A 72,089-nucleotide genomic window follows, 5' to 3' on the forward strand; every position below is an offset into this window, starting at 1 on the left:
GTCTTGCGTCGTCAGGCCAGACGGCGCTCCACATTGCTATAGAGCGACGCTGTAAGCAATATGTGGAGCTGCTGGTGGAGAAGGGAGCTGATGTTCACGCCCAGGCGAGGGGACGCTTCTTCCAGCCCAGAGATGAGGGGGGCTACTTCTACTTTGGTAATGTCAGCACATAACTCTAATCTGGAAACAATAGAGTTCAGTGTGCTTCTGTATTTCTGTTTTTAGCGAACCTTATGCTCCTTAGGTGATAGTACACTGTAGGCAGACGGTCATACTAAGAGTTCTGCAAAACTGTGTCTGTATTTTTCTGGCTCATATGGTGGTTATGATGTGGTGTGTCTGTGGTTTCTATGACTTCGCTGGTCACTCTTTCAATTTCCACACTGGCTTTGACTTTCTGTGTTACTCACAAGTGGTTATTCTGTCTTTTACGACACAGAGTTGACATCAATGGTTTGCGATTTGTGCTACAGCAGCTGCCAAGATTAAATAGTTAATGCGTTGTACATGGTCCTGGCAAAGAAATCTTCGTTCGTAAGGAAGTGACTTAGACCCCACCCTTTCACTTTTTAATGTGGCTGGTTTTGGCAAACACAGTCAAGATACTGCTGTGGTCCAGAGGTGAAGTCCACCTTAAGCCCACATGTTTTTTGAAACGAATCGTACGAGAAACCGTCATCAGTGGTGCTCCAAAAACACATGAAAAGACAAGCATTATGTCATATGTTCAAGAGGCTGTCCAGTGAAAAGGTGTCTGTGTTCAGCAGTGAAGAAAAGTAAACATCCTCTGTTGACCCTCCTCTGGGAAGGAGGGACTGACCTGCAGGAGAGGATAAATAAATCACAGCCTGTAAACTAAACCCAACACTGCCCTCTGCTGGCATCTGTTAAGGCTCAACCTCCTACATGACAGTATGTGGCACCCAGAAAAAAGTATGTTTTTATTTATAACGGTGTGTCCTTCTGCATATAATTATAGCAGATATAATTGATTTTAATGTTGCTCTCCAAACACACTGAAAGAAAGGTAGGAATGGTTTGTTATGGACTCTGTTTTATTTTCTACCCAACCCAATTTTAAGAATTGTTTATTTCATTACATTCATGCGTTATATTCCTCACTCATCACAGAGGAGATGATTTCTATTTGCACTTAGCACGGTTGTCATTCCCAAATCCCAGCGTGTCCAGGCACAGTGTGAGTAATTTGCCGCGGAGCTTTGCAGTGAGGTGAACAGGAACCTGGCAGGGCTGATGGCTAATGGGATTTAGACTCACGCTAACACTCTGCATGCACCCGTGCAAATCCATGAAGAGGAGCGTTTCTATGTGAGGTGACAAAGTAATCTGTCACCCATGGCAACGGCTCATTTTCAGCAGCTGCTTTTGGCACTCTGGCCCCATTGCGCCCCTCCCTAAAACAACTGCTAATTGTGCTGTTTTCATAGCAGGGATTTAAGTCAAATCTTTGATCCATGTTTAGTGTGCTTTGCAAAAACATACAGATGCCAGCTACAGTTCTTAATTAACCCTCCTGTTGATTGCTTATTTTTAATCTGAAACACAGTTCCTTTAATCTCCTGTGAATTCATTATGAAGTGAGTGCTCTCTCTCTCTCTGCCCAGGTGAGCTGCCTCTCTCACTGGCTGCATGCACTAACCAGCCTGACATAGTGCACTACCTGACTGAGAATCCACACAAGAAGGCCGATCTGCGGCGCCAGGATTCACGTGGAAACACGGTGCTGCACGCCCTAGTGCACATCGCGGACAACACCAAGGACAACACACGTTTCCTCACAAAGATGTATGACGTGCTGCTAATCAAGAGTGCCAAGCTCTACCCCGACTGCAGCCTGGAGACAGTGCTCAACAACGATGGCATGTCACCTCTCATGATGGCCGCCAAGCTGGGCAAGATAGGGGTAGGGATTATGATACATCAATGTGTCAAGCAGCATCAGTGAAATAAAAGACGTTTTCATCGTCACATTTCTACAGGCCGTAATATTATTAATACCAAAGTCAAAGCTTCTCCATCTTCCTCCAGGTTTTTCAGCACATTATCCGACGTGAAATCAAAGATGAGGAAGTGCGTCATCTGTCACGTAAATTTAAGGACTGGGCTTATGGGCCAGTGTACTCCTCCCTCTATGATCTGTCTTCACTGGATACCTGTGGAGAGGAACCGTCAGTGCTGGAAATCCTCGTCTACAACAGTCGCAATGAGGTGAATAAGAACATTTTGTTTATTTGTCATTCCAGCTTTACAAAAATGAAATATCGTTTCTCTCAAGATCAAAGTAGAAAGTTGAGAGCAACAAAATACCAGGCATAACATAAAAACCTGAGTGCAATAAAAGATTGTGTGTGTGTACAAAGATAAGGATGCCTTTACTGTATTTCATTTTTATTGCATTATATATCAGTGTCATGTTTCTGGTCCTGTTGTCAGAACCGCCATGAGATGCTGGCAGTGGAGCCCATCAATGAGCTGTTGAGGGCCAAATGGCAAAAGTTTGCTGCTGTCACCTTTTACATCAGCGTGGTTTCCTACCTCACCACCATGATCATCTTCACCTTAGTGGCTTATTACCACCCAACACAGGGAACGGTGGGTGTGAATTTACTGAAAATGATGTAGACACATTCTCACAGCGTGGCCAGATTGCATTAGAACTGATCAATGATTCATGATGGGAAGTTTATGAATGCACCCATGCAGCACTGCATTATGCCACATGAACATATTTTTACCATAGCAGGTATCTAATTTTGTATATATGCTCTGGGTTTTTTATGTAGCCCACATGTACATTAGATAGCTTAATACTGTTTGCATATGAAATGTTAGTGCATCATGTACCAGAGCAGCAAATCTTTATTCCAAATTTGTACTAATTTTAAAGTGACCATTTACTGCACTGTATTAAAGGAGGCAGATGAGAAGACTGATACCGCTCTCAAATCTGCACGCTGAATATGAAGCTGCCACCAGCAGCTGGTTAGCTTAGCATTGCATAAAGACCAGAAGCAGAGGGAAACAGCTAGCTAAAAATTATCCACCTACGAGCCCCTCTGCATTTGTATAATTAACACATTATATCTTTACATTTGTGCACGCAAACTGAAATGTAAAAATGACGAATTGTGGTTTCATGTGTTAACGTGCTAAACTGATGGACAGATATTAGATTGATGACAATCTTCTCATCTAACTGAAAATGACAATTTGGTCAACAGATATTTCTCCTTATAATATATATATATATATATATATATATATATATATCAGAATCAGAAATACTTTATTGATATATTTACTTTATTGTATGATATATAATTTATTATTGCAAAGACGTTCAGATTGAGTTGAATCAAAATGAAACTAATGTCATCGCCTGCCTTCCTTCCAGCCTCCGTACTCCTACACAACATCCACTGACTACCTGCGTATGGCGGGCGAGATTGTGACCTTGGCATCAGGAATCTTCTTCTTCCTCACCAATGTGAGTCAATACGCTCTAACGCCTCTTTATGGCGCCTCGTCTCCCAGTCTCTTGCATCAAGGTCAAACGTGTAACCTGTAATGTTGTTGTCATTATGGAAATGTTTCTCCTGCTCTTTGCAGATTAAAGACCTCTTCTTGAAGAAGTGCCCCGGGGTGAAGTCTTTATTTATTGATGGATCCTTTCAACTGCTGTAGTAAGTCTTCATCCTCCGTCTTCCTAACCTCTGCCAAAGCTCTTGCTGACTTTTTACTCGAGGCAAATTTTGCATCCTCTTAATTGAGTCATCTAATTAATTCCTCAACCTCCTCCATGGCATGTTTTTATAGTTTACATCTTTAATTAGACCCATGGTACAAACAAAGAGCACAGAATGTCGAGCACCTCTCTGAACCATGTTGATTTAAATCATTAGCAACATTGCTGTGATGTCTACATTCTGTTAAAAAAGCTAAAAAAAAAAAGCCTTTATGTATCACAGACTTTAGCCTTTGACAATCTTTTTCTCTGTCCTCTCTAGCTTTATCTACTCTGTACTGATTGTAGTCACTGCTGCTCTCTACCTGTCTGGCATTGAGGCCTATGTGTCTGTGATGGTGTTTGCACTTGTCCTGGGTTGGATGAACACTCTTTACTTCACCAGAGGCCTGAAGCTCACTGGCACCTACAGCATCATGATACAGAAGGTCGGATAAGGGAGAAAATGAACAGAAAATGAACCTTAAACATCACCATCCATGTGTCTTAACACACTTTTATTTTTGGCTCTCAGATTCTTTTCAAAGACCTTTTCAGATTCCTGCTGGTGTACGTGCTTTTCATGATTGGATATGCATCAGGTAGGTCACGGCCACCTAACTATACTACTACGGGTGTATATCAGCATTACTTGACTTGACATTTTGGGAAATACGTAACTTAAATATAAAGCTACAGCCAGGAGTAGCTAAATGCCTAACTGTTAACTTAAACAAATACTGTGTTTCCCCCTGTTTCCAGTCTTTCTATTATGCTAAGCTAACTGTACCCTGACTCCTAGCCTAGCTATATCCAAAGTGGTATCAATCTCCTCATCTAACTTTTGGCAAGAAAGCAAATAAGCGTATCCCAAAAAGTAAACTATTACCTTTAAGTGCTCACACATAATCCAACCTCCTCTGTTTCCGCCCCACAGCCCTGGTGTCCCTGCTGACTGTGTGTCCTCCACCGGGCACAGTGTGTGATGGGGGCTGCCCTACTTACCCCAACTGCAGGGACCCAGACACCTTCAGTACTTTCCTACTGGACCTCTTTAAGCTGACCATTGGGATGGGAGAACTGGACATGATCCACAGTGCACAGTATCCTGCAGTCTTCCTCATCCTGTTGGTGACCTACATCATCCTCACCTTTGTGCTGCTGCTGAACATGTTGATCGCTCTGATGGGGGAGACGGTGGGACAGGTGTCGAAGGAGAGCAAGAAGATCTGGAAGCTTCAGGTGAGCTGGAAGAAACTGTTTGTGGTGAGAAGTGTCAGTGAAATTTGATCAAATGCTTTAAAGGGTCGGTTCTCCCAAATTACGAAAACTAATTTTGTCTCATTGCCTCTTGTCGTATCTAGCCATGAAGATAGTTTTGGTTGAGTTTTTTCCAGTTTTGAGATATCCATCTCTGAGATGTCTGCATCCATCCCAACACATAGGAGGTGAAACACATTTTGTTTGTGATGGTTACAGAAAATTATATTTTCTTGCAACCATGCTAGCAGCTCTATGAGGCTCTACTTAGGCTCACTTTGAGCTAAACGCTAACATCAGCACGCTAACTTGCTCACAAGGACAATGCTAATGTGCTGATTTTAAGAGATCTAATATTTACCACGTTAACCGTCTCGGTTAAACATGTTAGCATGCTGACATTTGCCAACTAGCACTAAAGACAAAGTACAACTGAGACTGATAGCAAACACGTTCATTTTTTTCTCTGTATTTGGTCATAAACATAAAAGTATTGGACAAATGAAACAGATTTTGACCCAATGATGGTGCTGGATAAAAAGTTAAGGGATCACCAAAGTGATAAACCCTGAGGCCCACATGAATGATGTACCCATTTTCATGACAATCCACCTAGAAGTTGTTGAAAGTCATTTTGGGTGGAGGCAGAAATCTGAAAGACGGACATCTCACAACCTGGACAAATAAAACCAAAGCTATCTGCATAGTTACCACAAGGATTTTTTCTCGTTATTTTAGTGGCTTAAATACTCTGATTAAACATGTTTTCATATTGCATACTCCCAGTGGGCAACAACCATCTTGGACATCGAGCGCTCATTCCCAGTCTGCCTTCGCAAGTCTTTTCGAGCCGGGGAGATGGTGACTGTGGGGAAGAACTGTGACGGCACACCTGACCGACGCTGGTGCTTCAGGTATTTTGCATGAGCCATAATCGCAGTCATTCAGCAGCGCCAATGCCACTTCAATCCCAACGGGATTTTGTTATATCAGGGTGGATGAGGTGAACTGGTGCCACTGGAATCAGAACCTGGGGATAATCAACGAGGATCCAGGCAAGAATGAGACCTGCCAAGCCAATGGGTTGCAGCAGAGCGTCCGAGCCTTGAGGAGAGGTGAGATACTCACTGTGCTCTCATGAATAGATTCATTGACAAATAAGTACATCTTCACATGGACCACGCACTAACTTATTCATACAGATAAAAGAAAATCCTTCTTCTTTTTGTCCAGACCGCTGGTCCACAGTGGTCCCGCGGGTGGTGGAGTTAAATAAGGGTCCGCGGCCTCGTGATCTGGTGATAGAGATGGAGCCGCTGACGCCCAGGCACTGACGCCTGCAGATGACTTCTTAAAAGGAGACAGCAGAGAGCCATCAGCATCAATGAGATCACTCTGCAGGGGACGATTTGGCTAATAAGTGTACTAATTTGCACAAATCTCATGTGCCTTTTGTTCAGAGGAAGTATAGTAAATATTACAGTTCATTTAATAGGACAGAGCACACAGAGACACTGGATGTACAATGTCTTAAAGAATCACTGATCTGAAAAACACTAAAGTTAGAGTTAAAAACATTAACCCTGGGATAAAAATTAATGACACAGTGAACTGCAATTTGTTAATTTGTTTTTTACTTGTTACATAAGAATCCAAGACTTATTATAAAAATGTACTGTACCTCTGCTTTTCAGTTGTCAGCGGCTGATCACTCAGGGATTTAAGAGAGTCGAAATATTTCAGCATTTCCAGTCTCATTATAGTGTTACAGAATCACTGGTTCTCTAATAGCTAGCCGAAGCATAATTACTGTATTATCGCATTAGCAGTGTAAACAAAAGCTTTGATGGAAATGCCATCAGATATAATCACAATGGGAGATATTTATTCAAGAAAACATTGCAATAAATATTCATAGATTTATAGAATAGAATGAGCTTTATTTGCTTGCTTTATATTTAAGAGGTCCCTATATGATGTATCATAAAGATTATATTGTGTATGCAAATTTGAATGTTTATTGTTCAGGCTAGTGGGGGTTCAGTGTATAAAGAAAGGATATATGTATTTTATAAAGTATATTTTCTCCCCATTTTCTATACTGTATTAATCAAATAGTTTTAAAACTATGAGAGTCTCAGGCTCGGACTGCCAGCTTAGGCAGCACAGCTTTCATTTGAACTGAAAACAATGCACTATGCCAATTTCTGATGTGTGCATTATTATATGAACACAAAGACATTGTTCCGAACAAGATGGGCATGATGAGCAGGTTATAGTTGTCAAGCAAATATGCAAATGCGAGACAATAGCCTCCCGTGTTATGGTTTGTCTTTGAATTTCCAGAGTTATTGTTCCTTTGCAGCTGGGGTATTTGCATAATCAACTCTCAGGCCTTGCCATTATGTGCTTCCCCCTATTTGCTGCTGTGTTTTCATTGTAATTGGCTCCTTGCCCTATATAGCATCTTGTTTTTGCGCAAAAACAGTATGTAAGCATGTATTTGTGTTATTGTACTACATGACAGGGTTTGATTAAGAGCGGATAGACCATGCAATTCATTTTTTTACTAATTGATTACTGTTGAGGGTCACTGGTCATTGTTCACTATGTTTACATTGCTTTTATAAAGAGGCATGTCTATGCATTTTATATTGTTTGTACACTGCTGCAGAACAATAAACACTGAATTTATTTTATAAACCACATATTAGTCTGTCTTGCAATTCCTGCAAAGATATTCAATTTTTTTTCCTGAAGCAGATGTTTTTCCAATCAGTGCCTGAATGATTGATTTAATTATTTCACCATACAGGATATTTGCTACTAATCAGAAATGATTTAATTCTTATTCATACAATTGTATTATTTAATCAAAACATATGGAAGCTCTGTGAATAGACATCAATATCCCATATGAAATGGTAAAACGATAAAACACATCTGGGGAAGTGCTGAAGACATTAACCATTCAAAAGAAAGAAAAAAATAAATAATAGTTTAATATGGAAAATGTGAGATTTTTGTGTTTTTTTAAAAACAATCTGGTCTTGTATTCTGTTTCCACTCGTGTTTTAACAAGAAAAATGTTAGTATAGTTGAATAAACCTGTAAATATCCACCTTTATGTTCATAGAATTTCACTATCATCATAATATTGTTTTGGTATTCTTTGCATGAAAAACCCAGATTTTATATTACCATACTGAGAGTCAAGAATTACATTTTTGGTGGCCAAGAATCTATATAATCTTTCCCAGAGGTTGATTTTCAGTGCATTTCTTACTAAATGTACATTCATTACACTCCACATTAAATTTACAAAAAGTCATTGCAAGGATTTTGAGTTCTGTTCGTTCTTCATGTTAATTATCATTGCAGTTCCTTCTCCGGCCTGCTGATGGCTGCAGAGGTCTAGATTCCTCTGCTGTGTTGCATGTAGAGATCCCAGCTGAGGCAGACAAGTGTTAGCCGCGTCTACCCGTGCAGTTACTGTCAGGCACAAATATTTTTTTTAATTATAGCTGTAAATACTGCACTGTCACTGCTAACTGTTATTACTATAATAGGTTGTAGTTTGTAGAATGCAGTCCATTTATGGAGCATTTTTTGCTGTGGATCTCAGGTCTCGTTGACCTCGCTGTAACACCCGGCCAGTAATTATGGGCTTTTGCCTTCGTAATGAAACCACAAGCTGGCAACAATTTATGAACTGCTTCATTTCCTTTCACCTTTCATCATTACACCTCACCTTTCTTTTTCCTCTTTAAAATGTTACAGTGGTGATTCTCACTCATGATAACTAGGGCCTCGCCCCTCACCTTCCATCCTCCTCCTCCTCCTCCTCTCTCTCCCCTCTCTGAGGCCAGCAGCGCTGAAGGACACAGGGAATCTCTCACCACCTCAGAGAAGAGGCTAATCCTCTTTGCCCCAACTTTAACTGGGCCACTAATCCTCCAGGTTTATCTAAGCAGTGAGCACCTAGCGCTGCTGACAACTTGGCCTGCCCTCCTCCCTGCAGCCTGTTAAGTAGGGCAGGGCTCGGTCCTGCAAGTGTCACTGTCAGCAACTCTGGAACCGCACACTCGCACAGGAAGTGTGAGCTGTTAACAAAATGGCTCACTTGCTTGCAGCATGTGTGTGCTCGCTGCCACAAATGTGTCTCAACAAACCAAGTGACAGCCAAGCAGGATCGTGTTGTAACGGCTCTCATTTAGTAACTGCACATAAGGGAAAGTTGACAGTCTCAGCCTAAGGTCTTAAGTGAACTAACTAGCTTAGATATTGGCAGTACAAATTGTTCAGCTATTGTCCAGCCCGTTAAGCTTTAAGGTGTTTAGGCTGATGAGTCTCAAGCGGATAGTGGACTGGACTTGGGCCAACTCATTCTTTATTCACTAAACAACACTCAAGACTGTCTGATGGCTTCAAGTGCAACATTCATTGTCTGCTTGAGGTCCAACAGCCTGATACAGACGGGGAACCATCCCTTCATATTGGTCACACTGTCACTAATCATTTCACCAACTAACATTGCAAAAGAGGTGGACGGATCATCACTGAATGATTCTCTAGGCTACAAGATAAAGTCACTGACAGTCAGTGTCAGTCAGTGCTAATATTCTGCCTTGAAATAATTCCTTGAAATTCCTTCCATAATCCCCAGTGAGATATTTCACCAAGGTGTGGTATTTCTAAATGGAATGAGCAATCACTGGAAGCACTGGGAGATGAGGAGCCAGAGACATATTGGTTAGGTGGTGTGTGAGATGACCTTTCAGTTCATCTAAGATGAAACGAGGCTGCTGAACCCGAAATGATTCAGAGTGTCTAAACTGACAGGCGAGGGCACGGCCGCGGCAGAGCGTCAGCCTGCTGCCCGGCCTCTATAGGCATCTCTCATGATTTATTGTGAAATTGCCATGGACTCAATGTGGCGTGCAGGTGAATGAGTTTTGCTAATAAGAGAAGCATTTCTGCTCCACAGAGCTCTTTTTCTGTCTGAGCGAGCGTGTATGAAATCAGTGTGCAGCCTCCCAGTACCACACGCTCTGGTGGAGGCGGCTGGCTCATCAGTCTACGGCTTATCTGATGTTTTAGGTGGGTGGAGAGGTTGGGAGTGAGGAGGGTGGTGGGGGGGGGGGGGGGGGGGGGGGGGGGTCAATATTGAGTTCTTGAAGGTACCTGTGTTGTTCAACATTTAGGGAGCAAAGAGGTGTGAGCTACAGTAAGAGACAAACATCAGTGGCTGTGCTTTGATTTGTAACAAATTAGGTTAAGACAGCTGATATTTCCTACATGTACATGGCTTGACTGTGCAGGCTTCAGAGGAGGACCCCTTGTCCTGGCCACTTTGGTAAATTACATGTAAAGAGACTTAGTTTGCTTTGCCTCTGCTTAAGAGCAGTTTCTTCAAGTCCTCATCCAAAGAAAATCGACTGTCCCTTTTCTTGTTCTTTTTTTCTTGATTGTTTGATTACCCGAGGTGAGGTTGCTTTCCAATGATAGCACAAAGGACACATCTTTCATAACCTGCAAGGCCCTAGTGATGCCACAATATAAAGCTTCAAAGGTGGAAAGGGGTCAAGTGAACAACAGGATTGTAAGAAGCCGGCATATGGTGGTGATGTGCAAAGTGAATCCTAAGACTAATATGCTTACCTTCATTACAGTGAGGTCTGACTCGTCCAGAGTCTCAAAAAATGTTTAAGAAGATGTTTACAGCAAGAGAGAGAGAGAGAGAGAGAGAGAGAGAGAGAGAGAGAGAGAGAGAGTGAGAGAGAGAGAGAGAGAGAGAAAAACTATGGATGAGTATAGCAACAAGACAGGCATAGAAGTCATCTGCTTTATTTACTTATGTCAAACAATAATACATAAGAGAGGAGAGGTCAAATGAAAACCAACCATCTACATTGAAATAAAGAAATTTCAGTCCTGAGATTGACAAAAAGCAGGGAACAGACAAAATATCTACTGTGGTTGTTGGGATGGAGGGGGGACAGTGGCAGTTTCAGCAAATTGAAGATGATGGTTGTGGGGAGATTAGAGGGAGATTGCAGAACTGGAGAGGGGGTAGAAGGTAAGCAATCACTGGGATGCTTGGCTGTAGGCACATTCAAAAGTTGAAAACCCCACGACTAAAGGATTTTACAGCTTTTTTTATATTCAGACTTCTTATTTCGAAATCTAAGACTCATATATTATCATTTTCAGAAAAAGCAAGGTATTCTTTACATTTTTTCATCCTGAGGAGACAAAATCATTTTTTAAACATAAATACAACACTGCAGGGAGAACAATAAGAGAGATGCTTTATAGATTTCCCATTTCCATATATATGATTTTCTCAAGGTTGCGGCACCCTTAGACTTTGGCAGCATTGGTGCATTTTGAGATCATTCGGGAAAAAACAGCCCTGTTTGTCCACAGGAACATTCTGAGAGCCACACAAACAGTAAACGGAAACAGGAAGGAAAAAAGCAAAATCCCCAGACTTTTGTGTTTAGATTGGATACAGCTATATACCCACCACATAAACCTGATGAATATTTGGAGGCCATAAGCTTTTTCAGCTGAACATACATAGTTGTGATGCTGAAGAAATAAAAAGCTGTAAGCTCCTGGAATTACAACCTGCTGCATTGCCTTTTAGAAAAGGGCTCCGGGGCTGTGCCTTTGGAAAAAAGATCCTGATTTACTTTGTGATCTGTGCTGATTTTTACCTTTGTGTTGTATTTAATAAATGCTTAAAACAACATTTAAATTGTATGGTGCTCACGTGCGACCCATCCAGTTCCATTCAGCAGCACTAAAGAGATGGCAATGTGCTCTAACTCTATGGAAAACACAGCAACTCTTTTTATGATATTGTGCAATGCAGGTATAAGGCTGGTGGGTTAACTATACACGCCTCCTCAGGACCATCTGTACGTCTGTATCTGTATATTGATTAAAGTATTGTCTTGCTAGGTAGCAGCCAAATGGAGAGGCCTGGCCTCATAACTTTATCTTCTGCAGACGTTAAGGAGGGATGCTGGGAAGGACTCTGAGATGAGAGCCCCAGGGGCCCAAGGGCAGCCAGGGGACATGACTGAGGTTGACCAAAGCGGAGTGGAGGGGACGTCAGCCCCCCACCCACCCCCCTCTGTCATCTGTAGGTTAGAGAAGCAGTGCCAAGACTCTACAGAGCGAGCAGCTGCCTTTATTTTCTCTATCCCTCCCACCACCCTCTGTTGTGAGAGTGAAAGAGCTGACCCTGCTTTGAACAGGTCCGTCCGCTCTCCTTCCTTCTCAGCAGTATTTAAGGTGCATAATATGTGACTAGACCTTTGCACTGGGTAAAGGTCTTCATGGACTTATTGGGATTTACTAAGGGATTTTTACAACCAGCATAAGTCAATTCCCCTCCACCATGCCCTCAGGCCACCCTCGTGAGCGTCTCATTGCCCTTGAAAACGTGTTAACAGTCAATAGTCTGTAGCCACAGAGATAAGTTATAGATCTAAATGTCTTCATTCAGATGGTGTTTGGATGGTGTAATTTATCATTTCCTGGACAACGTAATCTGAAAGATTTTTCCAAGCATTAAAAACGTAATTACACATGAAGATTTCACTTACTAGAATTTAGTAAATTGAGGCACAATAAGTCTTTCAGTAAGGAATGTGATTTCCTCAGAGCTTGAATCTGAATATGAGGCCACAGAGCCAAAGAGGGGAGTCTGAAACCAGCACCAGGAACATGGCAATTATCCTGATTACTGATGCTTCGAGGCTTCTCTGACCCCCAAATCCCTCCCTGTATCTCTCTCCCTCTTTCTGTCTTTTTGCTGAGATCTGTCACATTGCACAGGGCCCCTCAGCCAGGCAGGGAGCAACCATGTATAATCCAACAGAAAACAAATCCCCTCGATCAAACACAGCCCAGCTTTTAAAGCAGGCCTCTGAGCCCAGGCGCCATGGTGCGGTGCTGAGGCCCTCTGAGACGCTGTGGAGGCTGTGATTTAGCGAACCCCCCCCTTACAAACCCTGCTGTCCTCCCCTTCAACGCCAGCCAGCCAGTCCTAACCTTCAGTTTGTTTAAGCACTGCTGAACCCTGTTGGCCCCGGGCAGGGGGAGGGTGGGCTTAGATAATGACATGCCATATGCCACTCTGCCTCTGCAGCTGAGTGAGCCGTGCATGGATCAGCTCAGGCACAAATCTATTTGAAATTTAATTCTATTATCCTAATATGGGCTAAGCGTCCATTGTCCAAATCGGGAATTGTGGAATGGACCAGACTTGCAGGGCTAAGATGCATCCCATCAATATGAGCTCATTAATGTGTGTAAAGGACCAGGGGGACAGACAGTTTGGAGCCTGTACAGTCGAAAATATAGCCACAAAGCAAAGATGGTAAAAGTAGCAAAATACCACCTTATATTTAAACATGGTAACTGACTTGAACATTACTGCTAAAAAACAGAAAATTGCTTTGTTTTGAGTCTTTTCCCTGTTTTATTCAGTTGAACTTGGCTCAAAATGGCCAGATTCCTCTCAGTACCTAATAGGAAATCCCTTGTTATTTGAAAAGGGTTTGATTTCAGCCCTTTGAGTGAATGAATACTCTCCTCTGGCAGTGTCCAGCAGCCAGGCGTCACCCAATATTCCCATTAGCAGAGAGGCCTGGTGCCTTCGACCTCCACTGGTGGGAAAGGCCAGACACCAGAAACTCCACTGCCTCAAGTGTCTTCTCTTCACTTCAACATCATGTGACAGGGTTTAATGCTTGGATGCAGAAGCCAAACGGAGGGGATTTGGGGACGGGATGTATCTGTAAATCTGTCAAAATATTTCTACAAGACAGAAAATATGCTGCAATCACACTGTGGCTGGGGTATTAAGCTGTTGAAACAACATGAAAATTTTTCACTGGAATGTTAAGGAGGCTTACTGTGCAAATTTAAGCCAAGGGGCTCGGTATTCTTTCGACTGAAATCTTTGTCAGCCTTCAAAGACAGTAGCGTGTCTACAAACACCATTAGCTTAAAATTTAAGGCTCATAGTTATGATTAAGCAAGGGATATCTTAAGGGGAAAACAGGTCTATTTATGGAGTGCAAATGATCAAAGAAATATTATTTCCTGCTTCTCACTTCGTCCTCAATATTCACGAGTAAATCCTTCTTTTTTCTCCCAACAATGCTGTCTGTCCTTTATCTTTGGATGGCCAAAGTGTAAACATTTAAAATCTCATGAATTAAATATGCTAGGTTTTCTCAATGGCAGAGGTTTTATCGGTACAGTACAGTAAAAGGATCTACATCACACGTCAGGCTCCAATCTGGATCTCACAGAGCTGCTGAGACAAAGGCCCAATTTCCAACTGACTTCTAGAGGACATACCTTAAAAAATAATGACAGACTTCAAAGCCAGGTTTTGGCTTCTGAATATATTCTTAAAGAAATTTATTTTACACCTCAAAACAAAAAAGGATAGGGATTAGGGATGTGGTACATTGGGAATGTATTGACAACTGTAGTTTACATTTTTTGGTGTAAGCTCAGAGAAAAATGTTAATACAGTCATAATAATTGCACTTCATAAATCTAGACTGATGCCAGTATTTCCCCACAACAAAGCTCCGGCTCTCTCTCTCTCTCCAGTTACTAAATTCAATTTACCATTGAAATTTGACGGACAAAAGAAATGCTAATTTAAGACCAGAGGACTGCTGCACTGATCCAATTTTTCTCTTTCACTTGAGTCCCACAAGGCAATAAAACATTGCAGTAATTTAAGTGCAGTACATTCAAGGGAATCTCACAGTCATAATAAATATTTCACTGCTCTGAATCGTCAAGTTAAGACTGGCCTGGGCTAAATGCATCCCAACCAGTGGCTGAAATGGACAAGCAAAAGCAATGAGCCTCGTCTCATTTCATCTGATGCCAGAGGACAGGGCATGATTGTTTTCATTTTGTTTTTGTTGCAGGATTAGGGATGAATAGTAGCCTCAAAATACGACTTCCATTTGTTCCCTCCTCTTTCTGTCATGATGATAACGTGACAGAAGTAGGGGATGTAGCCCTGTAACTACAGGAGTCATGTGAGAACTTGATCTCTACTGTAGCTCCAGAGAATATCTAAAGCCTCCAATAAAAGGGATACTCAGATATGTGATGTTCATGGGACTGGTGAATCAGTTTTTCAGTCTTGGTGGTAGAAATCTTGTCATGACTCAATAAAAAAAAAAAAAAAAGTCTGAGGATTTTGAAGAACACAAACTAAAATGCACACACGCGCATGCACTCAGCCACATACACGCATAAACATACACGTAAGGTTATATAGATAACCTCCCAATCACATTCTTCATTGTAACATTTCTTTTTCTTGTATTTTTTTGCGACATTTTCTTTTTAAATAAGTATTTCAAGATTTATTGTAGATTCCAGTGTTGGTTAGGAAAAAGAGCTCTCCGACCAGGTTCTTACAGAACCAAAGCAGCGACTATGCCTCACACCAGGACATAAGAAACTGCACATCAGCTTGAGGAGAAATTATTAAATCATAGAAACAAAATTGAAAAAATAAAATAAAATTAAAAAAGCATTTGAGACACTTTTCCCCATAGCAGCCGATGCATATAATATACCTACAAATATATAAAACAACAGAAAATAGGTTCAAGTTTTTCAAGTTTCTTAAATATATCATATCCAAACTACCCAATTCCAAACTTCAAAGTTAACAAGATTCAAGCAGTGCAATTTATGTATCAATTATAACAGCAATAATAAACTAATATTGTACTATCCTTTTAATTCAACCTTATGATCCTTTTACATACCCACCCAAGTACTGCCTGTAATTTTAGTCTCCTCATGTATCAGTACATGTGTGTATCTGTGTGTGTTTATGTGTACCGTTAGAGAGTTTTGGATTTTGAGAGCAGCCCTAAACCTCGGCCATTTTAAGACCATTTCAGTGACAACCTACACAGTAGCTTCATCCTTAGTATTTGGAAGGGGGGGATACGAGTGGCGTATGCACTTCATGTCAACCTATGATTCTCATCAAAAAAAAAAGTTCAGGCAAGTAAAACAACAAAAACAACTGAAGAAAAAATAAATCAATCCAAAATTCCTATTGGCAAACCACACAATGGAACATCTGGAGAATCTTGAAATCCCTTTTCTCTCCCACTGGCAATCACTACCACCTTTTATATTTGGGATTTCCACTGCCTGCCTTGAAACCACCAAACCTAGGGTCACACGGCACAACAACTGGTCTTCTCTAAGCTCCCACACTAGTTAAAGCAGTGCCACTCAACAATCTGTACCCAGAAAAAAACATCTCTGTTCTTTAAATTTGATTTTCTTCACAAATTCACAACTCTTGATTCTCTTCCTCCTCTTCTTCCCCCTCTATCTGTAAACAGGGAGGCGGATGTGTGCATGCTGGTGGTCTAACAGACGTGGCACAGACACAGTCTCGTAGCCTTTGCCAAGCATCTGCTCCTTGATGCAGGGTGGATGGATGTCGTTGATCAGGTACTCCAGAGACTGCAAGCTGCTGCTCAGCACTGACGTGTTGCACAAGCTCTTGCTGGGCAGGCTGCAGCACACACCTCCCCCGCTGTCTATAGCAGGGTGGTGATGATGATGGTGGTGGTAGAGTTGATGGTGGTGGGGGTAGCCCATCTCTCTGTGCCCTGTGGCTGGCCCTCCTGTGGAGGTGGCCATAAGCTCCTGGGGGTTGTAGCAGTCACTGTCAGGTGTCACCAACACACTGTTCCATGGCGGGGCAAAGTATTGACCCACTGAGAAATTTCCATGCATACCCACACAGTTCAAAGGGGAAGAGCTGACTTTGTCCATCCCGCCTCCTCCGCTGGCACTCGCTGTCAGGTGGTAAGGTCTGGAGGAAGAGGAGGACACTTGGGCCGCCATAATCCCTCCCCCTGGAATACAAGTTTCAGGGGACTTGCTGATGGCGCCCCCACCTCCGCTACCTCCACTGTACATGCGGAGCACAGCCTGTTGCTGCTGCTGCTGTTGTTGTTGTTGTTGTTGTTGTTGTTGCTTCTGCCAAAGGATATAGTCCATACCATCTGCGTACACACCAGTCTTCATCGCCTCTGCATTTTGAGCCGGCAGCCCGGGCCCTGTGTACACCATATTAGCCTGGGGGCCCATTCCCACCACGTAGCCTCCACCTGAGGAGCTAGAAGACAGCCCCATTACTGCTGTGCCCTGCTTAGAGGGGCTGGAATTTGATGGTGCAGTGGCAGCCCCTTGGCACACCTGCTGCAAAGCCTGGGCCTGGCAATGCTGGTTGATCTGGTAGATGATGCTCTGGATGGAGGGGAGGTTGGACTGTGCAGGCAGGGCCAGGCCTCGGCCCCCTGTTACAGGAATCACTGAGCCAGCTACAGTGACATTTGGGGGAACTGACAGTCCGGGGCCTTCTGGAGGCTTTGAGGGCCCAGTGTGGTATACCATTTGGCCGTGGCCACTGGCTAAAGTGCTACTACTAGGGGGTGGGTATGGGGCAACAGCTATGTGGGCTGGAGAGAGCTTAGTCCGTCTGCCTTCGGAGTTCTTGAGAACACCTTTTGAAGAGACAAAGGTGGATGTTGATGATGATGACGATGAGGAGGAGGCCTTGACGATGGCAAGCAGGCCATGGTAGCCCCCTGTGTGGAGATGTGGGTAGGGACTGTAGCGTTGCCCTGTGGTGTCATATCCATTCACAGTCCGGTTAAGGTGCTTGTGCTGGGGAACCCTGATGTTGGTGGGGAAGATCTTGATGGACAGAGGGCTATTGGCCGTCTTCTGAGCGTAGGCATCAAGTTCTGCCGCAGTGGGGTAGCGTGGGGAATGTGCGGGCACCACCAGCTCACCTGCAAGGCAAACAGAGAGAAAATGAGTGAAATGAAAGACTGAAATAAAAAAAACATAGATGGCTGCCTGTATAGAAGAACAGAACAGTAGACCAGGGGTTTAATTACCAGAAATATCAAAGGAGCCAACAGCAATGGCAGCCACAAAGTCAGATCAATCAATCAATTGCAATAACCACTACTCTGCTGCAACAGTAAAACCTGGCAGCATTACAGTGACTACATCTAAAGCAGGCTGGAAAATGTCTGTGTTCTACAAGAGCAGGTGAATAAAACCAGGTGCAAACAGCAGACACGCAGCAGAACAACAACCCAAACAGAGCTTGCAAATTGTAAATCAGGGCTGACATACATTTATGTTCCATCACTCCCCTCCTCCATTTGAGCTTTCTTTCCATCTCATTTTCACACCCTCCTGTGGAAGTTCATCCCTAGACAAATGGATCTTTTTAAAAACTCATTCTGTCAAAGCCTGGTACCTTAGGCGCTGTTAAATCAGTCCATTGTGAAATTAATTCGGACTCTCTTTAGTATTGAATTGGGTTAGCCTTGGATACCAGGCAAGGAGGGACGAAGGGGAGGGGATAAAAGCTTGTTTAATTGCGGTGGCACATTTGAGATTTATAAGTGGTATCACTTACTGGGTCTTACCCTTGGCCACAGAATTTCCACATTTATTCAATCCAAGAGTACGTTAAGAGGCCCTCACAAAAACCAATTAAACATCTATGGGGAATTACTAGCCGGGTTAAGGTGAACTATATCAGACCAGAGCCAAGAATGCTGGAGTGCTGCTATTTGCAAACTTGGTCATGGATAAAATCGAAAAAATTGGTTCACAGATGAGCACATGCTGAGAAGCATTTAAAAAGACAGAAACCCATCATTAATGAGATCAAATACATCTAACATAAGAGACATGCCCTTGTGAGAATATGAAATATTTCAATGATGAACATGATGAGCAGCAAAGAAATGCTTTTCTGTTCATGTAATATAGATTATTACATGTCATTATTTTACATTTACAAAACCAATACATGACAGAACAGACAGGTACACAGGCAGGTACACAGACTTTGCTCTGAATGTACATGTAAATGCTCTGTGCTGTTTGCCATATGAAACCAATCCAATCCCAAAATTCAATTCAGCAGTGAACGCGGCGAGTGAGACTAGCAATGGCCCTCGCTCAATGAGCCAAGGCTTGGCCATTGTGAATTGAGGTGGCAAACAGGAAAATGGCAATTTCTAAAAACCCCACCATGTGTCATTGTTTGGGGGCTGGGCATGGAGGTGAGGGGCCGCGGTGAGATTGGATTTAAACGACATTATTCAGGCAATTTCATGGCTACTTAGCTCAGTGTAACAAAAAGGGTGGGGGGTTGGGAAAAGAACTCAATTTACAAGCAATATATCAGCTGCCACAAATGACTTGCAACCCCTTCAAAAATGACATTTTTATGCAAAAGCTAACAAAACGCACAAAAATTAACTGCCATAACTGTGCCGTCAGCAAATGTCCTGGCGACCTAAGGAGTCTGCAGGGTGCAGGCTGTGACTAGGACTCACTCCATTTCCTCTCCGATTGCAAAATCATTTTAAAGAGACTCCACAGCCAAGTAGTCACAATTCTCATTTCTTTGCACCCATTACAGATAGCATGGGGAGTTCATTTCAACAACCCTATGGGTCTCCAACTGTGAAAATGATTAAATCTACAAGATCCATATCATAAAAGAAATAAATTGGGAATCTAACAGCAGAGGGGAGAGACTGTGAATATCCCAAGCCAAATTTAGCGCAAGACCTATTCCAGTTAGTTTGGTTCATCCTGCAGACAACATACTTTCAACATCAGAAACACTGTACGTCAAATTAGAATTCAAATCAGTAAAAATAGCCAGATTTTAATGACTTCATTTTAATCAGAGTGAGGGAACCTGGTGCCATCCTAATGGGCTAGGCTGAGTGAGCCAGGCCGGCCTATCTAAGATCTAACTAACCTTACTGAGGCAAAGCTCTGCTTCCCTGGTGACAGCAGTGCCATTTGCTTTGATGTTCTGACTTGCAGTGGAAAACTGACAGAAGACTTATTTCATTTGCTCAGAAGAGAAAAACATGCTCATTTCAAAGCACATTGCTGATACACATGCAAATGGAATGGCAGCATTTTTTCTGATCTTCTTTACATGAGGGCAAAAAACCCCCATCTTTGATCATCACATGGTCTAAATGAGGAAAGATACTTGGCTTTCAGGCATATCAAGGGCCTGTGCCCTGCCGCCCCTACAAGCCCCCAGCTGCAATATGCCCATCATTCCACCTAATTACTGCCACATGAGGAAAAAAAACTATAAAAACAGCCAGGAAATTCATTAAAGGGTGGCTAATTCTATTCCTTCTCACTGACTGAGTCCATATTTTCCATGCCTGAGCCTGCATTTCTTCCGACAGAGACGAGAAAGCCCTCTCCCTCCCTCTTTTCCCAGCTTGGCCCTTGTTTGTCAATAGGCAGAGCCTTTGGCACACCAACCTGGCATCAAAGGGTTTCACACTTCACAGGCCACAGGGATTAGAGGCCTTTCAGGCCTACAAAACCCATCTCAGCTCCACAAAGGCTTCCGGTTATTAGAACCCACAGGCATAAAGGAAGAAGAGGAGGAGGAGGCAAATGAGCATCTGGATGCTTCTGATTCCAGCTTCCTCTTTAAAAAGTTCCATGGTATAAATTTTATAGCAAAGTTGATTACAGTAAGTATGGCCACAGACTGGGGTGTAATTTCACTCTCATACACACACCGTTATACACACTGTGTGTTTGATGTGCAGGGTCTCCACATCTCTCTCCTCCAGAGCAGTAAGTCTATAAGTGAGGACATGGAGGTTAAAGGAGAGAGTCTCCTTTTAGGCTGCTGCTCTGTGACTTATTGGTTTAGGCTGCAGTAGATCATAGCTATGAGCAGCAGCATACAGATGGTGCTGGCTGATAAACACCCTCTGAGGCAACCAACACTGCCTCCTTTGTGTGAGCCCTCACCTACTCATAAGGTAGGGGGTTTCCTGCACCTGTGCACAACCTCCAGCGTGGTCGTGCATGCAAACACAATGCATGATAACAGGAACAAAAAAACAGGCAAAAATATACAATCACACACGCATAGACACACAAACCTGCATCTGCACTTGTGTGTCTCATTTGCCATCAGTGGAGCATGTTGTTATCCTCTGCTCAGCGCTCTCATGAAATGTAGGGCAGGGACAACAACAGGTGCCTGTGCGGGCGACAGCCTGCAATGCCTCCTGGGCTAAATGCTTCACACTCGCTTCATTTCGACATGCGACAGCCTTGTAAGGATTAATTATTTCCCCTGGGGATGGAAGAATATGCTTTTTCCCTTCCTGAGAGCAGGAGGCTATGTGCACTCACAAGCACATGAAACAGCGTATAGTACATGAACAAGGAAACCTGGGCTAGCACTGCTTTTACAATAAGTAAGAAAAAAAACTTTCACATGAAAGGAATGTAAACAAACCAAGCATATGATTGAACTGCATTGGGGATAAAAGCTCAGGCAAACACATGCATTAGTTCTGAGAGATCACGCGCCAGGGAGCGGAGATGGCAGGGAGGCAATTAATGGGCTGACCTTCGTCCTTAATCACCCAGTGCCTGGCACACAATGCCCATGTGTCAGAGCAGCACATCTCTAAATGCCACCCCTCATTAGCACGATGCACGCAGCGAGAGAGGCTATCTGTGCAGTGCTACACTCTCCAGCGGTCAGACAGAGATAGCAAGGCTGGGATAGGATAACATGGCAGCACAGAGCCGGACTGAGCTGCAGTAGGCCATGATATGATCTAGAAATCCCATTTCACTTGGAGGATGGGCACTCTCCTTTCTCTCCGTTTTTGATTGGCATGAAACTCCCCAAGCGCAACGTCCTTGGTGTACCCCGTGCTGTCACTGTGATTGCATGTGTGCTCGTGTGCATGCACGCATGTGTGTGTGTGTGTGTGTGTATCTGTGTGGTGAAGGGGGTACCCAATTCTGAACACTCAATTAACACTCCTTTAATTAGCCAGCAGTACATTTTGAATTCTGATGAACTAATTTTCTTGGTGCGAGGGTGGAGGGGGGGGGGCCTGGTAAAGATGAGGTCCACTGGGTACAAAACAGCAATAAAGAGGGAACTGGTTAGATTAGACTGTAAAAAATCCATTAAATTCTGTGCACTTCTTCCAAGTGAGAGGTCAAATTGTGTTGATCACAAGAAGCAAAGGCAGACAGAGAGAGTATGAGAGTAGGGAGTTAGGTGAGGTGGGGGGGGGGGGGTAGCAGGGGAGCAGAGAAAAAGGGAGAGGAGATAGGGAGTCAGAGGCTGTGTGAGAGTGCAGCACCAAATCCAGAGGACCATGAGAATGCTTTGCATTTTAATTAGAGGTTTAAATGAATAAGCAGAGGAAAAAGTCTGAGAGAACTGCCTGAAATGCCCTTGCTCCCATTTATTAGTGTTCCAAGTGTTCTAAAATTATGAGCAGGTTGGAGAAGTTTCTTCTTATTAGTGGAGAAAACGCTCCAACACATCAAAAAGCCCTTGGCGTGTTCTCACTCACTCCTGCAAGCCTGTATCCTACTTACCACACGCTTTGATCCCCTCTGACCATGTACATTGGTGAGCAGTGGGGAGAAAAAAGTGCTCGTTTAAATGAAGGGAGAGGACCGTTTGGTTGAACTGCAATTAAGTTTTCACAGAACAACGGGTGCATAGTACACATTAACTTTGGCCAAACAAACAGAGCCGTCTGTGATGAGGTCAGAGCAGAGAGCAGAGATTAACCAGAAAGATGAAAGACAACATGGGGTCGGCTTCAGTCCGACATCAACCAAGTTCACTGGGAGCCATTTCTATTTCCCCTGAGAGGGACAGTCCCTGTTAAATGGGTGTGAGCCAAGAGAGGACATTAGCTGCTGTACTGAGCATGTGTCCTTTAAACCGTGGGCTTGCACTGCAACTATGAATCTATTTTTCTCCACAGTAATTCTTTTGGGGGGAGGGGGGGTTGGCATGCAACAAATGATTCAAATGGGGGATTCTTCAATTATGTGGTATGCGTTTTAGACCACTGGGCCAGCAGGACGCCACTTTTTTCCACAGTCTCCACATTCTGCCACTAATGGACACTTTGCCCTCATTGTAATGAAGTTATTCAAATTAATAATTCATGGCTAAGACTTCTTAAATCTTCAAATCCTTCACGTCAGAATCCCTCAGCTTGGAAAGGTTTGACCTGTCAAATGAGTAGCAGCCTAGAAAGGGCAGATTCAACAGCATTGTTCTGAGGAGGAACCCTTGACCTGCGGCTATTGTTTAGCTCTTAGCAGATAGGATCAGGGTCTATGACATCCTCTCCCCACCTCCGTTAGCCTGCTGTAAAAAGGACGGGAAGGCGGGGGGAAGCCAGAGGCAGCTTCGCGTCCTGAACAATACCTGCCTTGTGCTAATGGAGGTGTCATCTGGCGCAGGGCTGATTAGTCAGCGATTACAGCCAGGCCTCAATTGCCGTGACAACTGCTGCAAACACAATGGGCCCTGATAGAGCCAGCTGTTTGGTCCTCTGCAATTAACCCTGCATCCCACTCGTCTCCGGCAGTGCGCTGCCTCTAATTGACTATCAGGCACACAAAGCAGGGGCTGTCGGCCAGACCCCCTGGACATAGCCCCCCGCCCCTCTGCAGAGGTAGAGATGATAATAATAGAGGCGTCCTGTGGACTCGGCCGCCAGTCAATCAAAGCCTCAGTGCCCCACAGGAGCTTCCTGAGGAGCGAGAGAGCAGAGGAAGCACATGTATGAGCCAGTGATCAACAGGGTAGAGTAGCCTTGCAGGGGGCAGACATGTTGAATATGCCCTCAGCCAGAGTACTAATCAATTCAAGTGCACGTTAGGGGAAAGGGAACCCTGCTGCTTGCTTGATATCAGAAAAGCCATTTTTAGGAACACTCATCTCTCTCTGTTCATCTTGAGGTTGATTTTCTGTGCAACAACACAGAGAGAAAAAAAATCAAGGCAATTATTTGTCAGGCCTTTGCTATCTATAATTGCAAAGATAAAAATCAAACTGCAATGATTTCTCAGAGGATAGAGCTGTCTGAATTCACGGCTGCTTGTGTCATCATAATCATCAAACGAATGCATATTGTAAGACAGTGGAAAAGAAAATGTGGGCTTCACCAGACTCCTCTCTGTCTTCTCTAAATTCCTTTATTTAAAACATTTATTTATGAGGAGGTTGACTTATCGATTGTAATTTTTCATGTAACTTTTTAAATCAAAAATCTGTATTTTGTGGAGTAAACAAACCTTATATTTCACAGGCATAGTCACACAGTGTTACTTTTGAATCAAATGTCAGACACTAAATAGCAAGAAAATCATTTAATCGAATGAATCACCATGTAAATAAAATCTGTAGTTGGACAACATTTTTCAACAGGGGGTGCCACACTGCGATCACATATTGGGCTTTTAACCTGCCAACATGTTTCACAAATAGCAAAGAGGATAATGGGAATGTTAAAGCAATCTGCACACTGATCCTTCACAGGCACGCAGACATGGCACAATGACAAAAAATGGATTTAACCATTAAAAGAGATTTTTAAAAAAAAACTTGGACAAAATTCCCAAATCTAATCTTTCATTTCATTAAAGCCAATCTCATCTAAGATTTAATCTATCTATTTCCTGCACAAGCAGATGAAAGAAATACCAAATTGAGAGCCTAATTTGGGCTTCCTCCTCACACAGACTGCAGCATGAGGTCATTTAGTTAGCCTGCAGTGAGGCGGTACACGTGTGCGGTTAATACAGTGCACTGAGACAGAGATAAGGTCCACAGATGCAGATAACACTGGGAGGGAGCAGAAGAAAAACAAGATCCATTTTCACTTTCTGCACAACATGTTTGGCTATTAATATTAGAATCCTTTTAACAGTTTCACATATGTGTAAAACGTGATGGTGGGCTGTGTGTCAGATCAAAACAGCTAATTAGGTTTCTATTATAAAGGTTTCCTCCGAAGAAATGTGAAATATTATACCACCAGGACACTGTCATGTTTACATTTTCTCGTTAGAATTTATCTCTAAAGCCAGATGTTACTGAATCAGCCATGAAAATTAATTAGGTGGTTTGATGTGGCAACCTCATGCTCCTTCCAGACAGACCTGGCTTTTATAGGCTGTAGGGGAAATTACTAAGAATTGATTGATCCTGAAGGACTCGTCTGTACACATGGCCTAGCAGACACACACACACACAGAAACACACACACACACACACAGATCCTGCTAACAACAGCTTATCAAACATTTTACCCTCCAGTTGAACCTGACATCCTTTCTCTTTTGTAACATCGATAACCATTAATCAAAATTAATAATCTAACTAAGCTCCATACATGTTCTTGTAATTCCAAAAAGCAGGTGAATAACACAATTAAAACCAGGTGGAGTCAAATAGACAAATCTCCAACCCATAAGCACACTGAATTTCCCTCTACATGTCGCTTGATCTTTTTGCTGCTTTCTCTCCTCTTCGTCCTCTTTACCTCCTCTCTATATTCTCTTTGTCTCTTCTCTCTCTTCACTCCCCCCTCTCCTCCGTCTCCCTCTCTGAGTAAGTGAGTTTCATCTGGGGTGCTTGCCGGGCGAAATCACCTCAGGGCGAACACTTTATTATCTGTAGTCAAAGCGTCACCACAAATACCATTCTACACACACAAGTGTCACTTTCCATTTGTCTGCACTCCGGCTGCATTAGCAGAGCCTAGCCGGCCCAGAGCCTCGTCTCAAACACGCCCGGCAGAAGAAAACTAACAGCGTGGGAAAGCACTCGTCCTGCATTCCTGCCCCATTAACACCACTGGCACCACCACAGTAGACCTACTGCCTCTCTCAGGAATTAAAAACAATATTATCAGCACTAACCTTTGTTAAGATAAAAAAGATAAAGACATTTAGCCAGACATCTTACAGACTCTGCTTTTTATGTTACATTTAACGCAAGAAATCCCCCTTTAATTCAAAGATCACTGCACGTGTTAATTGCTGATGATATAGCTGACTGTCCAGCAAAAACAACACCAGTGGGTAGTTTATGTCCTCTTTGAGCCACAAAGGAATGCAGGCCAGCAGCAGCCATGTCAGGCCTTTTTGTGGGACACCCATGCAAACAAACACAGAAACTGGGGCAACATGTTTACCTCACACTACACACTGCACTCCATAAACAAAACGGCCAAACAAAAAGAACGGGCTCCATGTTTGTTCCCATGACAGCACAAAAAAAAAAAAAAGGCATTTCAATAAAAAAACATCAACCCTGAATATTTCACACTGTGATCAGAGCCCCTCACAGCCACGACCTCATTTCAGGCACGAGGTTTGCCAGGCTCTTTCCATTTGCAATAATTTATGGGCCTGAATGGGCAACATAATAGATTATAAATGGAAAAAAATAACTATATTCATCACAAAACTGCTCTCTGTCTAATAATCAAGTCTGGCCAAAGGGCTTAGTGGAGTGCATGGTTCTGTATAGATGGGGGGACGTAGCCCCCGGTTTGTGGGCTGCCTGTGATGAGCCAGCCCTCAGGCCTGCCTGGGCCACCCTCATTGTGCATACAGCATGGTCTAGAAAGCAGAGCTTTATCAGCAAATACCCCGAGTCAGCACAAGCAGCGGGGTGGTTATGCGTTGCGACTGGCACACCAGCCGATATTGTCATGTGCGATTAGGCCTCTGCTCATGAGCCTGTGAACTCATTCCTATGGCATCAAAGTCAAATCCACCCCCTACTCTCCTCCAGTTATATCCCTGCCTCTCTGCTGCCCTCTCCTACTTCTTGAGGTTTTTCCATTTTACGTTCAGCCCTGCCACTTCACAATATACCCTCACTGAACCTTGCAGAAAGCTGTGCTCCAGTGCAAACAGACACAGAGACAAAATACAACAACAGGTTAGACTGGTTTGATTTCCAAAACAAATCTCTGCAGCTTAATTAACTCAGTCCAGAAAGCAGCCAGTGCCAGTTGTTTTGTCTCTGTACACCTCTCCAGATGACAAAGCTGATAGAGAGGAACAAAGGGAGCCTCACAGAAGAAAGAAAGACAAACTGTGAGGCCTGTTACGGGGAAAAACATCAGGAGGAAGAAACAGAGATTAAACCATTCAGTGATGAGGCAGAGAGCAGGACACAGAGCCAAGAAAGAAATACAACAAGCTCAAATCCTGACCTGAAAGATTTATGTTGTGCCCTCCCTGTCCTGTCTTTAAGAGAATATGCCACGCTGTGACACTATTTTCTCAAAGGGCTGCATGTACAGCCAAGAGCAAGCAGCATGCAAAAACTCAAATGGACACAGCAACAACACAAACACACACACAGGTTTGGAGTAAAGGACCCCAGAGGTAGAGATTGTAAGAGCATACAGAGGAACCAGCGCAGAGAACACAGAAGGAGAAAAAACAGGAGAGAGTGGGAGAGAGAGGCAGAGATGAGGGGAGGCTGCAGGCGCCTGGGCAGGCCTGTCAGACTGGAGGAAGTGCTGGTGCGCAGGCCTGCAGGTAAATGGAAGAAGAAAGGCGCCTGCAGGCTGCCTGAGGCAAGCCTGGGCCCTTCTGTTCTATCATTTAGGAGACAAGTCCTCCACTGATTCCCAATTAATATTTAACACTGCACAGACAACAAGGCACTCGGCTGCAGTACATGCCAACGAGAGGAGAGGAGAGGAGAGGAGGAGAGGAGAGGAGAGGAGATGAATGGATCGGGGATTTTCAGTAAGATGAAAAAAGATTTAGTGTCAATGGAGTTGTGGAGGCAGGGATTTAACAGAAGTAATGTGTTTTATTGCTTAAAGCGGATATCTGTAATGTTTCTCAATTAATATACTTCATTTTATGCATCTTTTGGACTGTGGTGAAAAATAAAAACTGCACATTTATTGTGTGAAGCTGCTCTCCAGACGCTGCCACTGAGAAAAATGTGTGGGGTCACACCTGTCAGCTTTAATCGGTTCATTAAGTGATACTTTTGCTTTCATGTTACCTAGAAGGTCAGTAACATTTTCACTGCCTAGCAACAACAACAAAAAAATAAAAACAAGTTTGCAAATGATGTCCATGGTGGAGCTTACAGACACATGCCTGGGTTTGTAGATTTTCCTCCAGGGTTAGGGTTACTGAAAATGGGTTGTTGGAAATCTGTTCAAAGGCCTAGAGGTCCAGTGGAAATGAGGGTTCGGATTTAGAACTGGCAGCAAAAAACACACCCTAACCCTGAACCTATAACCAAGCAAATTTGATTCATCATTTCTCAAACCTAAAATGATGATGCAACCAATGCATGTGAAGATGGCCTTCATGAGAATGAGCCTGACGAGCAAACCACAGGAACTGTAGCAAAATGTCCCACAGGAGCGATGATTTCAACATTGCACTGTGGTCAGTTTGCACTCTCATGCTTTCTCTGCCAAACCCTCCACACTGTTAGAGAACACTGAAACACCAGTTCATGACTGGTTTGGAACAAAACACCAAACTCTACCACCGTCGGCTGTGTAGCTTTAATTTGTTCACACAATGCAGAAACATTCCCGGTGTAATGGCACAATTTACAGGCGACCCTTAGCAACAACATACTGATCAATATTTACCTTCTGTGAATTTCAATCATGGCCGAGAGCTTATAATGCCAATTTACTGAATAGAAAATTAACAGATACAGCTATGGTAGATGTAATTTATGTAACAAAGAAAAACAGCTTGCAAGCATGTAACCCAGCGTGACAACAAAGTAAATGTTGAAGACTTTTTTGTATACTTGTAAAACAACATGACAACATTATACAATATTTGATTAGTCCTGTAGTTTAGTGTTTTGTCCTGTAATTTCTTGATGATTTGGATGAAGTGACTGGACTGAAATAGGGTAATTAAAGGCTGGAAATCTAGTTAAAAAGGGTAATGAAACTTTTCTTCCTACTTACACACTGGGTATTGTAATGAAGAGACCAGTCAAAAACACTTGGAGCCTGCCAGGAGCGTGCAACACCTCCTGAACGCCTCTCATGGTCAGTCTGTGGTGGGCTCAGCTCTGAGATGGCACAGGCTGCATGTCATTTCCTGTGGGACAGCAAGGGACTGCGGACACTCTCTGTACCCTCGCTCACATCCCCCAACCCACCCCCACTCTCTGGCAGGCAAAGACAGAGGGTGTCGGTGCCTTGCACCTGGGACGTCCAAATGCCAGCTTGGAGGCTTTGGAATCAGGAACCTGTTTTTCAACCCAAGTCCCGCTGTGACTAAAACTAAAGCAGAGCCCCTCTTCCTCAAGCTCACCTCCCAAGGCAATAAGATTGCTTCGCCCCCCGTGTTCACAGCAGAAGGCAGAGGGCAGAGGGAAGGCATGGCTCTGTGGGACGCCACCAGCCGGAAATGATCCTCTGAGTGCCAGCGCTGAGACGCCAACATGACAGAGGAGCCTGTAGTATGCATGAGGTAAGACTAGTACAACCAATATCACATGGCTGTGCCTCTGAAATAAAGTGAAACTCTATTAATGCTCTGGATTTTGCAATATAGCAATGTGATGAAAGTGTGAATGACACATTTCATGTGGCTATGCAAACCCAGCGATCCCCAAAATGATATTGCATAAGTATGCACCCAGGGGGAGGCAGGCCATGGATAGCTGTCAATCACATTTCACTATGAAAAATACCTCATGACCTCTGCTTCCCTGCTGCAGACTGTGGAATAATGACAGTCTCTGTGGGCACTCTGTGGAATTCCAAATGGGAGTTAGAAACGAGGTAGTTCAATCAGTGGGAAAAGGTCAAATGCATGCAGATTCTCTCTCCCTCGCGCCCTCTCCATTCCTTTTCCCCCAGTACCACTTTACGCCCCCTCCACCTCCAGGGTACTGAGGCAATCATGGAAAAGGTTGTTATTTCTGCTGCTGCTCGTGACCACTTTTAAATATTCAACTGAAAACGCTCCCCCATTTTTTTTCCTCACACAACAGAAGCCGGAGTATTATGCTGCCATTTGATATGACCAGCTAATTCCCCTGTTATGTCTTGCACCGCCTCAGACAACAGTGGAGGAGAAGTGGCTGGAGGTCATTACCTGAGCATATTCCCTCTCACTGGAAGTGTGGCTTAGGAAGAGAAGCTGCTAAAAGCAAAGCAAACTAATGGCTCTGGCAGCTCTGCCTGCAGAGGCACAGGGCTATTAGGAAAACTACAATCCCCAGGTGAACCTACATGTCATGTCCTAAGGCTGTGTGTGGCATGGCCAGGTTGTCTCTGTCGATCAAGCTGGAAGAGGGCTGAACCAGGCCTGACATGGCATGAACCTGGGATATCTGGCCTTCTGGGAACTTTTCATCAACACTTGGCTGATTGGCACCTCAGGCCTCCTGGGTGGTGTCACAGGGGGTTACGGCTGCAGGTGTGTTCGTGTGTATGTGTGTGTATATGTGTGTGTATGTATGCATGTCTGTTACAAGCCACATTTGGAGACAAATTCTGGACTTCACACCAGTTGATTGGAGACGTTTTACTGGGGACAAAACTGGTTCGATTTCACCGCAGTTGCATTTATAATTATGTGAAATAGTTTCTGTCTTAATTGGGGTTACATAAGCCATCGCAATGTAACCAAAAGTATGCTAGATCACTGTGCGTGTGTGTATGAGCTGCAGCCAGGCCCTGCTGGAGACACAGAAGGGAACACCTAGATTTAACCCTGATCCAATCACAGGACAAATATGGGAGTGGCAGTGAACTGTGTGGTTAATGAGTGGGCCTGGATAAAGAACACAAAAGTGCACACCCAGTGTGACAGCGACATTCCTAGAAAATGTCATGTCTGGCACAAATGTAACTGCTAAGTAATGAATAAACAAATGAAAACCTGCTGAAATCTGAAAAGATAATATTTTGGAAAAAAACCAGGCAGAAATATCATCCCATCAACCAGTCAATTGAGGGATTCTGGACCTGTTATTCTTTAGCTGACATGTGGCAGAGTAATTGCTGTCTGGGCTAGGGAGGAGGCAGGGCAGTGGTGCCTCCTGTCCAGCCATCTCGGTGTTACTCATCACTGGACTGGTGCAGCTCCCCCTCCCCTCGAGGAGCAGGGCTGTTACGCTCAACCCTGCTCCCTGGACCTTCAGACCCACAGTGGAGGACGACGTTCAAGGAGAGGGATGGGTAGCAAGGGAGACCGCCGCTGGCCAAGGGTGGCCAGGGTCAGTGGCATCCATTCACCCCTCTCCCCCTGCAGGGCCTTTCTCTCTCATCTGTCTGGATGGGTGCCCTCTCTCTGGGGCACAACACGATGAGAGGCCCTGGCTCCGCTGCCATCTCTTCCTTTCATGTCTCCATCTAGGGCAGTGGTGGAGAGACGTGGAGGGGAGGACGAAGGAGGGGGCAAGCTACAAATGTCACCCATAAGGGGGGATTTAATTAAAAATGACAGGGGCTGGCGCTGGAGAGTGCAGCCACATATGCACTGAATTTGGGCGCAGTGAAAGCAAGTGCCTATGATTTATAATTCAAGTAATGCTCTGCACTCCTTTTAATTCTACGGCCAAAGAAAAAAATATCAAAAGGCCGTCTCTGTGAGGCTAATCCAATATGATATTTTTAAGGGCAGGCGGTCAATGGCTTTTTGAAAAGCCAGCTTCTCTGTCTCCCTTTCTGCTTCTCTCTCTCTCGTCTCCACTTGTCTGTCTTTCCCCACCTCCCTCTGCTGCTCCCTCCTTTCTCTCCCCGCTCTACAGTACCTCGCCCAACTCCCCAACCCCCCCCTACCCCCCCGAGTCCAGACACAGAGCGGGCTGTGATAATGGAAACATCCCGCTCTCCGCCTCCCGTTTCTCCCGCTAAGCTCTGTGCGCTTGGGGGAAATTGATTGTCTGGCGAGCCGATCTGAACGCTTCCAGCTGATGGTAGAGCCAGTTAAGTCCTTTTTTATTGAGGGTATGAGGGATTTTTAATGGGAGTCGCATCAATGAACTGTGCAGCCACTCGGCATCTGCATGCAGGGGCTTTTTCTAAAACCCTCCTCGCCCTCTCATCCCAACTGCTGTGCCACCCCAGTCTTCACACACACATGCACACACACACACACTACTTTTGTGTAAGGGACGGCAGATGCAAATGACACAGCTCACCTCTACCTCAGTGCCAGGTAATCCCCCTCCTGTGCTCTCACTCATTCTGTCTCTTTGAGGGGTGTATTCGGGTATTCAGCCTCCTGTTGAGAGCCCAGGTCACCTTACCCACAACCCCCTTCCATGTTGGCACAAATGGGCCACGAACAATCAATCATGGGGACCTGCTCAGCATGGTGACCTGAGTGTGCCTACTTCTGCAGCCAGACCCACTGTCTGCCTTTCTGCACCCCTTCTGGGCCTGGACGAACAATTGCCTTATTGAGGCCAAGAGCTGCACAGTGGTGGAAATCCAACACTTACCCCCCCCCCCCCCCCCCCCCCCAAGGACAGAAAGGAGGCTATTATGTTCAAACATCCTCATTATGAACCTCAAGTCAGTCGCTGTGGCAGTCTTTCAATCAAAGGGTTTAACAGGTGGAGAAAGAGAGGGAGAGGGAGAGTCAGACAGAGAGGGTCAGTAAGAGGGAGGGCAAAGGGAAGACTGGAGACTGTTCCTTTTCTCTATTGATTTGAGTTCTGACTCCCACCGGCTGCTCCTCAATAAAGGACCCTGAGAGGAAGTGGGCTAATCCTGCAAAATTGGAAGGAGGGAATCGATTAAGAAGACTGTTGAGGACTCCCTCCATTTCTCTCCCTTCCTCTCCATCTTTACTTTCTCTAATTCTATTTTGCAGTTTCTTCAATTCAGTTTCTCTTTGTCCTTCCTTTCACTTCACCTCTCTCTGAGACCTCATTAGTGAGCCCGGTTGAACCCCACTCAGATGAAGAGCTGGCCCTTCCAACTGCTCCCGGAGCTCTGTTTATCGCTCTTGTTCCCTCTGTGTTTCACACACATACCTATACAGTTCCATATGAAACATCCATACAGACCAGCAAAAACAACCCCAGATCTGAGGACAGAGGTAGCACCCAGCCACCTTGTTGTTTGTGACTCTCCTCTCCTCTGTAGGAGTGTGATGTTGAGCTGAGAAGTAGCTAATTGGCCAGTGAGGAGCTGAGAAAGAACGCAGGCTGTGCTTCATTTCTTCACCCAGAGCCAATCAGAGCCTCTTTAAAGCCTTTCACTGGGCTGGTTACAGGCCTGACACAATGTCCCACTGACGAAGAAGCACAGAACCTGCTATTCCTGCTAAGCCTCTCTAAGCTGAGGTAAAAACTGGTAGGTTAGTGCTCCATTGCTCTCCATCCGCCAGTCCTTTTAATCGGCTTGAGATAGCTCGTAGGCCTGCCATGTAAACAAAGGCCACTAAAGACTCCAGGAGCGTTCAATAAGGAAGAAAGACCTTTCCTTCCCCTCATCAGAAAACAGACTCTCACTGTAAAAAGCTTATCCAAAAGCTTCAACAAAATTAGGGAGAAATTCACCTTCCAGATGCCTGACTGCCGCAGCTCTCCCTAATCCCAAACTGGTTAGAACTAGTTTTGCCAGCTCTGTAACAGTTTTCAGGCCTGGCTCATCTCTGTCCCTTTACACCATTTTGTGAGTGGACAGAGGGTGGTGCTCGGGGAGCAAACAGAGCAGCTGTCATGCTTTACAGGCGGCCGGCACAGCCAGGGCCAGACACTGTAAATGTTTACAGACCCTCAGGGTCACCCAGGGCCAGTGAGGCACGTTAAACACTGTCTGTTCAGCCCTGTTGCCACGACTGCACAATCAGCACAGCTAAACAGCCCCCCTCACAATGAGTAGCCAAACAACATGGCAATCCAAGGTCTAAGTGCAGCGCAAATGAAACTGTTTAGAATTCCTCAGAGTAGCGAGGGAGCACAGTGACAAACAACAGAAACCGGAAAGTCTATTTTTCTTCACTTATTTGCAGTCAGGGTTAACTACCCGTTTCCATCATTCACCACGACCGATAGATTAAATACAAATGACAAACACAAGCCTCTCTCAGTCCTTAGCTTTAGGCCAGCTGAACTCCTGACCTCCATCTCTCCCTGTCACTTTGTGAACTCACATTTCCGTCCAAGGGCTTGCGGGGGCTCCAGGGTCTTGCTGGCACACACCGGGTGCTGGGGTGGAGGGTTTTGCCTCCTCTGCAGACAAGCCAGCATGGCGAGGTGGGCACAGTACTACAGCCGGGGGAGTTCTGCGGCCAACCTGGAGCAGAAAAAGAGCAAGAAAAAGAGAAAGAGAAGAACATTGAGTGAGTTAAGCAGGATGATTTGAGGTCAAAGCTCCATGGCTGTGTCCGGTAAGCCGGCAGGGGCTGGCTCTGGGCTAGATGGGCTAGGTTTCTCACCCAGGATTTAATTGGGAAAGCATGCCTACAGCTGCCTGCCTCTCAGCCCTGTGTGCTGAATGATAAACACACACCTGCACCGGGGCAGCATGGTTGACACGGGTTCAGAGCACAGCCCAGGCCAGTCACTCTGCGGCTTCAAACAGCACATTCACACAGCCATTCAACCGCATCTCCTGTCTATGAAACCGTCCTCAAAACAAACACACAGGCACACACAGAAAGTAGCAACACTCCTTCCAGGGCAGTGTGTATGTGGTGATTGATGGCGTTATCTATGGACAGCAAAAAATGGTAATGCTGAGAAAACAGCAGTCTGTCTGCTACAACTTAACATGCAACAGCTCTGGGGGACTGTCAGGAAAGGCCTGGGGGACTGAGCGGTGTCTGGGTGTATGTGTAGCTGTGTGTTGAACTGTATGGTTGCATGTTTGTGTGTGTGTGTGAGCAAATGCGATGGGTTGGGAGGGGGAGACTGCCAACCGTACATCAGGGCTAGTGACGGCACTAATCAATCTCCCTCTAGGCCATAAATCTCCAGCTCTACACTCCCCTTTTCCCCACAGCCACCTTCACTCAGCAACAGGGAGGCAGTTGCTACTAGTTTCCTCTCAAAAAGCCCATCACAGCCCCAGTGGAAACACACTGTTATATATATATATAACTGTGTCCTGTGTTGTGTATATATATATATATATATATATATATAACAGAAAACCCACGGCTCCCTCACTAAGACCCATCGAGTTCTATCGAGTAGCATGGAGGGTATCATTCATCAGCAACATACCAGTGTCACATAACACAATGATGACTGATTACAAAGTCTTCTACTTGGATTATGTGCCAGATGAGAACAGCTAAAGCAAACCATTTAGGTCCAGAAAGTGTTTTTATATGATAAGGATCGAGATTCACTCCTCTATAGTTCACTTAGTGGATATTCCAGGAAAAATGTGCTCTTACTGTACTGAGTATAACACTGCAGAAGCCCAGAAGCCACTGTGGCCTTAATCTTAGCTCTGAATGTGTTTGAGTCTCTTGTCCAAAATGCATTGATATGAAACACTATCGTTTCCATCTGGGCCGGTCTCCTCACATATTAAAACAAAGAACAGCGGCAAATATTTCATCTATGCTGTCAGCGCCAGCGTCTCCTGCCATGATGCGTGGCAGATTATTGAAAAATGATTTCTCATGCGCCTGTCACAGGCTTGTCCCCTGTTATTTATTTTCTCAGTGAATCACTAAATGAACATTTAGCCACCTGCCATCAGTCCATTACTTAGTTGTATAGATTATCATTTTAATGTGAAAGAAAGCAATTACAATGATTATGAGATGGATTAATGGCAGTCCACAAAGCATCAGCTCCTGTTCTTGCTCATTTAAGAAATAAAGCAAAATATAGATCACCAGTGAAAAACATCAAAGTATTAATGCACTAATAGAAGCATTCAATCAAACCAACCTTTGCCAAAGACAAAATGTTTCTGCAGTATTTGCTCAAGGTGAAACCAAGATAAGTTAAAAATACAACAATATATTCATAGTTTAATTGTATATTAGTGCTGAAAATGTAGAATGTAGAAGAATTCACATCCTTTCAAGATGTGTTATTTTGATTTCATAAAAATGAATTTGTGGCCTTCTTCTCAGACTATACTAAATCATGTGACCTTGAACAACAAATCTTCTGAAAATGAAACACAAAGAAGAAGGGTTACGTCCCAAGAGTTCACATTCTGCACCCACTAAATGTGTTGACTCATAAAAATGTATATAGCAACACTTCAAATACAATTTAAATAAGAACTGACTAGATTTTCATTAATGGGTGCATTTGCATAAACTGTCTTATAAACAGTCCTCCTTACACAGATTCCACCTTTTAAATACAGATCTCAGGGCAGTCAATCCTGCCGCTGTTTTAGTTGCACTATTTGACAAATTTGCTTTTTTTCTCATCAGTAAAACCCATAAAATATGGACTGAGAAATACAGGAAGGAAGCATGATAGACAAACCACACCATTCACCGCCTATAATTAAGGCTGAATGACTTTCCTGGTTTCAATAGTTCAAGATTAGAAGCAGGTGGTAAAGAGCATCATTCCTGCAAAGACTTCAGTCTTTCACTCCTAAAAAGCGTTTTTCAATGAAACATTTTACCCAACAATTTAAATGTGACCTCATGCCTGAGGCTTGTTTAACACACTTCACACTCTAAGTTAAATGTGTATTTTTATAACCTGTCAGAAGCAGCACAAAACAACAAGTTTAGCACAAACCTGACAGTGTGAAAATGATGTTCACAAAAGATGCTTCTCGCTAATAAATGCAAGCAAATTAAGTCTTTAGACTTTCTTTTTAATTCCACAATTCACTCTCTCTCTCACATACACACACACATGCTTACACACAAACACACATTGCAGATGGAAGAGAGGGACCACTCTATTTCTCGCCAGGTGCTTGATCAAAAAAGGTCGCTTGCAGTGCCATTTCCTCTCACACACAGGCAGGCCTGGCCCAAACACACTGGCACTTTGAGCTCATTATTGGCTATTCACATAATCCTTTCTCTGTGTCCTCTCTGTGAGGATACTAATTTCACAACGAGCCTATCCTCACAGCCCATTTGTTAAAAGATAGTGGTTGGGAGAGAGGAAAGGGACACATGGTGTAGATTGAGACTAAAAGCTAGTCTTAACGGGGGGACACCTCCACAGTTTTCCCCCTCTCCGAAATGAAAGACAATCGTGTAACTACCCTCCATTTTTCTCCATTTGCTGCTCACCAAATGTATTCTGAGGCATTATACTTCGCTGAAAGAGACCCACTTTTTTTCAATTCAATTTCAAGAACCAATTTTCTCCTATTATTGCCTTTAAGAGCGAGGCAGAAGGAGCAAGTCTTTGGCTTGTTTGTCATGTCCTCCTTTTCCCTCATCTCCTCCTATTAGCTTATTGTACTACTTAGCAGATGTCTATCAGTGGCAGGAAATTATCTCCAAACCAAAACCCTGTGACCCATCATCCAGCTACCCGAAAACAGCCTGCCATGTCCAGGTCAATCCCCGTGAAGGTGCTGGAGAATGTGTGTGAGCACGCACACACACACACACACACACACACACACACACACTGCCCTACACGCTGCTTGAAAAACCACCTGCACTTCACTCAGTCATCAAATCTACTAACAGGTCTCCTATTACACCAGTGTGGGGATATCTCAAAAGCCAGGATGTCTATCGGCTCTTTCCCGTTCTGCTAACGCGGCTGCAGGGTTTGCAATGGGGGCGGAAGATCAGTCCCATGAGATGAGGGAATAAGCCGGAATCAAGAGGCGGTGGGCTTGGCAGAGGGCTATTTCTAAGTTAAAAGGTTCTTAAACTGCAGAGGAGATCAGAGGAGATGGCTCCCCGCGCCCAAAGCTGTCTGCCCAGATAAGAATCCTGCCAAGTGCGGGGTGTAACAGAGTGGTCATGGGTGAATAAATGGAGTGAATGTGTGTGTTTTGAGCTACACGTTTCAGGTGAAAGAAAGAGGGAGGCAGCTGGGGATGGGTATTGAACCTCAGGACTTTGTGGTATGGACTGACATGTGTCTGAGTATCAGAAAGTACCAAAAGATGGCACTGAATGTTTGGTCAGACAAAATGTTGCCAATTTTACACTAATTTATTCAGGCAAAGTTCTTGTATGGCTGCTTGTGTTTAGACAACATTTAACATTTGTGAACTTTGGCTTCATTTGTCAAATGACAATTGTGATTTGTAGAAATAAACCAGCCCAGGAATTACAGTAGTCGACGTATCTGCACCTCACAATTTAAGTCCAGTGCCAACGTTCACTGCTAACGCAGGAAGTAGCGTGCCCTCACTTAGGGCAAAAATACAGGAAACTGGAGTTCACCTCCCATTACAACTGATTTTTTATTAACTGTAATCACAATTGTAACCAAATGTTTTAGTTGCGTAACCCTCACCAAACTCTAAACGTAGTTTATTTGCCATAACCACAATCTTTACATAACTTCCACCATACCGTAGTAGTTGGTTGGTGAGAGGCAAGAACTTCCAAATGTTTGCATTAGACGGAAAAAACATCATAAATGTTGTAATCTAAGGTTTTGAATTGTCCAATATCAGCATTCTGGTCTGTTGATAAAGGTGTTATAAACAAGCTAATATTTCTCAAACTAAGGTATTGAAGAAGGTATAATTCATTTTATCAGCATTAATAACAAACACAAAGGCCTAGCTAATATTATTCCTCAGTGATTTTTATAGAAAACCAATCATCAAGCTTCTATAGAGGTTTGACTGCCTTAGTTGTGTGTGTCCAGTGAAACGGGAGCCTGGCAGACAGCCGCCACAATGAGCGGGGGCGGGGCTTCAACCTAATTGAATGGTGACCCTGCCGTCTCACTGTGGGACGCCCCATGCAGTGCTTTTAACAAGCTGCTGTGTCTCCCCTCTTAATAAGCCCAAACAAGTTAATCCAATCGACACACTCAAACCCTTTCTTTTTCTTTAACAAGGCACTGCCTCTACCCCCTTAATCCCCGGCTCCCCCTTCACCGTCACCATACCGTCACATGAATGGAGGGAGAGTGAAAGGCTCCATTAGGAAGGACTGGCAGTAAACCCCTTCAGCTCGGCACTTTCCACACACCCGCACTAAATAATTTGCACTCATACTGTATATTCAAAACACACACACACACACACACACACTAATGCTCACATGTGCCTGATATAACTGGTCTGCTTGGACATGGCACACAATGAGAGGGTTATGTTCTCCGACCCTGATCCACAAACACACCAACAACAAAACAACACACAAACAAAAATTCAGAGGGGACGTTTGCCGACAGGCACGCACTCTGGGACATAAAAAAGGCATTGTTAACAAACCCTCCCAGCTCCACAAACAAGAGCCACTGATTCTCTAACAATACAAGCCCCTGGATGCACTCACCCACCAGCTCTGCACAACCTCACACCAGCACAATAAATAACCTGCACAACAAAAGGCCATTGTGTGTAAAAGCCTACAGTTTAGGCATTATTGCCGTGATATACAGTGTTGGAATAACATATTGGCAGCTGATTCTTATATATACGATGCAGCATGTCACTGTTATTGGGGCTTATACAGCCTCGTATGCCGCGCAGTCGTATTTATGAGAGGTTTCTCTGCAGATGAAGGGCATCTTGGCAAAAACACTCAGCTGTTAGCTTTCCATATTCCAGTCAGCTTCAATAGCTTCACCCATGGGATGAAGGGTGAGGAATGTCTGGCAATCCAATAGCAGCGAGTCGTCTGTCATCTCTAATCAAAACACGCCTGCCTAGACTAATGTCAACCCTGTAATAGCAATGAGGACTAATTGACTTCACAGCCAACTGCTGCATCTTTGTGCTGGGCTAGGTTTCATTAATGGTAAATAACTGGCTCAGACAGCAGTGAGCCTTTATGACTACATGGCAACCACATTCAAAATGCAGAAAATGCAAAGAGCTGAAGTAAATTAAGATGAATGAAATGTAGATTCAGATTCATGCAGAGACAGTCCTGAGTTTGAGCTAACAAACTAAACTCATGTTGGGTGGATGTGTTACAAATACTGGGGTGAGGACTGCTGAAGGTCCTAAGAAAAATTGAGAATATTATACTGAATTCAACTGTTTATTTTCAGGCACTACCTGCGCAGCATCCTGAGGGTAAACTGTCAGGTAGTACTTACTTAGTGCAGCAGATGATTTAGTGCGGAGGGTCCACTAATCAAATAGTTTTGTAAGATACTAGCCTACAGGCGGATTGAGCTCTTGTTTGGTTTAGGGTCTGTCAACTCAAGTGTGCAAGACAGGATCCCCGCTGTGGTCCAGCTCATATAGTTCTGTCCACTCTTGGCACCTGCCCCTGCACCAGGGATTTATAACATACCCTGCTTCCTTGGTTGATTTTTGAAATGAAAAAAATGTCTCCACATATCTGAAACACTGTGGCAGGCTTGTTCCTCGACTACACGGTAGCTACCCGAGCTAGTGAGGAAAACAATACATCTTCCACTGCGATCCTAGGAAACAACCAGAGACGGCAATTCTCTGAAGTATTACATGTGCAGCTTTTTGTAGGGTTTACCAAGAGATCAGTTATGTAAGTCTCTGCATGCTGCTCCTTTTACACCTACACTATAGGTGAGAAGTGTACTGGGGCATACAGTAAGCTAAGCCCTGATTAGCTTGCCCTTGACATCAGTTGATCACATGTGACGTTTACAAACAAGTGCCCTGAGCATGTATGGATTATGTGGCAGTGCGAGGAAATGCAAGTTGACCATGAAGCAAACTAAGTATTTGATATGTTCGTTTGTAGATCTTTCTTAACATGAGACCTAATTCAAAGGCCATAATAACACTGGATGAACATTTTTACAAAGCCGCCTATACGATCGTGATCAGAGTGTCATTCAGACATGTTTATGTGTTATACTACAGACTTGACAGAGGAGGAAAATGTAAAGAAGAACCAGACTAGATTCCAACAGAAGCTATGAGAAGTGAGATGTATTGAGACACAATGAAATGAGCTCAAATTAGTATGAAAAATAATGTTTAATTGAAACCAACTTACTCATTAAGCTTGAAGCTCAGCAACACCGCACAATCAAAATAGCAGTGTGACAAGAGTCTAAATGCACAGTGCATCACAACTAGAATTCAACAAAGAGCAAAGAGATGTAAAACACAACTGCAACAAACTACATCCACAAGTCATAACTGACTCGTAGCCTTTCTAATTTCTAATTCGTATTTTAAAAGGTTGTGTATCCTGTGCACTAATCACCAGCCTGAAACCCAACTCATGCCTGCGATCCCACGCTGGGAGAGTCCCCTCAGTAAAATCTGCTCGTTTCCAGCACAGTGCAACCAAGGTGCTCTTACAACATGACTGAGCCTCTGCGCTCCTGCTCATGCCAGCGAGGGACTTTGAGCGATGAGAGCGTGGCTTAAGATTGTCAGACAAACCACAGGGGAAACACATCCTCTTCTCCTCTTATTGCCTCGGCCTTTGTTGTATTGTTTTGTAAGCCAGCGGCATCAGTTGTCATCTAATACCACTTTCACATAGAAACCCTACGAATGTTGTGACATTTTGAACAGATGTCTGGTGAGAGTAGCTGTGGAGTTTGTGTTAAACTGTTGATCACAGATACACCAGAGGACTGCTGTTAATTGAACACAATTCTGGCAGCATTAAAAACCAAATATCCTCCTAAAAAACAGATTATTTTTCAAGATTTTCGCTGCAGTTGCAACCTCACCAGGCAGGACCTTCAAACATAAATCACAAACCCTCCACACTAACTTGCGCCAAATGTGAAAAATGAGCTGTGCTTTCTTGGTTTCCATGCTAGGATTTATATTTTCTCAGTAAACCTTATTACACACCATTTGTAAAGCATTGTTGATATTGCAAAATTTCTTATCCCAATGTGACACAATCCTTTATTGTCCCAGACAGGTCCATTCACGGCTTAACACAACAACAATAAAACAAGGGTTCTTTTTTTTTCCCACTCTACCCATCCTACGGTGGCTCACTTGAATATTCAAACAGTGCTCATTGTCTTTTTGTGTTTTGTTCATTGTTTGTTGTGCTGTCATTCCTCAGCTTGGCTCCTGAACTTCAAAGAAAGGCTTATGTCAATTTATGATGAAATGGAGTGAGCAGGCGAGAGAAAAGAGGGGGAGAGAGAGATGGAGAAAACCTTCACGCAAAATGGCCCTGCCTCGAAATGTATGCTTATTAATGGGTGTTCAATAAATCAATGGAATATAATTAATTCAAACAATGTGATTTCTTCTCTCACTTGCTGAAGCCTGACTCCAAACATGGCTCTCTGCAGGGCCTAAGGTGACCCCAATTCCCATGGTCCAAACAACAACGCCGCCGTCTTTCACTGGAGGGTGTCATAGATCCAATAGTCAGTCACGCATAACATTAGTGTGTCGTGGAGCCCACAAGGCAATCTAATAGTGCACGGTAGAAATGTTGACATTGATCTCATTTGATATATTTGAAGTGTGACAAAGCCATTTTTGCTCTGCTGGATATTAAGGGCTATAAAAGAGAGGATGACACAAGTGCTCACAGCTAAGCTATAGTTGGGAGAGGAAGCAGGCATTTTTTCTCCACATATTTTTCCTCCTCATTGCAGTTTCCATCGCTGAGACTCAGCAGCCTTTCCCCTTCACTCCATAATGTGTGCTATCCAGCTGCTGTCATCCTCCTCCCTCTGAAAGCTGGCCCTGACCATGCCAGCAGAGAGAATCCAATTGGACAGAGTGGGAGGTGAGGCTGCGGTTGGTAATCACCTGCTGGCTAAAGGCACAGATGGCACAAACACCAGCAAGATGTTCGTACAGCAGCAATCCAAGAAGTCTTTCTGACAGGCTGACAGACAAACACAGAAACCTGAGAAACCCACAGCGAGCTGAGGAATTACTGCATACAGATTTGATGCAGAAACCTGGCAGCCGGTGAAGCTACCCCGAAGTGCAAAGAGTTAAAGCATTGATCTCTTGTTTTCACAGGCAAGGTCTTGGTGTCACTGCTCAATGATTGGGGAAAGTGAAAAAGTGGGCAGGTTGTAATGATTTAAAATGGTAAACACTTTCCATGACAAAAGCAACCTGATAAGGGCTCCCTGTTATCAGCGGGTTTGACCAGCCACGGAGAGAATTGAGAAGCGAGGTCATCGCGGAGATAACGGCATATGTGCAGACTGATTATCCCTTCCCCTCTCAAGGATTTCTGATACATTTCGTTGCTCCTGTGATTTATTTGGTGGACCAAAGACTTTGCTTTCTGTTTCAGGCCTCAGAACCGCACTTCAAGGAGAACATGGTTGGTGTGCACCTGTTAAGATTTACTCTTGAGCTGCCATGACTTTAAATCTTCTGACACACTGGAGGCAGTCAATTTAAGTTTCCACCGGGATTAACAGAAGATATACAGTACGCTGATACATTTAACTACAACAGTTTGAGCCATCGTGCAACTGTCACTGAAATCAGGTGCAAAGCCTGTTTGCTTTCCAGTCTGAGCTCTAGATGAAGGAAGCTGGACGAAGTCATTTAGTTTATTGATGTTGCTAGCAGAGATTTTTTTTATGGTAGACAGGGCTCCCAACACATCAAACATATCAGAGTAAAAATGCCCCGGAGACATCCCTCTTCCTGAAGACTCCCCAGCAGATGAGCTCCTTCTGCTCTGTGTGTTGCTGCTCGGTGCCTTGGTTTGTCCTTCACAAGAGACAGGTAACACTGCCAAGACCCAGTAATTAGTGCAGATGGAGACTGTAATACTCTCTTCCCCTCCCTGCAGAAATGCCAAGGGAGGCAATCTATAAATTCCTGCATATTAATGCAATTTAAAACCACTCCAGACACCTTGCTGGAGGCAGGTGATAAAAAGGTGAAAGGCAGACTACCTGGCACACAGCTGCTGATATGTCGGTGACATCAGTCCTGTCTCAGCAACTTCCTGACACGACACCATCACCAACACACACACACACACACACACACACACACACACACACACACACACACACACACACCAAAATAACTTGATAATCTATCTCCTTTCTCAGAAAATGCTCTCCAAATCCTGACCTTAGGCCTCACAACTGGGTCTCTATCAATAATTAAATGGTAATCTAAAAACCCATTTTAGTTGGGTCATCTTTCTGCGCCATTGTCCCTGCTTCTCTTCTTCCTCCATCTATTTTTTCCTCTTTCTGTAAGATCTAGTTAGAGATTCCATTAGCATGAGAAAGGAGCCTGGTAATTGTCTTCACCCTACTGAGTGATCCCTGGATAGAGGATTAGGCGGAGAGAAAGCCCTATTTCAACTCGGAGCACAGATGCTGCCCACAGCCACCCACTCCAGATTAGATTAGACTGCGGAGGGATGAAACCAACCGCTAACTTCAAGCAACATTAAACAGAAAGCGTGGACGGGAGGTTAAAACCAATAAACTTCTGTTCACCTTTAACCACCAGCTGTGACCCCCATGTTTTCTTTTTTTCCCCGCTCTTCTTTTTTGGAAATTTTCTTTTTAATCTACTAATATGCTTTTCTGTTGAAAATGGGGATTGGAGGGAAGGCAGCTTATAATTTTTTCTCTCTCTCTGATATACGCAGAGTATTTAGAGCTGAATCTCCCTAAATCATCCCCCTGGGCCACCCTGTCCGTCACTAATCTGCCCGCAGCCGCCCACTCATAAGGAGGTGTCACATTTCTGGCACTCCTCCATGGGATAAGCACTTCAAAACACCAGAGCTTCTCCTCTTGACCTTTCCACGGAGATGATCGATTAAGCCCATTGGATTTATTCCATAAACAGGCAACCATTACATCAAAAAGGCAAGGAATTTACCTCAGCAGCAGAACTTAAAGTCCATATAAGCTTCCAAATTTTATTGGCTTTTCAATCCACTTCTTGCAGCCCGTTAATAAGCACCGAGCCTTTTCGGAGGCTGTTTTAGTATCTGAATCATTGCAGTTCTCTACCTGTAATTATTGAAGCAAGGCACAATGACAACAGAGTGAAATTCAACAGCTATCTGCACTCCATAAAACCTGTGATGCAGAAAAACTGTTTACCTCGCTCTCCTGCCAGAGTACGATAGAGTGGAGTACAAAATGACTAAAAGGTTTGAAAGTAAAACAGTGCAAATACGGTTGCTTTGTTAAAAACAGCACATGCACAGTGGAAAGTCTTCACTCTGCTTTCCACCTGTCCAGGAAGCTCTGTGGGGTAAACCAAGGGGTACAGAGGCCAGTGAAAGGTCTGCTGCTCGCTTGCTGCATGAGCCATTAAGTTACAACACTGCAGGCTTCCTGTTTTCATGCTTGAACACCTTCTACATGCTTTCAGCAAGGACAAGACTAAACAATCTCGAGTGAAACACCAGGGAGGAGAAACCAGAGAAGACAAAGAGTATTGCAACGACCGAATGCTTTAAACCACAACGAATCAGTCATCACTTCGCATCCCATTTGTGAACGTTAAAACAGGAAATCTAAAACCAGTTTCATTTCACCAGAAAGAGGGAGTGCTCTGGGGAGCCCAGCTAGACTCCTCCTGTTTGTGATCACAGTGGCCAGCGAGCTCTGCTCCAGCTCTGAGGGACTCCTGCTCTATGGTAATCATATCCTATTTGAATAATGAGGCAATACCACCACTCCTGCCGCCCATTCCCCCTGCATCCTTGACTGGACTCTTTGATAGACACTAATTCTAGCTCCATCTATAAAGCTCCTCTCATGCATTTTTAATAGAATCTATTACTTTAGGATTAAATTATAAAAGACTGTCCTCCTTAAATTTTTAATAGTTTGCATAATTGGTATCAGGGCCTGAATGCGAACCATAAAAACCCAGTTTGTACAGGACTGCGCTGCGGAACGAGCCAGACAAAACCACACAGCATCGTTGCACAAAAATGACACACATGGCACGACACTATAACAGACAAGCACACATCTGCACACGCTCGTGCACGCACACACACGAGCAAGGCCATTATGGCTTTGGGTTCATTGCCGTGGAGAATAAGGTGGTGTGAGCTCAGCACTGTGAATGAAGGGGACAATAAGGTCAGGGACCATGAGAGCTGCCTTTGGCTGCTGAGCTCCAGCAGGAGCCTGAGGCAGGAGGAGTCACCTGATGGAAACAGGAGACATAAACCAGGTGTCCACAGACACCTGCTGCCACCGATGTCAACTGCGACCACAACACTCACTGGGGCAAACAGCAAAAACTACTTAGCAGGTTTACAGCCTCCCTTTGTCCCCACAGTCACTGATAACTGTGTTCAGTCAGCTTAAATGGAAATATATTTCCCTTCTCTGTTCTCTGTTCCCGGTTCCAGGCAGATCAGCCATGAGTTAAATGTCATCTGCACTCTCTCACTCTCACTCTCTGCATCTCCAGCTCAGCTCCATCCAATAACAGACAGAGCATACAGGAGAGCAAATGTGTCTGAGGCATCTCCTCTAAACTAGAGCCCCCTTAGAAATCTATGCACGTCACCATCCCCCAAATTAGCACCGCAGGGACACCCCCCTCACCGCCCCCACCTGCTGGCGGCAGCTCTGTGGCATATCTGTACCGAGGAAAATATTTCACACTGTATGAATTATTAAGTGCGGGGCCAGTGCTAAGCAGTGTGGAGATAGACCAGTTATTCACAGCTCTATTGGGACGGATGCGTCGGAAACCCGGGCCGCTCGCCTATCAGATCGTTTGTCACGAGCGATAGACAATTTACAATGAGAGAGTTTTTCAATTTATTCATTCTGCTGTCACTGCAGTTTTCTACCTCCACTCATTCCACTCAACAACCCCCACCTCAATTAACTGTGTCTCGTCTGGTGAGGGGGTTCCACGCCTTAACCATCCGCCTGCTTCTCTGTCTGATACCATTACTTTGTCTTTTCTCAGCCTGAGGAGAAAGGTGGAGGTGAAGCACATGTGCAAAAGATAAGAGGAGAGCACTTGACTGAGGTAAAGGTGTGTGTGTGTGTGTGTGTGTGTGTGTGTGTGTGTGTGTGTGTGTGTGTTTGTATGGGACATCCTGTCACAGCTGAGGGGTCTGGGCCCCAGTGGTGAAGCTGTGGCTGACTGTGATAAAGGAAAGAACAGGAAACAAGGCAGATCAGGGGCTGTGCCTGTTCAGGATTAAGCTCCTGGCAAGAAGAGACAAACCAGGAGGACCACCCCATTAGATAGAAATAAAAAGAAGAACTGAATTTAACAGCAGCTGACTTATTTATACTGTCAAAGGCACGGAAGAGAGAAAAAAGTTCATAAAAGCCTAGATGTGATATATATGTACAACTATTTGGATCAGTATTGTAATAAAAGAATGCATTTCCAAAGACAAAATCATCCCAAATACAGGTTTTTCATTCAGGAGAAAGAAAAGGGCCGTTTATCAGGCAGGATCCTGTTTATTTTCACTTAAGAAGAATTGCCAAATAACAACTCCCACGCAGATAGACAGAGGACCTCAGCACAAATGCCTGGCAGACTGTAATTTCAACATTAATTACTGAAGGTGAACCAGCAGTCAAAACAGCCACAGATTTGGTTTTTGTTTGCGAATACTCTCCGTTAGAGAGGACGAACCACAGAATAGACCAGCCTCAAAAGCCTAAGCAGCGCTCTTCCATAATTTCAAGTCAAATTCACGAGAGACAAAACACAGATAATGTTTTCAAAATGTTTTTTTTTTCTTTTTAAGCCGAATGTACAAGAGAAATAGAAAATGACATCAGCAGCTTTGTTGGTCTAAATGCTCAGTGAGAGCAGTTTGACCTGTAAAGCAGCCCAGAGTGTTTCTCTATCTGTGATGTCCTTTGAAAGCCTGACGCAGACGGGTTGCAGTGAATAGTCCTTGATGTGAAAGGCAGAGATGTTAGATAAATGTCCTCACAGCGAAGGCCTCTGCCCTCTTCCTGATGATGCATTCTTATACTCAAATACCCCACCCCCCACCCCCCTTTACACACACACACACACACACACACACACACACACACACACACACACACAGAAACACAGACATGCAGTGCCAACAATCCCACTGAGGGCAGCATTTGTTTGGGGACAAGGTGACCCTGTTGCCTAGGGGCCTGTGAACAGGCACAATGAAGGCCTCTCATCCTGCACACACCCAGCCGGCTGTGTTGGACTGATGACGGGTGGAGGGGAAAGGGGTGGGGTGTGAGGGGCATCACAACACCCTGCTACTGCAGCTTTAAAACCCTATTCAGGAAGCCCCCTGAGATAGCTCCTTTCACACCCTGCACAGACGGAGCAAAATCCCCGCTTGTAACCCAGAGTCACGCAGTCAACAGATGGAGCAGCTATTGAGTGAAGGATCGCGCCGGCAGAGGCGGCTCCTCATCCATCCCCGCTGGAAACAATGGGGCAGCAGGTCAAGAGTGCCGTCGCCAGGAGGAGGGGTCAGGGAGGGGGGGCATGCTTCGACACAGCCGAGCTATGCAGGGCGCTTTGAAACTGGAGGAACTGAGGGAATCTTTTTTTTTTTGGATGGCGGGCGGAGGGGAGGAGGCTCGTGGCTATGTGTGAGGCGCTCGGGCTGGTTGCCGGGGATCAGACTCAGGTGGAGGGGGCTTGTGTGTGAATCTCGGACAGCAGTGTTTGTGTTTAACCTGCAAACAAGAACAAAAAGACATCCCTGCGTGCACACATTTGCATGTTCAGAGGAAACACAGACTCATGGTTTAACGCACATTTCAAGGACCAACTGTTACACACACACACACTCAAACTTGCTCGTCTTTGTGGATAAAAAGTGTACAAGCACGTAGAGCACAGATAACTTCATTGTTGATAAAAAGCACTGCAGTGAGGTTATATACACAGAGAGTAGAGAAAACCTTTACCACTGCAAAACACTTCCGTGCCCTGAGGACATACAATACTGAAGTGGATACACTTAAAACTGGTGTCAAATATTACACAACCAGGCCACAATTATTTCTATCTATAAAAGCACATAATTAAAAAACAAATGCTTCACTTCACTGATTCCTTATTGTTGGAACTCTCAATATTCTCCCAGCAGCCGCATGTGAGATTACAGGGAAATGCCAGACTAAAGCCTATAAAACTATATAAATAGTGCTGTTCTGAAGTCATTATTAATGGATTGATTTGCTGTGTTTTCAAAGTGGAGGAGCAAACGTGAGCCACAGAGGATGAACAACTATGAATAGAGCTATTTAAAGTTGTTAGATGTTGTTATAGCTCTACATGCTCAAACGCTCATGCGTGTGGCCATGCACGGGTGCGTGATCACACAGATGATCACAAAGCAGTCATAGCTCCCTGTAGGGGAAAGTATATCAATTTCCATTGACCAGCAGTCTTTGCTATCATGTGGCTCTGACCTGGGAGTCAATTAGTCATCTAGGTTGCCCTGCCTCACTGGGTTTCCATGGCCAGAGACAAAGACATGAGGAAGGTATGCTATGATCCCATAACTTCAGTATCTTAGGGCGTAAACATCTACTACTAATGAGATGCCAAATACTGCAACCACATGTTCCTCAAACTTGAAAGGCTTGGTTTATGGGGCTATTTCGCATAGGAAGGCACTCATTACAAAGCAGAAGGTGTCAGGAGCATTGCAGCCATTCTACATTAACAACCACTTGACAAGGAAGTGCAGAGACTCAAAAAAGACTTCCTACCACTTGGGAAATGTTCACAAATCACACCTAATTAAACACAAAAGCCGAGTCCATGAAATGCAGAAAGCCTTTCCACGATAGACGCAATATATTTTTTTTCTGGGTTGTAAGAAACATACGTTTGTGCAAGGACACCATTATTTTGTTCATGTTTGTGTCTCCCTCAAACAATTGTCAGCTAAGTACAGAGCGACAAAGGGTTGAGCTGCTATTCTTCCATCCCTAGGTCACATCACAATACATCAATGGTTTGCCATTTCAGAATATGCCGCTGTTATGTGGTTTGAGCCAAGAATTGAAAAAAGAATAGAGCCTATTCCGACCATGCTGAAAGGGATCAATAAGTGCATAGAAAAAAGAAAATGGCCATAAACACAGAGGCTTTTATTCAGAGTGCCACGATGCAGATGAAAGCACAGAATGCACCTGGAGAGCAAAGCTGAGCGTGGCAAAAGACAAGAGAGCCCACAGAGTTATCAGGTGGGGCCAGAGAGCGCTGGCTGTGTCCAGACCTCAGCACCATCTATCTCCACAGCAGCTATTAGATTTCTAATATTGTTGGTTTTAAGGAGGCTCAGCTTTCCTGCCACAATGAGACGGATTCAGCCCCAGTTGCCCCCTTTTCCCTTTCAGTGTGGTCTCACGAGGTCCTCTCGGTTTCCTTCAAACAATACTGCTGGGCTGCGGCCCTTATTTAAAAGATTAATAGGATGCTGTCTTGGCAGAGAAGCAATCAGTGAGGTTTCTGTGACAGCAGAAAAAGTGTGAAAACAAGGCAAAGAGGAGAGACCATTGTCACGGTTACCAACTGGCTGCCGCAGCTCAATTGAGATAGCTGTGGCTTTCAAGCCCAGCTGTCAATCACAGCAGCAAGCATCAATAGGGTAAATTTGAATGATAAAACCATAAGTCATGAGCAGGCGATTTCCCTGTCACGAGGACAGGGGCGGTTTGAGTGTAACTCACTAAAGGGTGGAGAGATTTCACTGCAGCCATATGGAATTTGGTTTTGCCTCGAGTTGCTGGCTTCACCCCTCAATCATGACAGAATGTGTAATCACCAAATTTCTTCCTCTCAATCCCTGTTACAATTGGCAGCACAGTGCTGTCACTTGCAATGGGGGAACAAAATGGAAAGCTGACTAAAAGACAAGCTTTAAGTGACACTTAATTTGAGATACCAAGGCATTCTCTCAGCTCCAGTAAACAGGATCCATCAAACTTCGCCCAGAGCCTGTTTGAGTCTGCAGCTGTCTGTGGGGAGAGGCACAGTATGCCTGAGAGTCACTCAGTTACCAAGAGGACTAATGAAGAAATCAAGTCCTTTAAAAGTTCCTAAAAACAACACGAAGAGGCACAGGAATGATTATGACACTTTTAAAGAGCACATTTTCGTCTCATCCATGTCAACAGCAGCACTCAAAGCGTTTCCTCCTTTAAAGACAAAAAAAAAACAGAGCATGACAGAAGCTAATGACAGCCTCAGAGAAGACGACAGAGAGGGTGAAAAAACACAAGCGAGCTGGTGAAGAAGTAAGAGAAAAACACAGAACAGCTGCTTTCTCCCTTCTTCCCTTTGCTCATCCTCGGAGAGAGTCCCATGCGGTCTCCCTGATCCTAGTTTGTGGCTGACAGAGGGGACCGCAGCTCTGCTCATCTCCCCACTCACATGGCTCTGTGCCCCCCCGCCGCCCACCTCACCGTCACTCCGCTGCCAGGAGGAAAAGATGGTGGGGAGGGGCAGCGGGGGGCTACATCAAGGAGAGACTCTCCCAGTGGGTTCTCGTCAGTTCCAGGCCATTGCACCTTGCTCGCTGGGAGTTTGTTTACACACACACATGCGCGCACACAAACACTCACACACACATATCTAGGCAGATGACTATTAATGGATACGATAATGTGGTGTGTATTTTTTTTTGGCTGTACAGTCACATGTTTTGTTTTTAAGAACTGTTGCGATAATATGAATCGCTTCAGTAACAGATCACTGTAAGCTGGTGACAAAAAATAGCAGTCTGATGCCTCACAGAGCTTATTTAAGTGGCACAGGAGCAGATAACGTTCACTCAGAACCCAGTGATACGGTTGATGTGGTCAGTGGTAATGTGCAGCCAAAAGGCCTGACACACTTCCGTGGTCTTTGGGGACGAGCAGAGAACGGCAGGCTGCCCTTGTGCATTCAGTCTCTACAGATGTTGCCTTAGAGAGCGGCTGACTGGCTGGCTGTGGTGACAGCTGGACAGCTGTTCCTATAGACGCAGCCACAGAAGCATGCCACGGAGATGGGGGTGGGGGATAGTGCTGTATGTTTAGTTTATCTGTATCAAGTTCCCAGGACGTGCATAGCTGTCAGTTTTAGCAATGGTGCATGAGCCTGGATAAGGAAAGATGGCACTGAACAGGAGAGAAAGCACAGATGGGTAACTATCAGCCACGGCTGACATTATTTGAAGAAGCTCCAATAGCGAGAAAAAAAGTTTTTTTTTGTAAAATGTAATTTGTCTATCCATAAATGAACAGTCTAATGCAACACCAACTGGCTACACTGGCATAAGTCAAAACATTTCATTTGATCCATGAGGTCTGCTTGAGCTGCCGTTACTTTTTTTTTATCATCATAAACAAGTAAAAGTTTAATATGAACTTCACAGGGAATTTCAAATTAATTTTGTACTTCTCCATAAAAGAGGGGAGGAAAAAATCTATTTTCAAAAGCAGAGAGGATAATTGGCTGAGCATTAAAACGACTCTGGACTTTGTGCCAACATTAGTGGCTGCTGGTGATGAAAGGCAGTTTAAATTGGGGTCATGTTCAGATATTATACCTTTATCCTGCCACTTAAAAACACAGTTACTTAAAATTACAGGGACCTGCTGGAGAACAGTGCAGATTAAAGACAGCCTATAGATTAACGTCCTGACTGAGGAGTAAGATTTGAAAAAAAGCAGTTGAAAAAGAATTGAAATGTTGGAAAACACTCAGCAGTATTAAATGTTGTCACCTGCTGAATAAACACGCTGCAAATCACGAGTTAAACAGCTTGGATTGACGCCAGTCACTTCTGCCAAAACTCTAATTTTTCCTAAGCAGGCCGAGCCATTCATTACGCCACAAAAGGTCAGCAATTTGTTCAACTCAATAAAAATGTTAATAAAACTAAGAGCTCACAAGGAGAAGCACTCATAGCCTCTGGTCACCCATCAAAAAACGTGCATATGTGAATGTGTGTGCTTGTGCGGTTGCATCTATTTGAATGCAACACTGCCGCTGCAGCATTACATAGGTCAAAGGTTGTACAGCAGCAGCGATCTAGCAGGAAATATAGCTTTGGCCTCATCGTAATCCCGGTCAAACTCCACCAACTGCTCAACATAAAGCAGATATAAACACATGCTGACAAACACGCACAATTCTGCAACCTACAATAACCAGGAGTTGATAAGAAACCCCCCCACCCTTCACACACACATACCAAAATCTCCAATTCCAGCTCGCACCCTCAACCCACTCTGCTAAATAAAGGAAAAGACCCATTAGGCAGATTTCAGAGGCCGGCAGTGGGCTTATAATTATATATAAAATCTTTTAGAGGAAAAAAGTGATTACTCTGGATGCAAGTCTGGAAGTGGGTGGGGGTGGGTTATTGCTAAGCAACCAGTCATTATCCTCCAGAGTGGAGTGAGGTGACCGGCCATCCGTCTAACTCCGGTGGCTTGCCTGGCTCCTGTGCAAACCCCCCCCCCCACCACACACACACACACACACACACACACACACACACACACACACACACACACACACACACTCCCTCCCCTTCCTCCGCCACTCTCTTCCTCGCTCTCTCTCTCTCTCTGCCGTCTCCCCGTCCGAATACAAACAGAGATAAAGAACGCTGCAATCGCTCTTGACACACAAATAGGTTAACACAATAAAGCCGGCTTTGCCTGGCTCACTCGAGGGAGGAAAGCAATTCCAGCAGCAGGCAGGAGGTAATAAAACAGGGCTAGGAGTGTGTGCATGTGTGTGAGAGTGTGTGTGTGTCCATACATGTCCTCATGTCAATGTTCCTATGTTTTTGTATGTGAGTGGAGGCAGGCACACAGAAGCTCTTTGGCCTCGGGGCCTAATATCCCACAGATTTCCAACCCTTTCTTGACACAAATAATAACACGGGAGAAAATGACGGAAATTCCAGGCTACTCCTGCTCTTAGATTAAGGAAATTGTGGATTTATATTAACAATATAGTTGACCTGCACCAGCCCTATACAGACACATGAGCATTTCCTTATGGGTCACGTGCCGGCTCTCTTGTAAGTGGTCTCTGGCATGGTTAAAATTCAACAAGTAAATTGAATGAGTTTTATCTGTGCAAGCCTCGGCTTACTCTCCCTGATGCGGCTGCCAGGCCTGGCAATAAATGATAAAAATCTCCAGAGTTTTATTAAATCGTGTTGCATTCACGCTGAACTCTGGGAAATGGGGAGGTGGGTTCTGCAATTACAATCCAGACCAGACAACATTGTTTTCTCCAGTCAGTGGAAATTTCATTACCTTACAGCAACCGCCTTAGAATTGGGTAATAGCCTCTTTTTGTCACAGACACAAACCGTCTGTGGGAGGTGTGACACCCCGTAAGTGTTATCCATTTGCAACAATATGCATCTAGCCGGTAACAGTCCGGATGCTGGTCAGCATAATGTGCACTGTTATTCAGTGATATGGAGGAGCTGAATGGAGAAAACAGCGGTCAATAGCTACTTCCTGGATTGGCTGTAGTGTAATCAAACACATTGAGCCTTCAGACATCCATGCAGCTGTACGAATCTCTCCTCAGGCTATTATAGACAGATGATGTGGCTCACATATGTCTCCGTCTCTCACATGTCAATAAATAGAGAGAGGGGAAGCACGTTTTCCTGTAGAATGACTGAACTGTGAAGGAACCCCAATTAAAGCTTCAGGAAAAGTTTCACATGTTTAGGTCATACAAGATAGCCATTTGTAAGTGTCAATCAATTCCCCTGCTTTGTAGCCACTGTTCCCTTCAACCAGGTAATCAAACAGCAGAGATGTAAAGTGGTGGCCATTGTCAACAGGGAATAAATTACCAAAGCACGAAGAGAAAACACCTTATCTGTCTGATGTATTTCCCTCTTCTGCAGAAAGCTACAAAGCCCGAGGGAGAGCAGTCAACCAAAATGCAGGGAGATGAAGATTAGGATGATGTGCAGTTCCTTGTTCCATTAAAGTTTGATCTTCCTCAATAGCCGAGGAGAATCAGATATGTCCCATTCAAGATTAAAGTACACCAGCATAGAGGGAGAGATTAATCAGAGGCCTGCATGAGATAAAAAACAGCCTTGCTTCTGGCATGGAAAACAGTGGCAATAAAGAGTTCAGCTGATAATGTGAAACATGGCGAGGCACAATAGCAAATCAAACAGCATGTACGGGCCTCCAAAACAAATCAAAGCGCCAACTAGACTGCGATACAGTGGCTGAAGAAGTACAGCAGGGGCTGATCTGATAGTAACCAAGGCCTTCATTTTATTACTGGTTAAGGTTGAAGAGGGCACACTGAGGATTTTCCCATGTTGCTCACTGTCGCCAGGCTCTCATTCCCTCTCCTCCTCCTCTCCCTGAGATCAATGGCGCTGGGGTGATTTCACAGCAGCCTGCACTGTCACCCAGAACAAATCAATGTGACCATGAGGAAGGCAAGAGCGGCATTGTTTTTAAGGAGAGCAAATTCGCTGTTGGAGAGCTTGTCAGATTTGCTTTATTCTCTTTCTTCCCCCAAGAACACTTTGGAAGGAGCATGCCTCCCCTCACTTTTCTGCCTGGGTTATAGAGCTAACTATAAACTCCACAGCACTCAGCCTCTCTATACTAGTGTACTCATTAACCACCTATAAACTGCACAGCTCCTGTTGACTATAGTTCACATGCCTGAGAGCGTGAAAAAAAAAATTAACCAACCGCCCTAACCTCTCCAAATTTAAGGCTATACATTAACCTCGGGGGCCTGGCGAGACGTGACTTCCATTCAGTCTGACAGGGAGTGAGAGGGGGAGAGAGGGAGGAGGATCATCGCTGTCCGTCATGTGCTAAGTGGCTGCAGATAACCCCCGATGAAGAGCTGCCAACGTCTACCATCACAGCAGATCAGTGGTCAGGTACACCTTTCACTGCAGCCATATCAGAGGAGCAACGAGTAGAGAACCACACAACGTCTCGCTAACATGCAACTCTCATCAGCAACACTGCAGGGGTGCATGTATGCAATCACATGCCTGTAGTCTATTTTTGTGTAGCTGCTCAGCATCAAACAAAAAAACGTGCTTGAATTGAAATGCTTAAGCTCCTGTGTATGAAAACAAGATTCCTGCACTATATTTACAGTTGTAGACAATTACTGACACATCTCAGTCAATTTTTGATTGATGTGCCTGATTTTCATATATTACACTAGTAAGTGGAATCTTATGTGGGCATCATACAATTAAACCGGTATTCATGAAATTAGATGCCATGATATATATTACTCATTGGAACAAGGTCAATAACATGGGGACGGCTGGTTTACAGATGTATCCTATATAGCTGATTTGAAAACTGAGAACCGATCCTTTGACAGTAGTGACCCTGAACCTTTTCAAAGAGTCCGTGTTTGATTATCTGACCCTGACGTCGTGGAAACAGACCGGGAAGAAAATGAGAGCTGCTCGTCTGACTGTAGTCAGTGCAGCTAATAAGACAGGGGGTCAAACATCCAGCAGTGAAATAGATGTGGCGTGCAGTTTGTTGTATCATAGCAGCTAACTATATAACAAGGCAACAATGTCGAGCATAAGGAACCGGCAAATACACAAACAGAACCATCCCCGCTAATCCTGCCTGTACATTTAATGTCAAGTCCCATCATCACCGTCGTCTGTGCTGGAAACTGAACGTCGCTTTCACGTCCATTCACTCTGACTGGCTGCGGGGTGTGTTTGTTTCTCCACAATCATTTGTGTGAGTAACGCTTTTGTTTTATGTTGCCTTTTTTTTTTCACGCTCTGTCTCCACATCCTGATGTGCAAGACAAATCTCGCTGCCAGGACAATGGAGTTTATATCAAATCATGTAATATTGTGAAGTACAACAGAGGGCACGTCGCTTTTGTTTGCCTGAACATGAAAGATTTTAAAACAAGGAGTTATAGAGTTTTTCCTGAAGTAAAACACTTTGATCAGCTATCTAATGAACTGCTGTTGACGCGGCTTTGAGAGAAAACATGTTCTTTAAAGCGTCCGATGATATTTTATCATTTTATTTAAAGTAAGACGTTTAATGCTCTTCAAGGATATCAGCTAATCTAGGTGTGTTTTCTTTTCTTTGACAGGAGAAGACACATGCTTTTTATCATTATTTACATCTACACTATATTTTTTTCTTTGTTTGTGGACAGTAAATCTGTTTTAAAAGTGCTATTTCTTTTGTGGGAATAAAAAGAAGCAGCTTCATTAATAGAGTCCACACAAGAATGGACATGCTGAGTTTAGACACTTCAGGGGTGGGTAGATTTTTAGTAACACACACACACACCCTCCCTCTCTCTATTTCCCTCTCTCTCACACACACATACACACACATCTGTATCTACTATTTTAGTCATCTTAAGTGCCAAAATGAGTTTTGCTGCCTCTGGGTAGGTGTTGAGACAATCAAACCATGCAGGGATTAAAAAAGATTAATACACAGTGCAGGAAATTAAACTTCAGCGACTTTAACGATATTCATGAGTGGAGCTCACTTATTCACTTCAGGCAGGCACTTTAATAAGCAAAGAATACAGTACGGAGCCCAAAAGCTATCAATCAACCAAACTGATATGCAGTTTGAGTTGCAAATTGATAAAAATGCCAGACTGCTTGCTCTTCCTTTACTTACTAACTTTTATTAATACGACGCCAAAATATGTTCTCCACCTTCCAACTGTTGCCTAAATGAGTATAGTAGATAAGATTTTACTCTGGTGATTTAGGTTTCATCATTTCATCAGAAAGTAAAGCAAAATAGAATAAATTGCTGGTGTGATCAGCATTTGTGCAACACAAGCTTTCAACCTACACAGCGCAAATATTTTGTTAAGATTATTTGTGGACTTTTGCCTTGGTTACACAGTTGATAGCAGAGAGCAACAGGAAACATGGTGAAAGCCAGAGGAAGATGAAATGTGAGTGAAGTCTTGCAGCAGGACACTTGAAGGTCCAATGTTACAGGGAAAAAAAAGATCTAACAGCAAGCCAGAAAATAAAGAGGCAAAACAAGAGCTACAAACTCCAAAAGGTAATTCAGTGACCTAGATATTAAAGCTTTTCTGCCATTTCGTTCTCCCCTGCCTTGTCCAACCATCAAGTTGAGTTAAGGCAAGCATTATGCTGGGAAGACTATTTGTTTAGGTGAGGAGCAGCCGCAGAGCTAATATGAGCACAATTTGCTCAGCAGGTCACAGGCGCAGAGTGGAGGAAGTAAATGAGGCAGTTCTGCCCCCTCGGGTGCAGCCCCTGCCTCATACATCACTGGATGTTTTATTCAATACAGCCAGGAAGGCTCTGTGGCAGGTGCCCTGACTGTGGGGGCGCCTGCCCTGCTGTAGGGGCCCATATTACATTCAGCGAGCTGCCTGTCTGCGGGGCTGCTGGAGAGAGAATGACTGGAGCCAGTGAGGAAGATAAATTTTGAGGATGCTTGTAGTCTAATGATAAAACATACTGTGTGCAGCTTTTTCACTGCGCAGTCAGCATAATGTGCAGGCTCATTTATGTGCAGTGTGAGCGATGAAGCTAAATATTGCAAAGCAACCTCAGCAACCCAAAAGGCTCAAAGTTCACAGGAGTCTGAGCAGCCTAAACTTTATCAGCCAACATTCATATTCAAATAAAACGTGGACTTCAGTTACATTCAAGATCATCAGACTTCTCTGTTTGCATTCGAGGCCCGGGCTGCACAGGACAAGTCTGCTGAAGAATTCACAGGACAATGACAAATTGCCTTCAGACCTCAATGCAGCACAGAGCATCATCCATGTCGCCGAGCACAACGTGAAAAGTTTTACAGTGTTACGCACACATCTCCGTGAATTTCATGAGTTCCTGGATAAAAGCCTGTCACAATATGCAGACCCGCAATAAAAGGAGATTGCATATCTTTAACACTCCGGGGTGAAAAATCACTAATTGCAGCAGACACTATAGTCACCCTCCCCGCACGCAGTGACGCACGGGGGCGTACGGATGAAAAATTCGCACCTTTTGCTCTGAGCCGCAACTCCTCCAGTGCCACATACTCCTGCCTGCGGTGCCTGCGGTGCAATACCCTCGACAATACACTTAATTGCTACCCATACTTGAAAAGACCAATATTACACATCAAAGCAGTTCCTAAAGCCATTCGGGAGCGGCTCTCTAACAAGTCGATTTTTACAACACTTCCTTTATTGTGGGTCACGCATGGAAACAAAGGGTTTAAATCTGAGACATCGTTATGTGAGCAGCATCCTGGGAAAAGGGAGCATTTATAAACATTCGTTATTTTCTGCTGTTCCTCTGTTTACCATCCCAAAAGGCTTCAGCGAGGCTCTGACAGTAACTACGTTAACGGTTACAAAGAATGATCCCAACCATTCTCAATCTGTGAGACTTGAAGAGAAAAAGACATATTTATATATATGTATATTTACCATAAATTGCTCCGTAGTGCAGACTAGAGCTCCATGCAGATTGTAGCATTCACGGAGCGATCTGCCTCATACTTCTGTGGTCCAAATTAAAAAGGATTCATTCTGTTCTCCAAAATCCAGCAGCCGCTTTGTCGATGTCAAATGTTGATTAAGTTTATCCTCCTCTTGCGATGGTATGCAAATATACCGGTAACCCTGCGAATTAGATTCCACACTCTAGCCTCTAGCATGCAAAGTTAATAAGCTTTGCCTTTTTTCTCGACTCGGCTGCCAATTTTTGTCGAGGGCAAAAGCGCAGGTCGGCAATTTCAGGAGCGTCCGCGGAAGGATTGCGCACCAAGTGCGCTTCTGGTATTCAACGTTTAGCCTCCGGAACAAAGTATAAAGGTCCTGGTTGCTCCTCTCCTCGCTTGTAGATATCTCCAAATAACAGAACTGCTAATCGAAAGACTGGATGGTTGAACTGCTACGCAGTATTCCAAAATCCACCGCTGTTACGCATGGGTTTAAAGTGGTCCGCCTGCTCACTATAGACGACCTTAGGTGAAATGTATCGTGCAAATGTTAGTAATATTATCTAGGCAATATTGTGTGAAGGTACCCTGAAAGAAATCAAGGCTGGGCCAAAGCAGCTGCCTGAAATATCCTAAAGTGGTGCGATGTAAAATCCCGGTGATCAGGCTCTGCTCCGTCCGTCACTTTCTCCGTGGTGTCGGCAGCCTCTCTGAGATGTCTTGCCTCCCGATTCACACTCAGATTTCCAGCGGAGGTTGTGGAGTAACCTCGATCGCAATGCTCCGAGATGCTCTCTTTGGTGTATTAACCAAATAAGAAATGGTTACGTCTGAATAATGAGCCTGCTGCTTCAGGCAGCTCCGGGATGCGGTCCTGCCCTTGTGCCGAGCTGCCGAGACTGACAATAACCCGGAACGCTGCAGACTGTCAGGCTGCACAGACCGCCCACCGACCAATCACTGTACTGAGGGAATAGAAACATTCCCACGGGTTGGCCAATCATGGGTAATTGAGGACTGTTACCATAGAGATGCTCGGCGTCCAAGCGTCTGAAACCACGTTGTTTATTCGCGGAAAAAGAAAAAAAACCGTCTGATATAAATTGCCGTGGCAGAATGCAGATTGAGATCTTTAATCACTCTTCTATTCTTATCAGCCGCCTAGTTAAAGGTTAAAGGCACCGTCCCTTCATGAGAGGACCGGGGCTCAAACCCGCAGGCAGACTCTGCAGACGTGCCCTTGAGCAAGACACCGGATCACTTCAAGCTGCAGGAATGCTGCTCTGTGGCTCTACAGGGAGAAATAAAGTATTATTATGCGACCAGAATACAATTAAATGTCATTAGCATGCAAAATCAATCTACTGTTTATGAATTGGTGACCGTAAAATGCTATTTAATTGGTTTGAAACTCCTACAGGAGAAATATTCCATAATGGGCCTTGCAATAATCAGTTTATAATGTCAATAGTTTGAGAGTTTGGCAGCTGTGTGATCATCCAGGCTAAACCTCAGAGACAGAGTTTGTTGTCCTTTATGAGCTCAGATTTATTAAGTGATCTATATTGTAGGATGCGCTGCATGCACTTATAATGTTCCTGAACATTTATCATTTCTTGCAACAACTGTAAGAATACATAGGGTCACTCAGGTGTACACAGTGTGTACTTCAAATCCACTGACTACCTCAAAATGTTAAATTACCTAAATATATTTCGGCAAGACAATCTTTTAAAAAGTATGACATATATGTGACTGTCTATTTAACTTTTCAGAATTCCTTCACTGACACATCCAGCTTATATGACTCACAGAAAACCTTACCAAACACCTGTTTTTGCAAAATGTCATTACAACAGCAGGGAAGTGGAGGGTTTACTTTGACAGAGGCCCTTAGTATTCTTCTTCTTCATGCCAACTGTGTCCGGTGCACACAGACCTCGGGACACACAAAGGCAGTACAAGCAATCACACATCATGGACTCTCATAATAAGCTGACGCTGGGAAGTGGGTGATGCAGCACTCAGCTTATGCCAGTGCTGATAAGAGCCTGAAAGTATTACCTCGGTCTGGCAGCCCGCTCCAAGAAATCCATCCTGAGCCAGGTCATCAATTCTGCCCTATCTGATTGCTCACCAATCCCTGGCAGCTCCATGTCGCTGTCCTGGCTTCTGCCTTTGAAATTCTCTCTATGACTTGCACTTTCATGCTAGTTCTTTCACCAAAAAATAGGTACATACAGTATGTAACATATGGGGTCTTTTAAGTGGTCTTACGGCTACATGACAAAAAGTAAAACAGTGAAAAGTGTGTGCATGGGGAGGTAAACATTTCCACAGCAATAGAGCGCCTGACTTTGTCAATCCCTTTAAATGTATTCGCTGCAATCACATCACCCCCTCAATGCTGCATTGGACCTATAGAGCAAAGCCTGTGGAGTTCAATCATATCACCTACGCCGTGTGGCTGCATAGTCAATCAAACAGATGAACAATTAATTGAAAAATATTCAACCAGGGCTGTGTTGTGCTCCACTGAGGCAGGCAGGCAGGCAAATAAGCCATTTGATTAGCTGATAAGCAGATGACTCAACAAACATTCAAGGCATGTTTACTGTGGTTTGATTAGAGTGCGCCCAATACGCAGAAGATTGGACACAAATACGTTGTGAAAACACTCAGCTGTTCCAATCCCCAAGGCAGCATGAGGGCACATAAAAACAATGAATTATTTATGGGGGAGACTAGCGAAATATCACAGTGGATAATTTTCTGTGGGCTATATTAAATGCAGTTTTCAAAATAATATGTCTGAGTCTGTGCATTTCCCAGAAATCATTCCCAATGACAGGATCTAGAGCCTGGAGATTGGATATGAAATCACATGAGATATTTCCCTGCAAAGAGACCTTTGAGCGTTTTACTAAAACACCAAAGCAAGGGTTATTCACATGCTAATTGGGCCTCCGTCTTTTCTTAGTAAATATGATCAAAGGATATTTGCTTTGTCTCTGTTTTAGGTATTAGCTCTGGTTCAAAATGAAAGACCTCACAATCAAGAGAAGCCTTTAGCATGCCTAATCTGAAAGAGAGTTCACAATACCAATAAATCCAGGTTCAGTTTCAGTAAAAACCACAGCAGCATCTATTCGAATGGGGCATCTCATAAATAAAGCTCTTGTACGCCCCATCCAGAGCTAACATTAGTGTCTCTGTCTCTGAGCTGAAAGCCTTACGCTGTTACAATTTGTTCCTGAAAGTGAACTCAGTTTAATTGAGCAAAGTTCAAGTCTCCACAAACAGCAAAGTAACAGAAAAAAAAAATCGATGGCAGCAGAGGCATGGAAAAAAGAGATAGCATTGATTTATCTGCCATTGATTCGCGAGGATCGCTGCATTGTGCCCTGCGGGTGAAATGCACGCTGTCTGCCAACTGATGGGGATGAATCTGAAAAGGTGTCAAGTGGTTAGAGGACACAGAGGTGGAGGATGAGATCAGGGGCAGCCAGAGGTGGCAGGGGAGGAAGAGTAGACTGGAGAGGGAGCAAGGGCATGAAGTATCAAACAGAAGAAGGCGGTAGACGAAAGGCTTGATAAGGGGGGATAATGTTGCGAGGATGACACCACCACTACGCGGGGTTGAGTCTCCATAGTGTTGCGTTAAATGTCTTAGACAGAAGCGAGAAGAGATCAACATGAAAGCAGACAGCTGAAAGAGCAAAAGGCCTGAAGCTGAAACCACCATATAAACCAAGACACCAGTTAAAACCAAGACTTCTCTGTCCTGTTGACAGTATCAACATCATTAATGAATTTAACATAGGTGACCCCTATTTCAACAGTTATCAGCACAACAGTAGGCCAACTGCAGTTGATTTGGTGTGAAGTCAAAGGCTGTTGGCTACAATAACACTGTATGAGTAAGCATACATCAAATCCTGCTGTTGCAAGTGCTTGACAAGACAAGCATCTTTTGCAATATCTTAAGTCTCAGCAATTGGCAAATCGATGTCTCCCCAGAGACTTTATACTGACAGCCAAATGTTGTTGAGAAGAGGGGAAGCCAGGACAGAGATCAGAGGCCAGAGCAGCCACGCAGACCCAGACGAAGAAGTGTTACTCCTGAACTTTGGTATTTTTACAACATCCCTCTGTCTCCTCTGTGGCTGTTGGCAATCTCACGTCCACACCGAAAGTAAAGGGAGAACTCTGTGTTTGCTATTGCGGCCCCTTTGCTTGTGAAACAACCTTCAGAAAAGTGTTTGGTTGGTATTTTAGAAAAACCAATAAGACACATTCTTTCCTATGGCCTTGCTATTGTGAAGACGGTGATATTTTCATCACTTTTTCCAAGTTTGGTTTGTTCTTTGTGTTTTTCTCTTCTTCTGTGTTTCATGTTGAAGGTGTAATACAAACTTGACAGGAAGTCTGACACTTGTTTGTGTTTAAAAAGGACAAGGTGTTCCTGAACAGTTTTGGTTGAGAGTGATTCTCTGTGAAGTGCTTTGTAACCTTGCTTTTTATTCAAGGTGCAGTTTAAGTGATGCTGACTTGACTTGACACAAGGATTGTCACATGTTTATGTCTTGGAAGGCTGTTTTCTTGAACAGTGTTTTGGTTCAACTCTCAAAAGCATCTGGTTTCCTGTGTGTGACCAGTCAGAGATGTCTTCATGAGACACCACCAGGAGCCTCAACATACACACAGGAAACTGTTTGCAGACGGGCTGAGTTGAGGTTATGTGGTGCCCTTTATGTTTGGGATGAGTGTACCCCCACAGGGGCCCATATTTCATTTGAAAAAACAGCCAAATCAAATTACTGCAATAGCATAAGGGTGTGAGGCAGAAACTGAAACAAAATTGCCTCATTTCCACTTTTCTAATATACGCTCACTTCAGACAAAACATGCAGATGATCAGAGATGAAATATTGTTTATTTCACATTGTCAGGTCTTTACACGACTCCATTAAACAGAAGCATAAAAGCGCTTGAGTGGAGGGAGGTCAGGAACAGTACGACCTCTGTCACACCTGGGCCTGTTAAATCTCATGGCAGCTCTTCCCCCTCGTAAAAACTGAAGACACACGGGAGGAGACGCCCAAACTATTTGAATTTGCAACATCTAAAGTAGGAAGTTATGTTCCAGTAATTGGGAAGCTTTGAAGCAGAAGTTCTTACATCTAGCTGTCACTATCTCGTAAGGAAATAAAACACTTTTTAACACCTTTTCCTGGTGTTTGTCAGCACCTCTATGCTAGCTGCAGCTCCCAGCAGCATATAAAAAAAGACACATCAACTATGTTCTTTAATTTATTAGTAATGTAAATGTGCTACATATAAATAATATTTTACACCAAGTTAAAGTGTTGCATCGTGATATCAGAATATGAAATATCACCATCCTACAAAACCTGCTGTACCAAATATTAACAACTTGATTGATACTGCTGTCTATCAAGGAGGTCTTCATGTGACTACACAAACACACACATTGTGTATTTGCGCTGTTGCTTTTCTTCCTAACAGCAGCTGGTTGAGGCAGGTCTGCCAAGAACACAGCTATTCTCCCTGTTGTTTGAGAGCTTCACATGTTTGCATCTCCGCTCTCTCCACACAATGCAGAGTCAGCTCAGCACTGGTGTCTGTGACAGGTGAGGGGGCCACTGAATGCACTTTGTTTTTCTTAAGACCTACTTTAATGAAATGCACCCAAGAGAACAGCTAAAACACAAGCAATCACATGTAATCATTATGTGTGTAAGACTCTCTGTGTAGCGAGGAAGAGGTGATTGTGATGATCTCTGCACTAATTAAATACCTTAATCTTATGAACATGTGACTGTAATTTCAATAGAAGTTCACTTCACTGTGTCCCACTTTCATACCACGCACTTATTCTAACCAGGTTTCAAGTATGTCGTGTGTTCATTCTGGACAAGTGACAAAATTAAGTGTACTCAAAAAAGTATTGAATTACTTGATTTTTGAGTGTGGAGTTGAAGGATGCTATTGTCCCACAATGTAATGGAAAACAAATCTGGAGGAGCTGCTCACAGCGGGACAAAAGAAACAAAACGAATTGTGAATGTCAGTGAGAGAGCTGCAAAGAAAATTCAAAAAACTATCAAAAATCAAATGAAAAGAAATATTTGTATCAAAACTTTGGGAAAATAGTTTGACAAAATAAATCCAACTCGAGGTCCACTTACTAGTATTTTCCCAGAGTTTTGTTATTCCAATTCCAGTTAGTGCTTTCTTGTATTTTATACAAACTACAAATCATTATACTATGAAGATACTGCAGTACACTTTGTATAGTATTAGCTGGTTGTATGGAATCTGAACAAAGCTCTTGATTGCTGAATTCCCCAAATTATTTAAAGAAATGGTTTGACACTTTGGGAAATAGGCTTTCTTGCTGAGAGTTAGAGGAGAAGATCGATACCACTCTCATGTCCGTCCGTTCAATATGAAGCTGGAGCAAAGAGATGGTTAGCTTAGCTTAGCATGAAAACTGGAAATGGGGAAATAGCTAGCTTGGCTCTGTCCAAAGGTAACAAAATCTGCCTGCCTTATGCCCACTAATTAACACACGTTTGTTTAATCCGTACAAAAACTAAAGTGTAAAAATGTCAATTATGTGGGAATCATGTGCCAGAATATTTCTTGGCCGGGTGCAGAAACATCCTGGATTCTTGGTTACACTTCAGTTTTTGAATGGTTTAAACAAAAAAGATATATGTTAATTAGTAAACTGTATCAGAGGTGGTAGGTGGAAATCCATGCTAGCAGTTTCCCCCTGTTTAAAGTCTTTATGCTAAGCTAAGCTAAGCTAACCACCTCCTAGCTCCAACTGCATATTTACCCTACAGATATGAGTGGTATTGATCTTCTCTTCTCATTAACTCTCAGCAAGAAAGTGAGCAAACGTATTTCACAAAATGTCGAAGTATTGCTTGTTACAGGCACTGTAAATAGTTCATCGTCTCTTAAAAACAATAGCCTTTTCTGCAGTCAGTCATTGACATTGTGGATAAATCTTAAAAAAGGATTTTGTCGTCCCTGTTGCCAGCTACTGTATTCTGAATTCCTTGTGTTGCATTTTGAATTGCTCGGGCTTGTTCATTTCAAGTTGTGAGGCAGCTGGTTGAACACTTTCCATGTCTCTCCATCTCAGTCAGTCAGGCTCCAGTGGACAGAGGGACCATCATCCTCTGCTTTGCGCAGTGCTCAGCTCTGCCCAATTTTGCACCTCCGTTCGCAAGTGATAGAGCACTATCAGTTCTGACAGCTCCCCAGAGCCACTGGGATTTGAGTGCTCCCTCCTTTCACCCACCCTGCACCTCCAAAACACACACACACACACACACATACATACACAATCACACACACACACACACACACACACACACGTTCACCTCTTCTCTACTGTCTGTCTCTTAAAAGGACAAGGGCTGGAAATGAAAGGCGGAACAAAAGCTGTCAGAGTGAAGAAAGAAACAGAGAAGTGAGGATATCTGTAGGGATGCTAAGGACAATGAGATACTTTGTCCCTAGTTTCATTATTGGCTTGTGTTTAATTTGAAACAGACAGCTAATCACATTAGAGACAACCTCTTCACAACACTCGAGCACCGCTGTCTCCTGGAAGCAATCACCACGCTGAAACTGTCTCATTGGATTTTTGGTCCAATTACTTAAGTCTATACGAATCGTCCTCGATGCAACTGAATTGTGAAGCCGCAATGATTACAAAGACATTTATGCTATAAATTGAGAAGTTTTAAATACAGGAGGCAAAAACATGATGATATTGACAATCATTACAATAATGATAATGATGACCATGATGATGTTAAGCTTTTCTAACTTGTTATTCTTAGCCTTTATGTATGCATTTGCCTTTGTATTTTTAATTATTGTAATTTCTCACTGGAAAATGATCAGTTATAGAAAAGATGGTACAATGTGTTGTGATTGTTACTTATAGTGAGAAGAAATGACACGGCCTTCCTCCAACAAATGACAAATTGAGTTTATAAGCCGTCAAACACAGATTAGCTTAATTCAATACACTCAGGGGTCTGGTATGATCAGTAGCTTATGGTGGCTAATGTTAGCTAATATTAGTAAACTTCAGATAGATAATGCTGTGTAACTGGCATTACTGAGTCAGTGGGTGACTTTATGACTTTTCTTATCTGCTACCGTTACAGTATGTTCTGGTATTTAAGATTCCCCGAATATTGTCGCTTGTGGCCACAGTGGCTGCTGTACATGGTCTCACTTTAAACCGATAACTGATTTTTTGGCAGTGAAAAGAAGATGTAAACACAACACTGACATATTAACTTTTAAGTTGATATGGAAAACTTATCTTATCATCCACCAGATATGACATTAGCATTCATGTCGACGAGTCGTGTTTCTGGCTACCATTCATTCTCTTTTCGCTCTGTTTTTGGCCTTTAATACAGGCAATACAGTTGAGGGCCAGAAAATAAAAAATATGAGCTGAAAGATGCTGAAAAAGCCCTGTAGAGCTGACAGGAACTGCATAGTCTGGTGATAATGTGGGTTCCTCCCTACAAGTGATCCCTTTCACATACAAGTAGTGTGATTCATTCATAAGATAAAAACATTGAGTATAGCTTTCAAGTTCAAAATTTCACACTGCAATTGTGTTAAGGGGCTGCCTCCCAGACACAAAGGATCACACTGTCAGACAAAAGTAAGCAGACAAAGAGGACATGGTAGAAAATGAAAAGGGTTTGGGCATAACCACGAATGAGAGAGCAGGTTAAAAGTCTGTGTTTGAGGCTGGTTAACAATCCCAGCAGGACATCTTAGCTCAAAGCACAAAGAATGAATGAGATCAGAGAAAAATCTAAAACTGAGGTGCTGGGGGCAGAGAGCCAGAGCAGGATAGAAACATGGAGTCACCTCACATGGGAAGAGAAACCAGCCGAAATAAGCCACACGCAATTAGCTGGAGTTAGAGGTTGCTTTGTAAAAATTAAATAGTCAATTTCCCATTTCACCGTGACATAATTGACTTTCGGAGAGATTTGTATTTGTTCAGCTAAAATGACTCTGTAAGAAACTGGATCCAAAGAAGCCCTCAGAAATCCAGGTGTTCATTTACATGTTCGTTTGCCGGCTTCATGTCTGCACGTCAGCCGCTGGTTAAAAAGGCGTACAGACAGAGGTGAACGCTCAAGCTAGATGGTGGATGCTGGATGTGGATTATAATAACACCTTGACCTCTGTATAGCACCGCACACTCTTCTTTCTCCAGCTGTTCTGTCTCCACTACGCTTCAGTTCCTTCGCAGATTTTTCTTCTACACCCACCTGACTCCTTTCTATCTTTCTCCACAACTGCTTCTAACCTCTGACTCTTCCTACCACTCTTAATCCCTTTTTTGTTTCAAGGAAGGATTTTGACTGCATCATTCAATATTCATATTTCCATCTTCATAATTCCTCTTCACTCAACTCTGACCTCAAAAAAAGCCGCCTTTCTTTTGCTTGGTGAATTATTATCCCATCTTCTGTGAGACCTTGCCAATCTATTAATCTAACTTGCCATTTACTGTCTTTTCTCTCCAGCTCTGTTAAAGGTTGGCTGCCTCTCCTCTCACTCTATCTGTCAGTCAGTCTTTGTGTGCAAATCCCACGTCTTTCTCCCCCAGACTGAATTATTCAATTTAGATGCCATTTGTTTCACAGTTGGCAATAGGGACTGTGTGCACTCTCCTCTATATAAACTGTTGTTCTAATCGCCAACTGCACGCACCCCCTTCGCCCATTCGACTGTTAACATTCTCTCGCAATGCAACCCCATTTCTATTTCACATTCATTTTCTGTCCTTTCCTCTAAATTAGCAGCATATACGTGTGAAGAGGGTTTTAGGAGCCGTTGTCTCCGGGGACAACTCTCTGTTTCACACATGGAAATCAATTTGTCGAGACGAGCGTTTCACTGAAAGGTGCCATTAGGATTCGCTATATCAGCGGGGAAGGGGTTGAGGTGTCTGCACCCACGACCTTACGCCTTTTAAATGGGTTCCTCTGAAGGGACCACACCCTGCTGACTACAAAAAAGTTTTCTGCGTGATGTACATAAAGAGGTAAACTGATATGACCATTGTTAAAAACCTTACTTGTGTTACTTTTAATAAAAGATTAACAAAATAAAGAAATAGAATAAATAGAACAGAGACAACACACACATTCATACATAATAAAGGTTGGTTTACTGTATGTCAAGGCTTACTAACTTTCACAATTTTCATAGAAAATGAATATGCATGTCATTAAACATAATCTTCATAGAACAGACTAAAATTTATTTGAAAATTTATATATTACTGAAGGGCCAATTAAGGCCACTTCAAGTCCATTACAGCTCTTTATACTTCCCAAAAGGAATTCAAAAGAGAGCATTGGCCTCGTAGGAACACCCAGTCTTCACCTGACCATTATGCATAAACTTCCTTCAACAATCATTTTGACATTTAGACATGGCCATTTTTTATTTCTTTATAAGAATAATAGTTCTGCATTGAACGGAATAATTGCAACTAAACGAATTTAAACTTTCCATGTCATGGATAAATTCTTCAGTTTACGCCATTTAAAGTAAAAGCAGTCGACACATCTATTCAGATGTAAAGGTCTGTGCTGATCCCTGCAAGCTAAAATGGTCAACAGTTGACCTAATGCACCAGTAATACTTCAAAGATCCTCTCCTCCAAAGCTATATTTAAAATGTGAATCGATGATAGTGGCTCTTTCTGGTGCCAGTAATGCACTCTACTACCTCTGACAAACATGTATCCTCCTAATCTAATCTCTGATGCCATGGTTTCCGACTCCTCTAGTAACACCTCTGCTCCAACTGCAAATGGAGGCAATCCGTTGCCCGGGCAACAAACTTCTCTCCTGTCATGCAAATCCCTCTGAAGAAAGGGCAAGAAGTTAAGGAAGCCGTTCCAGCCACTTTGCAGAGTGGTATGACAGAGACAGGATTCAGTGAAGGTGGAGAGACTCAATAGAGCTGCAGGGTTGTCTCGCTCTCATTTTCATTTGCTCTTCTCCAATGTTCCCATCTCTTCTGGAAAAGGTGGTCAATATGGCGTGGAAATATTACAGTTCAAATCGCGCACTGGCTCACACAGAGACATGAATCCAAAAGCTACTTTTGTCAGATACATTGTACATTTTCCAAAAGCAAAACGCATTGTTCTTTCATTTTTTATAAAAGAAATTACAAAGAGGGCCGAGGTAATAACATTCAAAGCCAAAATACTACAGAGAGGAAAAGGGAATGACTAGTCTGGCAAATTAAATCTAGGAGAGCCTCTGTGTACCCAGAGACCCTCACAGGGGCATTTTCTCCTCGGTGGCCTTAGAGCACCCTTCTTCCTAATGGAAGGGAAGCAGAACAGATGGGACACAAATTGCACTTTCATACACCTCAAGGTTCAAGGCAATTTCCCCTCTGCGCCTCTGAAGTTCTCGGATTGCCTCTCCATCCTTTGAGCCTTTCACTCTTCAAAGGGGTTTGGGTTTGTTCAGTGCCCTGACTCATACAAACACACTAAAACATACTCTAACACCAACATGTGAGCACACACACACACTAACCTAAAAGCAGTTTTCACACTGGTCAACCTATATGTTTTCATCTTCACATCGTCGTTTGTGTGACTCCTTCTAATGATGACAACGATACCATCAAAGACATTCCCTAAATAAAAAGAAAGATTACTGATTGTAGAATAATCCTTTGTTTGAGCGCACTCTGATGTCCTTTATAATGTAGCTCGCTTCTTCACATGTGGCAGGGATTTGTAACGGCCTCAACATTGTAGGACGTATTACAATATCGTCGTGTTAGATTGCTATCAGTCTCTGTTTCCCAATCTCACTAACCATGAGAGCCAAAAGAATTTATTTATCAGAGCGAGTAGATTTCCTCTCTTTCATTTGATGTCGGGTGTACAGAGTGCTGTTGAATGGCCCAGGTGCTAGCAGAGCTGCTGAGGAGGTAATAAAAGACTTCCAGCAGTATTGTTTACTGCTCCATTAACAAACAAACATTAGGGCCCATTTGACTAAATACTGCTGACAGAGAATATGGTGATCAATCACCATGGCAACCATCCCCATTAATTAATATTGCGCTAGGAGATTTAGGAATGCTTGGATGATGAGGATGGAGTGTGCACAGATTTTTTTGTCTTGGGGTTGGGGGGGTTGTTGGATGTCGTGGGCGGAGTTTCCACAGCACCATCTTTCATTTCTGGCCTTTGTCCGACGCCGGCAGAAGTAGCCTTGCTCTGCATACCAACCAAGGGGTTAACTGTGTCCCCAAAGCAATTACAGCCAATTGTGGAGCTAGTTAGCAATTAGTGGATTAAATGTAATGAGTCTGCCGTTGCCATGGCGACAGGATTTTTCAATGATACTTGTCAAAATGAAGAGCCCTTTAAAAAAAAAAACGAACAAAAAAAGGCAGTGGTTTTAACAGATGGAGGAAGATAGGTCCGGTCCATTTAGTTTGATCATCACTTTAGTTTGTTATTGAATGTAATTAGTTGTTTTCATGTGAACCTTAAAATGGAAA

General features: G+C 43.7%; 2 protein-coding genes across 2 annotated transcripts in view; one reads left to right on the forward strand and one right to left on the reverse strand.

The window, feature by feature from the left end:
- trpv4 (transient receptor potential cation channel, subfamily V, member 4) overlaps positions 1-6,460 on the forward strand; it is a 9,484-nt gene extending 3,024 nt beyond the window's left edge. The window contains exons 4-15 of the mRNA XM_070903826.1: positions 16-156; positions 1,626-1,924; positions 2,050-2,229; positions 2,455-2,613; positions 3,416-3,508; positions 3,631-3,704; positions 4,029-4,194; positions 4,281-4,347; positions 4,683-4,987; positions 5,792-5,919; positions 5,999-6,120; positions 6,239-6,460. Of these exons, the coding sequence (XP_070759927.1) occupies positions 16-156; positions 1,626-1,924; positions 2,050-2,229; positions 2,455-2,613; positions 3,416-3,508; positions 3,631-3,704; positions 4,029-4,194; positions 4,281-4,347; positions 4,683-4,987; positions 5,792-5,919; positions 5,999-6,120; positions 6,239-6,339 (1,835 nt within the window). The 3' untranslated portion in view covers positions 6,340-6,460. The remainder of the gene's footprint in view (positions 1-15; positions 157-1,625; positions 1,925-2,049; positions 2,230-2,454; positions 2,614-3,415; positions 3,509-3,630; positions 3,705-4,028; positions 4,195-4,280; positions 4,348-4,682; positions 4,988-5,791; positions 5,920-5,998; positions 6,121-6,238) is intronic.
- Positions 6,461-16,417: 9,957 nt separating this feature from the next.
- On the reverse strand, positions 16,418-34,246 carry fam222aa (family with sequence similarity 222 member Aa). The gene is made up of 2 exons (XM_070905035.1): positions 34,109-34,246; positions 16,418-17,895 (listed from the first exon to the last, which is right to left on the reverse strand). The coding sequence occupies exons 1-2, from the start codon at positions 34,203-34,205 to the stop codon at positions 16,418-16,420; spliced, it is 1,575 nt and encodes a 524-aa protein (XP_070761136.1). The 5' UTR covers positions 34,206-34,246.
- Between the last annotated feature and the right edge of the window lie 37,843 nt (positions 34,247-72,089).

This window comes from Enoplosus armatus, chromosome 4 (assembly GCF_043641665.1).
Source record: "Enoplosus armatus isolate fEnoArm2 chromosome 4, fEnoArm2.hap1, whole genome shotgun sequence".
In the NCBI taxonomy this organism is placed as follows: domain Eukaryota; kingdom Metazoa; phylum Chordata; class Actinopteri; order Centrarchiformes; family Enoplosidae; genus Enoplosus; species Enoplosus armatus.

Bases quoted from the DNA above. Each gene is read 5' to 3' on its own strand.
- fam222aa (XM_070905035.1), bottom strand. From the start codon at position 34,205: ATGCTGGCTTGTCTGCAGAGGAGGCAAAACCCTCCACCCCAGCACCCG. The intron at 17,896-34,108 runs GTGAGTTCACAA...TTTGCCTTGCAG, and splicing joins GCAAGCCCTTGGACGGAAAT to GTGAGCTGGTGGTGCCCGCA.